Source organism: Maylandia zebra, linkage group LG6 (genome assembly GCF_041146795.1).
Source record: "Maylandia zebra isolate NMK-2024a linkage group LG6, Mzebra_GT3a, whole genome shotgun sequence".
Lineage (NCBI taxonomy): Eukaryota > Metazoa > Chordata > Actinopteri > Cichliformes > Cichlidae > Maylandia > Maylandia zebra.
Window position 1 is genome coordinate 12,189,721 of NC_135172.1, and position 69,124 is coordinate 12,258,844.

The 69,124-nt window shown below is 42.5% G+C and overlaps 2 protein-coding genes, 2 long non-coding RNA genes and 2 other non-coding genes across 7 annotated transcripts; all 6 read right to left on the reverse strand.

Moving 5' to 3' along the window:
- Positions 1 to 7,963: 7,963 nt before the first annotated feature.
- Positions 7,964 to 17,366, reverse strand: LOC143418926 (uncharacterized). Its single transcript, XR_013098876.1, has 4 exons — positions 17,266 to 17,366; positions 15,847 to 15,951; positions 9,198 to 9,794; positions 7,964 to 8,846 (listed from the first exon to the last, which is right to left on the reverse strand). It is a non-coding gene; the product is annotated as an uncharacterized LOC143418926 (long non-coding RNA).
- A 6,516-nt stretch (positions 17,367 to 23,882) lies between these two features.
- Positions 23,883 to 23,964, reverse strand: trnas-cga (transfer RNA serine (anticodon CGA)). The gene has a single exon. It is a non-coding gene; the product is annotated as a tRNA-Ser (tRNA).
- A 575-nt stretch (positions 23,965 to 24,539) lies between these two features.
- Positions 24,540 to 24,611, reverse strand: trnag-ucc (transfer RNA glycine (anticodon UCC)). The gene has a single exon. It is a non-coding gene; the product is annotated as a tRNA-Gly (tRNA).
- A 2,289-nt stretch (positions 24,612 to 26,900) lies between these two features.
- Positions 26,901 to 34,044, reverse strand: LOC112433831 (leukocyte elastase inhibitor-like). The gene is made up of 12 exons (XM_076885371.1): positions 34,023 to 34,044; positions 33,861 to 33,928; positions 33,446 to 33,604; positions 33,036 to 33,157; positions 32,790 to 32,942; positions 32,730 to 32,736; positions 30,331 to 30,448; positions 28,312 to 28,454; positions 27,854 to 27,931; positions 27,619 to 27,708; positions 27,367 to 27,547; positions 26,901 to 27,239 (listed from the first exon to the last, which is right to left on the reverse strand). Exons 1-12 carry the CDS (start codon positions 34,042 to 34,044, stop codon positions 27,013 to 27,015), a joined length of 1,368 nt encoding a protein of 455 aa, XP_076741486.1. The 3' UTR covers positions 26,901 to 27,012.
- Positions 34,045 to 34,904: 860 nt separating this feature from the next.
- Positions 34,905 to 37,658, reverse strand: LOC143418925 (uncharacterized). Its single transcript, XR_013098875.1, has 2 exons — positions 37,440 to 37,658; positions 34,905 to 37,166 (listed from the first exon to the last, which is right to left on the reverse strand). It is a non-coding gene; the product is annotated as an uncharacterized LOC143418925 (long non-coding RNA).
- A 10,157-nt stretch (positions 37,659 to 47,815) lies between these two features.
- LOC112433832 (E3 ISG15--protein ligase HERC5-like) lies at positions 47,816 to 52,989 on the reverse strand. 2 transcript variants are annotated; one of them, XR_003023719.2, is made up of 4 exons: positions 52,267 to 52,989; positions 51,666 to 51,849; positions 50,306 to 50,408; positions 47,816 to 48,575 (listed from the first exon to the last, which is right to left on the reverse strand). XR_003023719.2 is itself a non-coding variant. In XM_024801808.2 (4 exons), the coding sequence occupies exons 1-4, from the start codon at positions 52,935 to 52,937 to the stop codon at positions 48,517 to 48,519; spliced, it is 414 nt and encodes a 137-aa protein (XP_024657576.1). In that variant the 5' UTR covers positions 52,938 to 52,985; the 3' UTR covers positions 47,816 to 48,516. The 2 variants fall into 2 exon arrangements, 1 of the variants encoding a protein (XP_024657576.1); XM_024801808.2 differs by having other exon boundaries at positions 52,870 to 52,985.
- Positions 52,990 to 69,124: the final 16,135 nt, after the last annotated feature.

Below are 69,124 nucleotides of genomic sequence, written 5' to 3' on the forward strand. Positions count from 1 at the left end.
CAGATGTTTGACGTCAGGACGCTCTCGATGGTGCAGGAGTAGAAGTTCTTGAGCACAAGATGGCAACATAGTCACAGATCATGAAAAAATCAATGAAGTGTTCAGGGATTTTTACTCACAGCTTTACACCTCAGAGTCCCAAACTGACTGTAATGCAATTAATGAGTTTTTAGCTAAACTTAACATTCCTGAAATTCCAACAGAACTTAAAACAAGGCTGGATGAACCCATCTCCCAGTTAGAAGTTTCCTTGGCTATAGCTTCGATGCATTCTGGTAAGTGTCCAGGTCCGGATGGCTTTCCGTCAGAATTTTTCAAACACTTCTCTTCATTACTGTCCACGCAGCTTAGTGCAACCCTCACGGACTGCAAGGAACAAGGATCTCTTCCTCGATCATTCTATGAAGCCTGTATTACACTTATTAAAAAGAAAGGAAAAGATCCGTTGGAATGTGCCTCCTATAGACCCATTTCTCTACTGAACACAGACGCTAAAATATTAGCCAAGATACTTGCCCGTAGACTAGAAATAGTTCTTCCAAAAATTATTTCGAAAGACCAGACAGGCTTCATTAAAGGTCGTCATTCATATTTTAACATAAGGAGGCTATTTAACATAGTCTACTCCAGCTCTACAGACTCTGATGAATGTGTGGTCTCGCTTGACGCTGAAAAGGCCTTTGATCGAGTTGAGTTTGATTATCTCTTTGCAGTCCTTGATAGATTTGGCTTTGGAGCGAAATTTACTTCATGGATCAAATTACTCTATTCTCAACCATCTGCTACAATACGAACTAACCTCCAATTGTCAAAACCCTTCAAACTTCACAGAGGCACACGCCAGGGATGTCCTCTCAGCCCCCTGCTTTTTGATCTGGCCATAGAACCCCTTGCCATTGCGTTCCGCAGTTGCAAAGAGGTACACGGCATTTGGAGAAACAATACAGAACATAAGGTCTCGCTCTATGCAGATGATCTCCTGCTCTTTATTTCTAAGCCCTTAGCCTCACTACCATCTGCATTGAATCTGCTTAGTCAATTTGGTCAGATTTCAGGGTATAAACTGAACCTTAATAAAAGTGAGCTCTTCCCGCTAAGTAGCAAAGCCAGTATGTTAGACTTCACCTGCTTGCCCTTCAGAGTTGAAAGGACAAAAATTACATATTTGGGAATCACAGTGACAAAAAAACATAAAAACCTTTTCACAGAAAATGTGAGTGCATTGCTGAACCAAGTGAAGCGGTCCCTTACCCACTGGACACCACTCTCTATGTCTCTGGTAGGACGTATCAATTCAATTAAAATGACCATTCTACCCAAATTTCTATACCTTTTCCAGGCCATACCCATTTTCATTCCCAACACTTTTTTCAATAAGCTGGACTCTGTCATCTCATCTTATCTATGGCAGGGTAAACGCCCAAGGCTCAATAAGATGCATCTTCAAAAATCTAAAATTGAGGGTGGGTTTGCACTTCCCAACTTTCGTTTTTATTATTGGGCTGCTAACATACGATGTTTGGTGTTTTGGTATTTTTACCATAATCGGAGTGGTTGTCCTGACTATGGAATTGCATAGTGACAACAGTATATCCTTACTAGCTGCACTTTGTTCTCCACTCCCATCCTCTTCATTCAACTTCATTCCCAACCCTGTAGTGGTGCACTCATTAAAAATATGGGGCCAGTTTAGGAAATATTTTAAACTTTGTGACTTCTCCCTCCTCAGCCCCATTGCATCTAACCATTTCTTTAAACCTTCTACCCAGGACGGTGGGTTTGCGGAGTGGCACAGAAGTGGAATAACTTGCTTTAAGGACCTATTCATAGCCAACAAACTAGCATCATTTGAACAACTTGCTAATAAATATATTCTTCCACCATCACACTTTTTCAGATACTTGCAAGTCAGGCACTTTATTTGTTCCCAGATTTCAGGCTCAAGCCCTCCACCAGAGCCTACACTACTAGAAACTATTCTACAACTCAATCCAACCAATAGAGGGCTGATTTCCTTGCTTTACAATAAAATGTTAAATTTGACACATACCTCTTCATCCAAGCTCAAGACACTGTGGGAAGAAGACTTAAACATGACAACCTCTGATGAAACATGGGCCTCTATACTCAAACATGTCAACACTACATCACTATGTGCCCGCCATTGTTTAATCCAGTTCAAAGTGGTGCATAGAGCCCATTTCTCAAAATCCAGATTATCCCGTATCTACCCTGAAATCACTCCATACTGTGACAGATGCAAAACTGCTGAAGCCTCACTGGTCCACATGTACTGGTCTTGTCCCAATCTCACTCAGTTCTGGTCAGAGGTTTTTCGTACCCTGTCCAGAATTCTCAGTGTGACGCTGGCCCCCGGCCCCCTTCTTGCTCTGTTTGGCATCAGTGGGAATGAGGTGCTTCTACCGGCCTCTAAAAAACAGGCATTATCATTCTGTTCCCTGTTGGCCAGAAGGGCAATCCTACTGAGGTGGCGGGACGCTGCCCCTCCCACTCACAAACAGTGGTTATATGACCTCATGGCCTGTCTAAAACTGGAAAAGATAAGACACTCACTTCAGAACTCCACTGGGAAATTTCAAGACATGTGGGGACCCTTCCTTGATGCTTTTCAAAATCTATAAGAATTTTTCAGCGAACTCTCTTAAGTCAGGTGTGGAAATACAGTGTGCGGGTGCAGGCAGTGACCTGGGTGGTGTAAAATTATGATATTATTTTATGCCATGTTATACCCCTAATTAAAGACTGTGAATTATTATGTAGTTTTAGTTTGCATTATTCTCCTGAATTAGAAGAAGCTGATAACTATTGCATTAGTTAAACTGATTTGCATTACATTAAATTGCTGACTTGTTGTGAATGAATGATATTGTTTTATGATGCATTATATTGTTGAGTTATAAGAAATACTGTTCGCAGAAGGTTATTGTCTAATTTGTCTGAGTAGAAGAGAACAGAGTGTGCTGGAGTTTTCTGCCCCATTTCAGCAGGAGCAGATAAACAGGGAGCCAAGGTCGTAGCTCAGGCGCTGTGTGAGAGAGAGCATGTGAATGTTTAGGCTTTTTATGATAAGGTGGAGGCACCAGAGGCTATAAAAGTTTGAGCAATGCTCCACCATTTTGAGATTTTGAGGCTGTCTGCATCAGTGTCCATCTCCCACGTGTGTGATCATTAAATCATCGTTTGACTCAACCCGGCCGGACCAGTGTTGTTATTGTGGTTTTTGCTCTTGTCTCCATCCCCAATATTTTGAACCTTAACAGTGGGAATGAATGGGATTGTTTTGCAGGGATTATGTTACTTTGGGATATATTATACATTTGTTTATATTCTTTTTTTTTCTCTTTCTTTCCCTTTTTTCTTTTTCTTTTTTTTTCTTTTATTTCACAGCCGAAGATACATTTTTGGACTCATTTCACAGCTTAAATGTACTACTTAACCTTAATGTACAGACCACCTGGGTCTGGGTGCAGTTCCCCCCTCCAGGGGCAAGGGTACCTAGACCCGGTTCGTAGAGTACGCTTGGGGAGTGTGATCGTGTGTACAGCGTCTCTTTATGTCTGTCTCCACGTTGGTTGAGTGTGGAGTAAGTGCATATGAGAGCATGAGGGTGGGAATGGATGTTTGTGTCTATATGTCAGGTTGGGTATCAGACGCCACCTCTCTGGGGACATCTCAGGCCCTCCAAGGTTTGGAGGCCTATCTCCACCCACCACCACTTCCCCTGCCAGTGGCGGACTCCCACAGGTGTCAGTGCGTTGGTGGTTCTTTGTGTCTGGGGGTGGGCGTCCGGGTACACACCGGCTCACTCCTTGGCGGCCGCTTATCGGGGCCTGGAGCCTGGGGCTCGCTCGGGCCACTTCGGTGGGGTGCCCCCGGCCTCTCGGCCTGGGGCTCGGTCACTCAGGCACAGCTGGCTGCCGGCGGAGCTCACGGGCGCGTCACTGCAACTCCCCCTGGCTTCTGCTCCGTGGCTGCTGAGTGAGCCCTCATCTGGGACTCTCCTCAGCTCTTACTGGGACAGTGGCGCGGCTGCCCCTCTGTTGGTCTTCCTTGGTCTGTTGTGTTCTGGGGGCCTCTGGATGTCTGGAGTTTTGATCTCCTCCATACCTGCTTCATGCCCTGGTGGACGGGGCTGTGGCCCCCCCCACACCCTCTAGCAGATCATTACATGGAGAAACCTTTGGAATGCAAGCGCGCTGATCCACACAGGTATACACACAGGTGTACACACGGATATTCACAGACGCGGACTACAGCTTTCTTGGCTGCTGCCTCAAAGCACATTGTGCGCTGTCTATCTTGCGTGCTGCACAATATCGTTTATTATTTAGTATCTACTGCTAGCTAGTTTATTGTGATGGTGCCGTTTTTTTTATTATGTTGCTCTTTGTTGTTTGCTTTCTCTTCTGTTTTTTTTCTCCATACAGGTGACCCAGGTGTTTTTTTGTTTTTTTTTGTTTGTTTTTTTTCTTTCTTCCCCCCCTTCTCACCGTCTCTTCTCCCCTTTGGTTTTCTTTCTCTCCCTCTCTTTCTTTCATTCTTTCTCCCTGTCCTATCCCCCAGTCATGTCTGTCCCGTTTGTAGCAACTGTAAATAAAATAAATTCATAATTATAATAAAGGTCAATCAAATGGACCAATATCGCAAGGCCATGATGATCCACTTGGTAAAATAAATCCGCTTGGCATCTTTCTTGGCCTTAAGACAACAATTCTGATGGCTATAGATCCAAACGGGACACAAAAAAAAAAAAAAAAACCCTTAATGTACAGATCATCTGTAATCCTTCTCTTTTCTTTCTGTCTATATGTATAATATATATGTTGATGTTTATGTGTACAAAAGGAAACCTCTTAATAAAAAAGACATTGTTTAAAAAAAAAGTGGGATACTTAGACGCCGGTTAAGTGGAGCTTCCTGTTAAGCTGCGGGAAGCGCTTATAAATTAACATAAGACTTAGAAATCGGCCCGCTGTCCTGGACAGAGAACGGTCAATTGAACAGCAAGGTGGGCAAACCTGGGCTTAGAGGCTTTTAAATCTGTCGAAAAGGTAGGATGACCGATATCGGAGGCAGAGGAAGTGACGTTGAAAATGTTTGTTTTCTCTTTGATCTTTTAGTAGAATAAGCGGTTATAATGCACACTTTCTTACACATACTGAAAAAGTGCTCATGAAGAGATGATCTGTTGTGAAAGGTGACTTAGAGTGCAGTAAAAGGTCAATGCATGCACGCTTATGGTCACAGATATTACGTAGATTTATTTCTAGGGTAGAGGTGAAACATTTTGCTTTGTCTTTGCTTAGCAAGTAGTGATGCAGAAGGTGTTAAAGATATTCATGCCATGAATAAGTCGACAGGAAACATATGGAGAGTGAGACACCTACAGTGGGGCAAAAAAGTATTTAGTCAGCCACCGATTGTGCAAGTTCCCCCACCTAAAATGATGACAGAGGTCAGTAATTTGCACCAGAGGTACACTTCAACTGTGAGAGACAGAATGTGAAAAAAAAAATCCATGAATCCACATGGTAGGATTTGTAAAGAATTTATTCGTAAATCAGGGTGGAAAATAAGTATTTGGTCAATAACAAAAATACAACTCAATACTTTGTAACATAACCTTTGTTGACAATAACAGAGGTCAAACGTTTACTATAGGTCTTTACCAGGTTTGCACACACAGTAGCTTGTATTTTGGCCCATTCCTCCATGCAGATCTTCTCGAGAGCAGTGATGTTTTGGGGCTGTCGCCAAGCAACACGGACTTTCAACTCCCGCCACAGATTTTCTATGGGGTTGAGGTCTGGAGACTGGCTAGGCCACTCCAGGACTTTCAAATGCTTCTTACGGAGCCACTCCTTTGTTGCCCGGGCGGTGTGTTTTGGATCATTGTCATGTTGGAAGACCCAGCCTCGTTTCATCTTCAAAGTTCTCACTGATGGAAGGAGGTTTTGGCTCAAAATCTCACGATACATGGCCCCATTCATTCTGTCCTTAACACGGATCAGTCGTCCTGTCCCCTTGGCAGAAAAACAGCCCCATAGCATGATGTTTCCACCCCCATGCTTCACAGTAGGTATGGTGTTCTTTGGATGCAACTCAGTATTCTTCTTCCTCCAAACACGACGAGTGGAGTTTATACCAAAAAGTTCTACTTTGGTTTCATCTGACCACATGACATTCTCCCAATCCTCTGCTGTATCATCCATGTGCTCTCTGGCAAACTTCAGACGGGCCTGGACATGCACTGGCTTCAGCAGCGGAACACGTCTGGCACTGCGGGATTTGATTCCCTGCCGTTGTAGTGTGTTACTGATGGTGACCTTTGTTACTTTGGTCCCAGCTCTCTGCAGGTCATTCACCAGGTCCCCCCGTGTGGTTCTGGGATCTTTGCTCACCGTTCTCATGATCATTTTGACCCCACGGGATGAGATCTTGCGTGGAGCCCCAGATCGAGGGAGATTATCAGTGGTCTTGTATGTCTTCCATTTTCTGATGATTGCTCCCACAGTTGATTTTTTCACACCAAGCTGCTTGCCTATTGTAGATTCACTCTTCCCAGTCTGGTGCAGGTCTACAATACTTTTCCTGGTGTCCTTCGAAAGCTCTTTGGTCTTGGCCATGGCGGAGTTTGGAGTCTGACTGTTTGAGGCTGTGGACAGGTGTCTTTTATACAGATGATGAGTTCAAACAGGTGCCATTCATACAGGTAACGAGTGGGGGACAGAAAAGCTTCTTACAGAAGACGTTACAGGTCTGTGAGAGCCAGAGATTTTCCATGTTTGAGGTGACCAAATACTTATTTTCCACCCTGATTTACGAATAAATTCTTTACAAATCCTACCATGTGGATTCATGGATTTTTTTTTCACATTCTGTCTCTCACAGTTGAAGTGTACCTCTGGTGCAAATTACTGACCTCTGTCATCATTTTAGGTGGGGGAACTTGCACAATCGGTGGCTGACTAAATACTTTTTTGCCCCACTGTATATAGGGCAAAATGTGGTTGAGCTTGTAACCGAATGTGTGCCTGCAAAAGTAACAGTGTTGTACAAGACGTGCTCGAGATGATCAGATAAGAGAAGAAGAGAGCGAGCAACAGGAAACAGCTGGAGGGAAGACGGTGAAAGCGGCTCTTTAAGTGTGTTAAAGGTTGTCAAAAATATCGCTTACACAAATAAATAAAATTGAAGATTAAATACATAAAGGATAGAACCCAGAACATGATAAGTTGAACCAACTTTGAATAATTAAGAGAACAATTGATGAATACATTAGATTACTGAGGCGTAGCAGGGGGAGGAGTTTTTTTTTATACTTTACAGCAGTGGTCCCCAACCTTTTTTGCGCCACGGAACAATATTTTCACGGACCGGCCTTTAAGGTGTTGCGGATAAATTCAACAAAATAAAACTAGTACCGATACCGAAAAAAAGAAGATTTATTCATAACACACGTGAAAAGACCCAGGAAAACCGAGTTAACGATAAAAACACTAACAAAATAACACTGAAAACCGATAAAAACCCTGAAAACCATACATTTCACACCTGAGCCTCAACTCTCGCGGCCCGGTACCAAATGACTCACGGACCGGTACCGGTCATGTTAAAAGAATGTTGGAAATTTGATCAGAATACGGTGAAAATGAGAGAAACAGACATTTTTCTCAGATCATTGTGTTAAATCGTCAAAATCCCCGTGTTCTCTTTAAGACTATCAGCTCTACTCTAAACAACCCTGAAAGCCTCTGCTGACACATGTCATCAGTTCCTTTCTTTCTTTGTAAACAAGGTCGAGTCTGTCAGGTCAGCAATAGAACTTCCTACAGATGACCCATCAGTGTTTATTCCATGACTGTAAACATGTTTCCATTCGTCACTTCAGTCTTTACTCTGAAATACAGGAAATGACATCATGGCTCAAAATCTTTGTCGTTCAAACAATTCTTTATTTAACATTTTTTTAACTTTATTTAACAAAATACATTCAATAAAAACTTCAACTGAAACTGATTTTTAATCCAACCACTGAAAAAAAAGGTAACGACTGAACACAAACAGAAGAACAATTTATAAAGATTAACATTGAACTATAGGAACAGTTTGATTCATAGCCTCATTAGAACTTTAACTTAAACTTAAGGAGAGCCGACCTGAGCTCTGTGGAGCCTGATCTCCAGGGTTTTAAGTTGGACTCTGAAACCAGAAGAGGATGTTTCTCTCTCTTCAGATTCGCTGTCGTCCTGTGATGGGAACGGTTTCAGCCCTGCGTGATCGCGCTGATGTTTGCACAGAGCAGATGATGAAGTGAATGTTTTGGCACAGTGGTAACAGTGAAACAGTTTATTAGTAACGTGGGATCGTTTGTGTGCAGAGTATGAACTGAGATTATTGAAGCTCTTGTCACACTGCTCACAGCTGTAGTTTCCTTCCATGTGTGTACGTTCATGCTCGTTACGATGACCTGACTGTGAGAAGCTTTTGTCACAGTGTCTGCACTTGTATGGTTTCGCTCCTGTGTGGACTCGTTTGTGTGTTTTAAGCTGACTTGCAGTGGTGAAGGATGACCCACACTGATCACAGAGGTGCTTTTTGACCCCACTGTGAAAGAGTTCATGTTGTTTTAACTCAGCTGATGTGGGGAAGCTTCTCCCACATTCTTTGCAGTATTTCAGTTTGTCTCCAGTGTGTTTACGTTGATGTATTTTTAGGCCGGCTTGCTGACTGAAAGTTTTTCCACAGATGTCACAACGAAAGTCTTTCCCACCACCACAGCGATGACAGGGTTGAGAAGTGGATCCATCTGTGTCGCTCTGCTTCTAAACAAAGACACAAAGACCGTGTAAGTCAGTCCTTCAACACTTTTATCCTGAAAGTCGCCTGAAATAAAGAGCATCTCTGCAGACGTCCAATTACATTTTACTGTTTCAATTAACACACTCAGTTTACTGGGCTACAATAACTACAATACTACCACCATAATACTACAGCAATACTTATTTAATATTACAGTAACATCTGACTTACACTTAAATGAAATGAAAACCTGAATAATGGCTCAGAGCTACTCTTCGGTGGTGCAGAACTGCTAACATGCTAACACAATTTAATGAGCAGACTTGTTCCAAACAGTCAGACTGAACTTACAAGATAAAAATAAAAATACAAACCTCACAGTAACTGCACTTGTAGAGTCTCTTTCTGGTGTGGATCTGTTGGTGTTGTCTCAGGTACTGTGGAGTTTTAAAAGTCTTCTCACACAGGTCACATTGATAAGGTCTCTCCTCAGTGTGGGTAAACATGTGGCGTTGTAACTCTGTGTCTGTTGTAAAGTATTTGCCACACTGATCACACCATTACACATCTTCTCCGGTGTGAATGCGTAGGTGTATATTTCGGTACCCTAGCTGGCTGAACGTTTTTCCACAGATGTCACAGCTGTATGCCTTAACTCCAGAGTGGGTAACTAGATGTCTCTGTAAGTGGCTACTGTGAATAAAAGCTCTGCCACACTGATCACAGCTGTAAGCTTTAACTCCACTGTGGACGACTTGGTGTGTTTTCAGGGAATTCTTCCAGGAAAACGACTTTCCACACAAGTCACAGCTGAACGGTCTCTCTCCAGTGTGGATGAGCTGATGTTGTTTTAGTTTAAACTTCCAGGTAAAATCCTTCCCACACTCGTCACAGGTGTTTTTTTTCTCTCTCTTTCTTCTGTGAGGTTTGTCGGCCTCCTGAGAGCGCTGACTTCTCGGTCCATGTTGGTCCTGCAGTGACAGAGATACAAACAGAGGCAGTGAGTGAAATGCAGTCATTAAACAAACTGAAGCTTCAAACTCCCTCCATTAACACTAGTTTTAAACCTGAAGGTGGAGTGTGGCACCAAACACCTTAAAGGTCTCTTATCCCCACCTACTGGTAGTAGTAACACATTACATCCAACCTGCTGTTAAAGATAATTAATCATTGTTCAAACACTCTAAAATCATGCCCATCCCTCCTGCCTGTGCACAAATATTAATGCTAACACACTCAGAATAGTAATAAATGTTTACCAGGTCTGTACTTTTTTATATTTCCTGTTTGTTTCCTATTATATATTTCTATAATTGTATAATTTATTCGATAATAATAAATCATATGTAACAGTTACTAGCTTGGTTCAGTGAAGGATGATGTCAGAGTCTGACTGTAACCTGACGTTTTTTTTTACTTTTACTCGCTACATTAAAAAAAAAAAAAAATCTGTATTTTCTACTCCTTACATTTTCAACACAGGCTTGTTACTTTTGGTTTAAGTCATTTGAGGGGAGTTATTTCATCACTGCGGGCTTCAAAGATCAAATTGATTTGAGCCTAAACAGTAACACATGAAATCCAATCCTGCATCATACACCAGGCTGTGTGGTAAAGTCCTATAAATGGAGCATGTAACGATCACTGTAACACAAACCGTAAATTTTATCTGAGTTTAAAGGTTTAAATCACCATCAATTTCATCCTTCTATGATTCAGAGTTTGGCGACATCCTTATCATACAGAGTTCCGTTGGCTGAGTTGGGAAAAAGTTCTCAATAGAGTTTTTGAGCTCAGCAAGGAAATCTGTCAGTTCATGGTGTGAGATTATTATATTATCTTATGCCACGTTATACCCCTAATTAAAGATAGTGAAATTATTATGTAGTTTTAGTTTGCATTATTCTCCTGACTTTGAAGAAGGTGACAACTATTACAGTTATTAAACTGATTTGTATTACATTAGACTGCTGATTTATTGTGAATGAGTGATATTGTTTTATGATGCATTATACTGCTGAGGTATAAGAAATACTGTTTTCAGAGAGTCATGGCCTTATTTGTCTGATTAGAAGAGAACAGAGCATACCAGAGAGGTTTTCTGCCCCATCTCATCAGGAGGAGATAAAACAGGGAGCCAAGGCCGTCACTTAGGCGCCGTAAGAGAGAAAGAATGTGAATGTTTAGGTTTTATGACTAGGTGGAGGGGGGCTGAAGCTATAAGAATGTGAGAAACACTCAGACGCTTCGAGATCAGGCGGACACCCTCCCGCGCTCATCTCCCCTCCGGATGGTTTATGCTCAAAAGTGTTGAATTGTATGGAATAAAAGATTGTTGATTGAGCATTTATACACCGAGTATTGTCCTTCCTTCAGCCCAAAGATCAAAAGAATTGGGAGATTTAACAATGGACATGGCATGTATGATGCAGTGAAGGTATTTCAAGTGAAGCTGTCACAAATGCACCAGTGCAACCTGTCTCACTTTCCCTGTTGCCAAGTAATGTTGAACCAAGTCGGCGCACTTTGCTGATAAACTGAGCGCACTGAGTTCGCGGCGCTTTGGTGACTGTGAAGCACAAAAAGAGAATTTCAAGCTTCTTTTTTACGTGGAAACTGCACCTGTGCAGATTCAGATGGAGCTGCAGTGTAATGGTACACTCAAGGCAAAGTACGACACTGAATGGCCTGCACAGTTTATTAGTTCCATTCCTGCAGCAATGCCCCAGCTCCGTCTACATGCAGCTCCAACCTTGTGTATGTTTTCATTTATTTTTTCTGGGGTTTTTGCAGCATGTTCATATTTCTAACTTGCATAATTTTGACAGGATATATTTTTATGAAGATCAAAACATTTAAAGTTAAAGTTGATTTTTTAAGTTTATTTATTCTGGAATAAAATTCCTGTCTGTTTTTATTCATATTTCTGTTTAAAAAACATGGTTTTAGTGTGTTCAATAAATGTTTATCTTGTTTGGCCCGCGACCTAAAGTGTGCCTTGAGTTTTGCTCCCTGTGCAGTTGAGTTTGACACCCCTGGTGTAGAGGATGGAAATCAGCCAGGACAACTCATGAAACATCTGCAGACATCTGGTTGAATTCAGTTGTGTACATCCACAGAGAGCAGCAGGTCAGCTGATCACAGCCTGTACATTAAGAACATCGACTGGAGCTCTCAATAGAAATGATTGTGAGCTGTGACTCTTTTCCCCACACTGAGCCACTACAGCTGATTTTAGGGTTGAATCCTGCTGAATCCCACTTTAACCTCTTCCCTGCCCATTTTCCTCTTTAGAGGCAAAGTCACCCTCTACAATGTAGGCATTGTATTATTACATGAATATTACATTACATTAATATAGCACAAGGTTCAGTTAGTTTTGCATAAAATATATATCAGTACTTCATCTTTTACCCCTTTAAGACCTACCATAGAACCAAGAGCTTATGTTTATATTTTTACTAGAGATGGCACGATACCACTTTTTTATGTCCGATACCATAAATTTGGATATCTGCCGATACCGATATGAATCCGTATTTTTTAATCAACAGAACTGTTTTTTTTTTAATATCTTGCTGTTTTTGTATAAGTTCATACTCAAGTTAAAAAACAAAACACTAAAGCTATTCTGTTATACCTGTATGCAAAAAATACACAGCACCCAAATATTTCATAGTTCAGTAATAGTGATCAATCTAATACACTTAATCCTACTCCATCCTCCCTATTCTGGTATTTTAAGGAGTAAGTAACCTAAATAATAGGGCTCTAAAACTCCCAGCAAAAAAAAAAAATAGATAGGGAATCACCCACCCTCCACTTCATGATGCTTAATCAACATAATCAACTTTAATTTGATGCAGTGTGAAAAAAGATTCACAGAAATCAATTATTTTTCAAGAATAATTAAATAGATTCAACATCTTTCTTCAACAGAATTGCAGACTGCACAGATGGTACCTTCCCAAAGGAAAAAGTAGTAAAGCTTACTAGGGTATATTAGGCTTAGTTACTATATACAGTCATGGACTTCTATACATTTTACATCAGATTAAAACTTTGGGTGTAAGATTCAGATAATTATTTATTAAAATCTAGACATTTTAAATGAGAATAAGAAAGAAAAGGATGTCTTTGTGCCCCCTTTTCCCTGTTAATGCCCTATCGGCCACCCTGGCTAAACTTTGCTAGATCCGCCCCTGCACAGTTACCAGCCGTCAGCTAGAAAAGGATCCTGGTGTAGAAAGTAATATTAAATAAATTCTAACAACAGCTTATCAAGGTTAAACGTGCTGCTGTTGTTCAGCTGCTGGTTTCCTCTTTCTGGCGCGAAGTGGGCAATAAACAAACAAGAGAGACGGACTCGCGACAGAAAAGCCGATCAGCTGATCATGATTTCATGACTGAAGTAGCAGCAGGAGAGGGAGGGGGAGAGAAGAGGCAGTCGCTCCATATATGTTCCATCGCAGGAATGCTTTACAAACATTCAGAGACGAACTTACACACTTGCTTTACTTCTCTCTGGGATAACTTCCTCGGAGATGAAATGCCGGATTGGTAGCGAGGCTACAAATACACACAGCCGCTCTATCACATGAGCACACTGCTCTGACGTGCTACGGTTATGAGCCGAGTTATGCCATGTCGCAAGTTTTGTGAGGTGCTTTTTTGAAATTTAATGGATCGGATTACATTTTTTATTTCTCTCCGATATCAGATCCAGTAATTTACGTCAGTATCGAACCGATACGATACGTGATATCGGATCGGTCCATCTCTAATTTTTACATGCCCTTAATGCAGGGCTCTAGAGTGCGACCAATTTGGTCGCAAATGCGACCAAATTTTTCAGTGGTGCGACTAAAAAATATATTTGCTTGCACCTGTGCGACCAAATGTTCGGGTAGCAAAAAAAAAAAAAAAAAAAAATCTGCAACCTTCCCTGTGGTCAACAACAGACACACATTATGCCCCTATCGTGGACTAAACCAATCAGAGATAGTAAGGGGCGGGACCTCTCTGATTGGCCGTGGTCCAGTTGAAAGTGCAGGTGGAAGTGGGAGGTGAGTAGCTTGAATAAAGCGATATCAATTCATTAAATCCTGAATCGACTTTTAAATATAACTGTGTTTTGCCAGAAACGCCAGATTCTCAGATTAAAGCTCACAAAACCATTTCAACAACAACCAAACAGCAAATGAGAGCAGGTACACGGACTCCACACAAAGACGTAAACACAGAGCCAACGCATCAGAATCAGCTTTGTCTTTCTCGGCTTTCTCAGCTTAGCGATCCTGATGCGTCCGGTCCACGCTGTGATTACGTCTTTTTGCGCTGATTCTGAGCTGCAGGTTTTGTCTCTCTCCAACCAAAATTCACCGAGCCAGCAGCAAAAGAAGCAGCAAACTGCGCTTCACATTTGATCAATGTCGTAATGAATTTTGCTGTTTTGCTTCCACGACTATTAAAATCACACTTCATGCACAGCTAGCTCTCTCTCTCTCTCTCTGTACTTCAAGAACAGTTTCCCGTCTCCAATCTCTGTTTTCTGTATTATTCATTCGCTTATTACCCACCAGTCTACCGCTGTTTACGGCGCTGTGGCTGCTGTCTTTTTCTATTCTTTTTTTCACTTAAATGACATCGGGCAAGCAAGCCTATTTTTTCTGTTGTTCAATACTGAAGAAATTTAAACTTTATATGCAGAACATTGTAGAATATTTTGAAGGTTATCTGCTATAAAAAGCCAGACAAGGAAAATCTCCTTCATGTTTTTCTGTGTTTTATTCTCAGTTACTTTCACACAAAGGCATCTGCTGTGATGTTCACAATTCTGAAGAAGTCAGTACTGATAAATGATCAGAATTATAATATTTCTGACTGTCTGAGGCTAATTTGAATCGAATCGGGACTTTGAAAACCGGAATCGAATGGATTATAGAAATCAGTGATGATACCCAGCCCTAGTGAGCAGCCTAGGCACGACAGAAGTGGATGTAGCTGTAATAGGAAAAGAACTATTGCTAACTTTTCTGTTAAGTTAAGGCCTGATCCTTCTGAAATTCATAGCCAGTGCTCTGACACGGTGTCATCAATCTTTGAATGCTGAAAAAGCACAGTGTATCCAGAAAAACACATTATATTATATAAATTATTATAAAATTTGTGTGCGCCTAACTTTTGTGCTGGTACACCTAACTTTTTAAAGTTAGGCGTACCGGCAAAAAGTTAGTCTAGAGCCCTGCCTTAATGCCATTTTGGGGAGCATTTCAAGTTGCTATACATCAATATGACCATTATATCCCAAATGTTAATAATATCTATGCATTAAGTCCATAGTAACTACATAAAGTGCAAAAAAACTGCAATAAAATACAAAAAAATTTAAATTGTTTTTGTTTTGTTTTTTACACATATTTGTAGTTAGAAAATTGTATCCCTCAAAACTGTAAATTTAAAAAAGTTGCACATTGTTTCCAACCACAGGAAATTTGTTTTTGAGCATTTTTGAGGAAAAACAAAAATAAATATTATAATGCAAATTTGCAAACAAACAGCATGTGCATCAAAATAAACTATTACCAACAGTGCAGTTTGAGTTCTAAGCATCCCAGAAACAATACAGAAAAGAATAAAGTCAAACATGACTTTTAAAAACACCAGTATAGGTGTCGCTGAAGGCAGGTTTTGGCAGGTAAAGTTGGACATGTGATAGTTCGCGCTGGCATCTATTCCAACATAGGAAGTGCTATGAACAGCAAAGCGTGTTTCTGGTATATTATGTTTTTTTGCTGCAAGTGCTTTTTATGCAATTTCTGCAAATACATATGTGGAAGGAAACGTGACCTAGGGCAAGCTGATGGCATAAGATGTAAGTACAACTATTCCTAAATAAAATAATTGTGTTAGCTTAAGTGCAGTTCTACCGGGATTTTAAAATTGTTACGCAAAACGGAGCATTCCTGCTCCAATAGGCCTTAAAGGGTTAATGGAGTATTTCTTAACACTAGTATCTGTCACCTTCTTTGTCGAACTCATTGTTTTCTCTGCAGTGGCTGAGCTGAGTCCAAGTAGCGTAAATGTTCCCCTGCTGCTCCGTCAGACTCTTCTCCTCCTGCTGATCAGCTGGGACACAAAACAGAACTTTGTTAGGCTCCACACTGCACTGAAGAGTCAAAGTGTCTCATATGTTCATCTGAGAGCACAAACAACAAATTTTAGCTTCCCTGGGTGAGCAACTTGTTTAAAACATACACAAAAGGTTTGAGCACCGATACCAAATTCAGCAGTATGGCACACCAGTACCAGGAGAGCAATTCCTCTTTAAAAAAAGCCCTGGCAAAGAACAAAAACAGAACAATCGATGGACCTGCATAAACGAGTACAGTGTTTCCCAACCACTGTGCCGCGGCATATATACGTGTGCCGTGAGAACTGATCAGGTGTGCCGTGGAAGATTATCCTATCTGAGTGGGTGTAGAAATCTGAGCCATGATCTGAGTAACCCTCATCACTCAGTCACACTCCGATTCTCTACTTATATCAAGTCCATTGCACTACTTTCAAGCATTCTGCAACCTGTCCTCTAATTTATTCTTACTGTCTTACTATTTATATTGTTTTCCATGCACGGTTGGTGTGGAGCACCCACAATTTAGTTGAATATGTACAAAGACAATAAAAGACTATTCTATTCTATTTTAAAAACTCTGCAGTACTTTTAAAACACAGATCCCCTCTTGGGGTTCGAGGCTGTATTTGTTTTAAAAATGAATCTCTGGTATCTCTGGCCTATCATTATTATTTTGCTAACAGTTAATCAGGCTCATTTACTGAATACTGATCAGAATTTATCAAATTATCTTTGAAATGATTCTAACAACAGGCCTCTCAGAGTGAGGCCAGTTTTTACAATCACATGCCCTGTGGGCTGACACAACTTTGCTGATAAGACAAAGGCAGCTGTGTTTTAGTCTGGAATACATTTATTTTTTACCTTTCTTTTAAATTGATTTCATTATAGCACTTTTACCGCCAACATATTTGGATTTTTTGGCGCTGGAAGTGACCTTATATTGATGATGGCTGGCGTTAGCTAGCTAGCTTGGATAGCATGCTGCATTCAAAAACTATGCAGGTGCCACACAGTGACAGAGATGCTAACTAGCGCTTAGTAACAGACTAATAAAATAATAGAAACTCTGATTACACTTAGCTAATTTAAAAGCTTTCTTCTAATAATAACACTGTTTTCTTCTCTGTGTTTCATTAGCATTTGTTAATATTTTCTTGTAAATTAGTTTATAGCAGCTTGACTTGATGTAGAGGCTTTTTCTTTCAACTGGTTCACAAATAACTGACAACAGAGACCGAGGAGAGCAACAGAAAACTTCACTCAGGAGCTAAATTCAAGATTGACTGAACTCAGATCAAAGTTACCTTAGTGCTTCACTTTAGATGAGGAAGAAAAATAAACTAAAACACAAACGCAATGAAGCGGGAACTTCGCGGCTTCTTCTTCTTTGGGGTTTTTCTTTGGCGGTTAGAGCTTTAAGGTGCATTACCGCCACCTGCTGGACTAGATGGTTCTTAAACTAAAACTAGACATTTAAAAGTATTTTAATAAACAATAAAAACAAAGACAAAATGTTTCAGTGTGTTATATTCATGAACATAAACATCAGATGGCTTCAGCTTACGCTTACCCCCATTTATTTAAGAGAATTTGCTCTCTGCAGGCAAGGATTTTTTGTTTAGAGGATCTTTGTAAGCCTGTATTTACTTTAAAAGAAGGGAAGCACTTCTTCATTCTACAGAAAAGGTGACACATTACAGATGAGTTCATAAAAAGTGTCTCTGTCACTCTTTCAAGGCTCTGTCACTTTTTCTTTTTGACTGGAACAGCATGGTAAAGTAGGCCTAGGCTGCCATCTTGTGGCAGTGTGTTGTTACTACAACATATGAAATTGTGTTTCTATTGGAAATATAATTCAGCACCACTGAGCCGCTCTCTCAGTTACAAACTGAACCTGTTTCTTAGACATATAAATCACTAAGTACAGTGAAGCTTTTGGTTTTGTAAAAGTGTTTCTTATTCTAAATGCATGTTGATTTTTATCAGGGTGAAGAGCAGTTAGCAGTGCATTCATGGACATCTTTAAACTATTAATTGAAGAATCTTTGGTGATGATGGCATGAACTAGAAGCGCAAGCTCCAGGTGAGACTGCACAGAACAACAAGTGTCCTTATTAAACTGCATCAACTGATGACTTCTCACAATTTTATTCCACTGTGTGTTTTTATCATTGAACGTTTCTGTCTTCAGGTTTCTCTCAGACCAAGATTGAATGTGATGACAAGGGTGATGAATGGTGTGACATGTGCTGCTGGCCCACAGAACCAGGTGAGTATGCTGTCCATGTGCTCTGCAACAATGAGGACATCCAACACTCTCAGTTAAGATTAGTTTTCATGATTGTTGCCTCAAGGCCTGAGATCATGGTGGTGGGCTTGTGATGGACACACATGGCTGAAACCTCTCCTGTAGAGGCTAAGCCCAGGCTTGAAACCACTGGGGTGTTCGTTGGCAGGGGTGACGCAATGTCACTGGTATGCATGAATTTATTAAACTTGATACAGTCCAATAACTCCAGCCTTACTCATCTTGTCCTTCAGATTCTTTATTTCTAGGATTTAACAGCAGCGCAGCGGTCACAAACTGTTTGCTTCCTCCCGATCAACAACACAGCTGCTGCTAATTACGTGTGTCTACCTTAAATATCTTCACAAACTCAAAATGTGACCTCTAGCACCAAACGCTTGCTGCAGTTCTTGGTGTCAGAGGTGACACACAAGGTATAGCACAGATGTCGTTATACTGCTCCAGCTGTGTATTGCTAGCTGTGGGGAGGCTTTTTATCTTGTTTACAGCATCTCTCCTGAGCAGGAAGCTCTGCCAGCCCAGCTCGGCTCTGAGCCAGACGTTATAGTATGAGTGGACCAAGATGATGGTGCTTCCCATCATACTCCACTCGCCAAATACACTCTCTGATGCACCACAGCACACCGCAACCTGGTGAGGTAACAAATCACTGACAGTGAGGCAGAGACAGTGCTGATGCATTACATGACAGTGTTGGTTTACAGTCAGAACTTAGCAAAGAGTTGCTGTACGTGTGTGTGACACATACCAGAAACTCCAGCAATCTGTAGGTCCCATTTACACAATATATGACTTCATCCATGTTCTCCACTGGAGCTTTATGAAACTCCTCCACCATGAAGAGAACAACAGGTCAACAGAGTGCCAAGCACCTGGCGGTAGAGTGTTTCAGAGTTATTATGGAATTAAAAAACAAGCAAATATACATGTTTAATTATTATTGGCCTGAACTGTTTGGGTAGAGCAAGTTTAAACTATTTAATTTAATGTTTTTGCACACTGCGATGCGGTTGTGTGTTACCTGGAGAGAGGTGAGGATTGAGGAGGAGATGATGATGAGAAGCCAGAAGTCCGTGTGGAAGAACTGGCAGATCATAAAAGCCATGTACGCTGGAAAGATCAGCAGGAAGGGACAGAGAGAAACTGCACGGAAGTGCTTCCACAAACTCCTACGGGACGGGCAGCAAAACCAGCGTATGAGAAAGCAGTCAGGTTGATAACAGGCTTTGCAAACACACATTCAGTCAGATTACATTTATTGATGTCAAAAAGACAAACTGCCTGTTTAAGAATGAAGAAAGAAGGACAGTACACCGTAGTATTACTTAACTTATGATGTTAGCATGAGTTGTACTGATGACCATAGATAATGAATTCTGTGATAATTAACTAACTGCCCATAGTTATTAATAGTTGTTTATGATCAGTAAAAAATAAAACAAACAGTGGGACACAGAGTTTTCTTAAAAATAAACACATGAAAAAAGTCTTTGGTATATTATCTTAATTGCCTCTACATGCTCCCAGGGCTAGGACTCAGCTATCTCCAGCATGGACTGCAGGATGGAAGCAACAACAATAAAGAGGATGATAGAGAGGAGGAAGGCTCTGTGGATGACCTGCAGCTCAATGAGGCCAGTTTGGACAGCAAGGATTAGCAAGGTGATCCCTTCAGTCATCCCCCTGCACAGAGAGGAAACAAATTAGAGCAACACACCACAATTATATGCCTTGGCTTTGCACTCAAGTTGGAGATCATATACACGTTTATCCAGACTTGACCTTTGGGTATACAATGTCAATTATTTTATCCTATTAGACAGTTGTGTGAAATGCAGACATCCTTAAAGAACAGTGTAGTAGCGGCCGGTAATAAACCAGTCCTCATAAAGGAACAGTGCTCTTTAATGAATTCAGCACAGACTTTACATCGTAGAGGTAACAGGGAGACACAACAAGTTATCAGTTAGCCATCTAACTATACTCTAACTCTAAAACTTTTCCAACTCCACTTTACTCTTATTTCACGACACCACCCTCTAGTGGTGCAATATGGTACGATCATTACAGGACAACATCTCCTCTCTCTTTATGAAAAGAGTTCACCAAATAGCGTAGTACAGAAATAAAGTAATTCACTGTTTAGCAAGTCACACATACACTTGTGAACTTAAATGTCGCAATAGTTATACCATCAGAATACTACAACTAGCAAAGTTTAATAAGCCTGAAACTATATTGCACTCCTACGTAAAATGAAAAGAAATTATTATTCCAGTTTTTCCATGACAATTTTTTCTTAGTGCATTGGTGGCAGAAAATCAGTTCTTTTTAAACTCAAGATAGAACAAGTAATAACATTTCTCTAATGTTCTTTTTCAAGCAACCTATTATGCTACAATATAGTCTTTGTGCCAGCGAGGCTTGTACTTGACGCGTGGCAGTCTTCTGGCAGTAGGTGAGCCAGTCTGAGTGTGGTGCAGCCTAGCAGCTCAGTAGGTAGAGTGGTGGCCCCATGATCGGAAGGTCGGGGGTTCGACTCCACTGAACGGCTACCCTGAGGTACCCCTGAGCAAGGTACCGTCCCTACACACTGCTCCCCAGGCGCTGCACTGGTGGCTGCCCACTGCTTCACTGGGTGAATGGGTTAAATGCAGAGGAATTATTTCCCTATGGGGACTAACAAGCTCACTTTACACTTTACTTACTTTTACACAGTGTCAGCGTTCTTTTCAGTCACTGGGCGACAGCGTGCTAGATGAGTGGCATTCCAACTCTTTCCATCACTCAGCAAGAAGGCATTCAAGCCTTTGGCTTTTGTTACTGTTACAGGAGGGGTAAATCTGGGATGTCCTTTGGGAACATGGTGGGGTTTCCTTATCCTCACACTCTCTCCTGGTAGAAAAGAAGGTTTCCGTGCGTGACGCCTACCATCAGTGTAACGTTGCATTTTCAACTGATATTTCTGAACTGAGTGACGTGCAACGTATCCAGTGGAGACACAGCAGGAGGCAAAGGGAGTACATCCAGTATAGTACGCATCTTCCTGCCACACAGGAGTTCTTAGGGAGAGGGAAGTAGAGGGAAGTAGTTGCATGCGGTGTTGCACAGTAAACTTGAAGCCAATCCAGCACAGTCGCCTTCCATGGTTTCGACTGCTGGATTGATGTCTGGATACAGGTGCGGAGGGCACGATGAAACCGTTCGATTGCTCCGTTTGCAGCTGGGTAGTAGACAGATGTTCTGCTGTGGGAGATGCCTCTATTCTGGAGGAATGAGGTGAACATTACAGAGGTGAACTGTGCACCATTGTCAGTTATGATAAGACAATGTTGGATAACACCTCCCACCCACTCCATGACATGTTGGTCAGTCACAGGAGCTCGTTCAGTGAGAGACTGAGATTACCGAAAAGCACCACTGAACGACACAGGAAATCATTCCTGCCTGTGGCCATCTCCCTGTACAACGCATCCACTTAACACACTGTTTGCTGCTACAACTACACATGTTTCTTTTCCAAATATTTATTTATAAGTGACGTATGTATGTATGTATATATATGTATATATTGTACTATTCTTAGTTAGCGTATTGTCTGTCTTGTCTTAATGTTGGTTTAAAATGGAGCACTGTAACAAAAAATAATTTCCCCCAGGGATCAATAAAGTATTCTGATTCTGATTCTGATTCTGATGTTCTCTGGGTTGCCATGACGACTAAAGACAGATGAGAGGAACTGAATGACATCATCAGTAGTAGCATAAGGTGAAAAGGCAAGCTCAGGCCATTTGGAGTAGTAGTCAGTCAATGTTATGACGTATCTACAAGCAGGTATTGCAGTATCAAAAGGCCCAACAATGTCAAGACCAAGTTTTTTCCACGGTCCATCAGGCAGTGGGACGGGTTGGAGAGGAGCAGGATTAGTATGTGCAGTTTTGTCATTGGACTGGCAAAGGAGGCATGAGGTTATGGCAGACTGAACTTGTGAGTCCATTTTTGGCCACCAGTAGAGATCTCTTAATCTTTGTTTTGTGCGCACAATGGTGACTTTCATGTGCCAGTGCAATCAGTTTAGGTCTCACTGAAAGTGGTGCAATGAGCCTTGAGCCTCTGAGAACATAATCACTTAGGGTTGAGAGTTCATTACGGATTTTGTAGTAAGGTGCAAGCGTGACATCAAGTGCTTTGATTGAGGCAGGCCAGCCACTTTGTATTTGTGAACGCAAAGCAACCAGTTCAGGGCAAGTTGAACAGGCAGAGTCAAAGCCCGCAACTGGAAGTGAGGACATGGCAGCAGAAACTTGGGCTACCATTTCATGATCTGAATCTGATGTGGAATGGGAAGAAACGGGCAGGGGCAGGCGAGAGAGACAGTCAGCTGTATAGTTCTGAGAACCTGGGCGGCAAATAACATCATAGTCAAAACACAGGAGGCGGGCAGACCAGCGGGCGATGCGCATGCCAACCCTATTAAACCCTTTGGTGCTCAGCAGCGTTGTCAGAGCTTGGTGGTCTGTCCGCAGAGTGAAACGTCGGCCCCACAAATACGTTCTCCATTTCTCTGCAGCCCACACACAAGCATAAGCTTCTTTTTCAACAGTTGAGTACTTTTGATCTGTTGCAGACAGTGTGCGGTAAGCAAACGCCACAGGTTTTTCTGTGCCATCAGGTTGCACTTGAGCAAATACAGCACCAAGCCCATAGTCACTTGCATCAGTAGAGATCACAACACGCAAGGCAGGGTCAAACAGTGCCAGTGCAGGACTATTCACCAGGAGTTTTTTTACTTCTTCAAAGCTCGCTTGTGCACCTGAAGTCCATGTGAAAGTGTTCTTGTCGTTAGCACAGCCACACATAGGGGCTACAACAGTTGCAAAGTTTGGCAAAACTTGGAGTACCATGACACCAAGCCCAGGAAGGATCTCAAACTGAGGGAACTGAGGAGGATTAAAGGGGCAGCACAGCAGCGTTTTGGAAAATAGTGTAAAGGCTTTTCAGGAAGCTTTTAGGACGCTGTGAAAATACTGAATTTGAATAGTGGAGGCTAGAAGTAGTGAATGTATCCTTCCTCTCTATCATTAGATGGAGAGAGTGTACAAAGGCCGGCATAGTGGGTCTGTGGCCACTCTTGCGCTTTTGCGTGTCCGTCAGCCAGCTGTGGAGAAGAGCAAAGTTTTTACATGCAAAGAGCTGAAGTGAAAAGCAGTGTTCCAAACAATGAAATGTGTCCACTCTTTGTGCTTTTCATGCAGTAATGTTTGATGTTTGAAGCTATTTCTGCTGTTGTCCCATTCCCGGTGAAATCCGCTGTCCCTCCAATCCCGATCCTCTTGCAAAGCAATCAGCATTTGTCAGACGCATCAGTCATTGGCGGTACTCAGACAGGATCCTGGATGACTACACGTCTGGGGTGCCTAAGAGAGCAATTGAAGGATGCCATGTTTACTGAATATGTGCCTAATTTTGTCAGGACATAGCTGGGTCCATTGCTTCTGCGTGCTCTATTTTCACAAGCAAAGGCCTGGCTCTTTCTCCTGGCACCTTCTCAGGTGATCTCCATGCCGTGGCTTCTTCTCAAATCAACGTCTGGACTGCCGCAAAACAGCTGACCGTTGTCGACAGGATTCGAACCTGTGCGGGGAGACCCCAATGGATTTCGAGTCCATCGCCTTGACCGCTCGGCCACAACAACCACATTTGGTTTTGGAGCTACATACTTGAAAGACATACGTCTTCCAAGTCCTACGCCACACGTCTTTCAAGTAGGATGTGCACAACAACGGCCACGCTGGATTGTAAATGCGGTAGCTGCATGACTTTGGTGAGAAAGCTTGTGGTTTTGCAGTTCCGTGAGATTGGTGCAGCACAGCTGCGGTTGAAGCTAGCTGGCTGACATTAGCTTGCTTGTTTGCATGAACAGTAACACACACAGCTGATGATTTTGCCACCGCAAAGAGCTGATCAGTACATGGTTAGTAAAATGTTATCTTCATTCCAAACATTCAGCACAATATTTAAAGTGGGACTGGGTGTCTTTATGAAGAAGTAGCGTGTCCAATCCCAGTGTCATGTAAGAAGGTATAGGTATGAAGTGATGAGAACTCAAAGCCTGTGTGAACAGTGTCTTTCCACAGCAAACGGTAGCAGCGAGGCCGATGAAGAATGCACCTGGCCTGACATTGTAAGCCTTTGCAGAAAGAGCGGAGAACGTTTTTAGTGTAAAACAGTACGCAGCCCACATGCTTGAACAGCACTGCGAGAAGCAACTGCGATGGCCGGGAATCGAACCCGGGTCAACTGCTTGGAAGGCAGCTATGCTCGCCACTATACCACCATCGCTGTGAAAAACTGCAACATCACTGATTCATTGTCCGGCTTATGAAGCTTTCAGGACAATTAACAAGGTGGGCATTGGGATTACTCGCTTGTCAGGTTCTAAACTGGTCAAAAGGTGGATCACTAAAAAGACTAGTGCTCTCATGCAACTGCACATTTAATCTCATCAGCTAAGCTTCTTTGCTACTCAAGTGTGGCCTCTCACGCATTTAAACTCTTGTGTGATTTTTAGCACCTTGAGAGTCGCAATGGTCACGCGAGTTCTTCAGGTCACAGCAGACAAGGTGCGAATAGGTGTGAATCTGTCTTGGGACGAATCTGGGACGAGGACGTCTTTGGCTCCTCTCTCAAGTTATTGGACTTTGGCAAAAAGGTTTCACGCTTAATTAAAAAATGAGAGCAAGTGTCTGTGTCCCGAATACAAAGTGGGAGCTGGTTCCACAGAGAGGGGCCTGAAAAGTGATGGCTCTGCCTTCCATTGTACTTTTAAATCCCCTCGGAAGACAGCAGTCTGAGAGCAAAGCACTCTGTTGGGATGATATGGCACTGTGAGATCTTGTAGACAAAATTGGGGGTGATTATTCAAGACCTTGTGTGTGTGAGGGCAAGTATTTGGATTTTTATTTGGGATTTAATTGGGAGCCAATGAAGAGAGAAGTCCATATGGGGGAAATATACTCTCTCCTTCCAGTCCCTGACTGTGCTCTGGATGCAGCGTTTTGGAAAATAGTGTAAAGGCTTTTCGGGAAGCTTTTAGGACACTGTGAAAATACTCAATTTGAATAGTGGAGGCTAGAAGTAGTGAATGTATCCTTCCTCTCTATCATTAGATGGAGAGAGTGTACAAAGGCCGGCATAGTGTGTGTACCAGAGCAGGGCTGTGTGTAAAGCACAGCCAGGCAGCTGAACACTGTATTGTTCTCTATTTTGTCCTCTTTGAGCGGGAGACGAGCCACCACAGCTGGCAACACCTGTCAGTGAACACATTCAGGATGAAGATGGGCCACACGTCACGAAGCTGCCAAATGCCTTCATGCTCTATCTCAAAGAGCAGAGGCCAAAGGTCATTGCTGAACTCAACATCCCTGGAAGTGCAGCCGGAAATGCAGTGGTGGGACAGAGAGTAAGTGTGTAACTCTGCATACAGCCCTTCAGTTCCAGACAGAGGAAGCCTTTGTCGCAGACAGTGAGGAAGAACTGCTGTCAGTGCTGGAAGAGCTCGACCCCCTCCCCATCACTGCACAGTCTCAGCAGCCCTCACCCACCCCTGCCTCTCCTGTAGATGCCTCTCAAACTGCATCAGTTCAACCCCGAGTTGAATTATTTCAAGACCGAGATGAGCCCATCTGTTTTGCTGAAATCCAAGAAGACATGTGGTCAGTGCTTGACTACCTCCCCGTCTCTCAGCAGTCTAATGTGCTCTCCTCTCCTCATTCACACAACTACTCGACTCCTAAACAAAATCTCATCTGTCCTGCTGATTCCCCTCCATCCAAACTGGCGTCCTCCCCTGTTGCATTCACTGAATTGCCGTCAACAACCCCCATCTTTTGCCAACTAATGAAAAACAATAATTTCACTATAGACGATTGGACCGATTTCAATTGAATTAAACTGTTACTCCTGTTATTTCAACATCTGTCTTTGTGTAAATAAATGAAAAAACAAACAAAAGATGCTTCTGTCATAAGTTACAGCAGGATGAAACAACCTTCATGTAGTTCTTGTTTTTAACACTGCAAACCTTCTTTAGTTCTTTTGTTTCCTTTCATATTCAGCACACATCTGTCAGTGTCCACTAACTGTCAGGGAAAAGCCAGATAAAAACACTGTGGGGTCTTTTGGGACACGTGCTCGTTGGGTTTACTCATAGATATCAGAAATGATCTGTTCTGTATTCAAAGGATACACGAAGGACGTTTGTATTAAATGCAATATAGCGACTGATCATATGCTGCTTTCTTTGGGGGCTTTTCACCACCATGTTACACAAATCCAGTTTCTAACTGAAAAGAAAATCCTTCACCATTTTCTAATCAAATTCCCTGGTTTCCCATGTCAGAGATGTCATGGCTGAAAGGATCATCGCATATTGAGCTCAAAGCTAAACTCTTGTGTAGGGCCTCTTTCCATGTTGCACCATTCATTTTAAAAAGTCCTGGTAACAAGAGACAGAGGTGACTTGATGTATTACAGTTACTTCCCAATTTACAGAAATGATGTGACTTCTGACATTTTCCTAGCAGGAAATGTGCTACTGTGGGACACTGAAAGAATAAACAGCAAGGCACGTTTTGTTTTAATAACTTTTCTTTACTTCATTTGTATGAACTAGGTTTACCTTACAAAATCTTATACTGTATATAATGTTTTATGTTTAATTCATGTCAATGTCAGCTCGTGTTTACTCGGGTGAGCAGTACCGGCCCACAAAGAGAATGCTCTTGGTGGGTTTATGTCGGATGAAGAAGATGAAGGGATGGTCGGCAACAAACTCAGCGGGAATCGTTATAGAGCGGACTTCCATGTCAACCCCAGTGGCAGCAGCAGCCTCAGCTCCTTCTTCATTTACATCCACCAAAGCCTTGTGGACAACTTTGGACACTATCAGGTCATTTGCTGGAGACATTCCTAGTAGATGAAGAGCCCAGAAATCAGTTGTGTTTTATTCTTTAACAGATGATGTTTTGCAGTTTTTGTGCTCTCAATATAACTGTATAATTGATTCAGTGTGTCTCATTGGTGCAATATTTCTCACCAGAGAAGTCTCTCTTGTAGATGTCAAAAGCGTTCTCCATTCCCATGTTGGTCAGGATTTTCTCCAAGTCATACTTCTCCTCCATCTTAAATCGAGGGAGCTTGACATCAACCTCGTTGGGGCTCATCATGTCTGGGCGAGTCCAGTCCACAAAGTTCTGATAGGTCAGCTCCTTCTCCAGCTGTGTGGATACAGTGTCACTAGCTTGTCTGATTGAAACTGGACATTAAAGTACTGGTAAGTGCATCTTACCTTTTCCAAGCCTGTGGTATCATCTTCTATGTCATTAGGCAGGAATATGAGCATGCTGAGGTCATTTCCTTTATACGGCATCTCAAGAATCTGTCCAGAAACATTGTTTTTATTTATTACTCCATCAAAGATGATCTGACTTCCTAATCTAGAAATTTAGGCTGATATTTGTAAAAGACAAGTTTTAGATCATGCTGGTGAAATCCTGTAATAAGCTGAAAGTGATGGATGTTACCTTGCAGTTGGCCTCAGGAATGGTCGCAAAAGGAAATTTACTTTTCTGCTGCATCATCTTCACCGGCTTAGTGTCGTTCTGAAAAATAGGGGAGACAAGAGAAATGTTTTTTGTGTTTAGTCTCAAAATGATCTCAAAAAGTTCTGTCATGGTTTTATTCCAGCCATTGAGTGGATTTGGATGTAGAGCACACGTCACAACACAACTTGTTCTTGTTAGCCGAAGTTTGTGATGTGCTGTTGTTTGAGATTTATTTGAGAACTTATTGGATATTACATGAATAATAAACTGCATTGCATAACTGCATAAAGTTGGAAAGTGATCGTCCTAAAAGCACGATTTTATCCCCTCAGAGCTCCAGGCTTTATGTTCTCATTCAGCAAAGTCCACAGCTCGTTTGTAGTATGACAGATCAAAGTATAACTGCACCATCCTATGCTGCCTTTCTGCACTGTTACCTTGTTCAGTCGAAAATGCACATCAGCAGTCTTCTCCTCCTTAAACTGCGTGTTCCAGCTGCCCTTGAAGTAAATGGCATTCACGAGAACCAGCTTCGTCAGGCTACCCACTGCATCCTGGCTTAGCAAGTCCTTGATTTTATCTGGTAAAAAGAATTTATGAAAACTATTAACTATTACCAAAGATGCACTAGTTACTGTACAACATCTTCAGCTATAAAATCAGAAAACAGGGCAACAGCAAGATGGTTTTTATTTTAAAAAAAGGGGAAAAAGCTTTATGATCAGTATAACAGGGAACAAAAAACAAAAATTCAAGCGTAGGCTTGAAGCCACTGAGGTGGTTGTTAGCGGGGGTGACGCGATGCTTCTGGTATGCATGAATTAATTAAACAGTCCAATAACTCCAGCAGTACTTATCTTGTCCTTTTTGGTCTTTGTTCCAAACATTTTAAGATAAAAGCGCAGCGGTCACAAACGTTTTGCCTTCTTATGATTAACAACACACCTGACGCTGATTACGTGCGTCCACCTTAAATACCTTACATAAACCTACCATACAGGAACTTAAAAAGGTGGAATCCTCAGTGGTGCTTGGTGCCACACCCTCAGGGACTTTAATGTTATATAAAAACACTGACAGCTCAATATCTGCCTCAGTCACTCTCCCTGATCCAGCTGAGTCACCAATAGGAAAAATCTGCTTTTCACAGGAACTTGGTAACAGCAATAAGAGAATACGTAGTTATTCCAAGAAGATATCGTCTCTCTCCCATATATAACATCTTATTGGAACCGATATGTTCCAGATATCAAGTGGAAGACAGTCTGGATGGTCCCCCATAAATATTTGATTGTAAATAAGGTGAAAGAAGTCTCATTTAAAATTCTACATAAATGTTATCCAGCCAGTCACTACATGGTCAAATGTAAAAGGGACATAAATACTAATTGTACTTTCTGTGGGGATCATCCAGAAACTGTGACGCATCTTTTTTGGTACTGTTCTTTTTCACAGAGATTCTGGAAGGAATTTAGCAGGTTTGTTATTGTCCATATTTTAAGGGAGTTTTCTTTACGATGGGAAAATGTTTTATTCTGTTTAAGTTCCCCAAGAAGTATGAGAAATGTTTTTTATGATGAATTTGTTCATACTTTTAGCTACATTTTTTATCCATAAATGTAAGTTTACTAACAAAACACCATATTTCTGTCATTATTTTAAGGATGTGGAAATGTACATACAATCAATATCAGACTCCACCAACACAAAGGCTCTCAAAACAATACATGTATGTGAATTCTTATAATTGTTACCTTTTTCTTTTACTCTTGGCTTTTTGTGTTCATGTTCTGTTGTTTTGTATACTTCATCTGTTCGTATGTTGTATACTCATTGTTTGTTAAATAAAGTTTAAAAAAAAAAGAAAAAACTTAAAAAGGTTACCTCTAGCGGCAACATGAGGTATCAACCCAAAAATGGCTCCTACAAAAATAATGGGATTAAGATTGTCTCATTTCCAGCAGGTGGCACCACAGTCCTATAACCCTCATAGAAAGTCCTTGTATCCTATTATTATAGATGGTAGATTTATAAATGGCCTGTATTTGTATCGCGCTTTTATAAAAACAATGAATGAATTTCCTGCTGCACTTAAGATAATATAAAGATATAGAATCAATAGCAGCCAATCCTAAATGGGCCTGAAAAATAAAAATATGTTAAAGACACAAGTGATCAAAGTAGAAGTACCCATCACATAATATAATAAGAATAGAAGAATTGGCCTGCTATTTACAGCAACATACTGCTGTGATGGTTTTATTAATAGCATGAAACCAAACAGTAAAACCCAGAGATAGTGCTGCTTAATACTGAATAGAAATTAGACTGGAAGAACTGGAAACAGAAAATAATGTGGACGGTGGACAATCCGGTAATAATGTCTCAACTGAACACAACACAACTGATCCCCAAGGATTTACAGTGGAGATCATTTAAAGTTACATTATGCTTACCTTGTGTCTGCTTCTCCACCCAGCTGTTGATGTGGACCCTGGCCTCCTCTGCATTTCCTTTGAAGTCCACAGACTCGAGCTCAGCGTTGTAATGCTTTTTGGTGCCTTTTAAAAATTCCTGGAATTGTGAAAATAAGTCACTCGAAACAGATTCAACAAACTACGGAGACTTCAATCAAGTTCAGTCACTGTGTTAAAACATTTTCAGTCCTTTGGATGCAGTTGAAGCTTGAACTAACCAGTCAGCCTTTGTCTAATAAAAGATTAAAGCAAATAGCTTGTTGGATGCCAATTTAAGTAGCCAGCATAGAAAAATACACAGATTGTGGGTAAGCTGGTTTGTAACGTTTCGGTTCAGATGGCAGCAGTTTTTGCTGACAAATGTAAGTTTTAGTATTTCTAAGTATTAATAAATTACTGTTTTACTTCTTTATATATTTCTTTATACTATTTGCAAATATTTTAAAAGTTTAATCTGCTGTGATGACTGGAACACAAAGGAGAGAAATGGTGCCTTGTCTCTTGTTATGAACTGTAAATAGCTAAGTGCTTAGAGCAGCTGGTCCTAGCACACTTCAAATCCTGTCTCCCCCCCACCCTGGACCCCCACCAATTTGCATACCGCCAGAACAGGAGCACAGAGGATGCAGTCTCCATCGCACTGCACTCTGTCCTCTCACACCTGGACAACAACAACACCTACGCCAGAATGCTGTTTATAGACTTCAGTTCAGCATTCAATACAATCCACCCCTCACAACTCATCAGGAAACTGACAGACCTGGGCATCAGTTCCCTCATCTGCAAATGGTTACTGGACTTCCTGACCAACCGCCCCCAACATGTCCGGCTGGATAACCGCTGCTCATCTACCATCACAATGAACACCGGTGTACCACAAGGCTGTGTGATGAGCCCTTTCCTCTACTCCCTCTTCACCCACGACTGCAGACCTGCTGATGGTTCCAACACCATCATTAAGTTTGCAGATGACACCACGGTGATTGGCCTCATCAGTGACAACGATGAGGCCGCCTACAGGGAGGAGGTGGATCGTCTGGCTGAGTGGTGCGACACAAACAACCTGCTGCTTAACACCGAGAAGACCAAGGAGCTCATCGTGGACTACAGGAGGAATGCTGACCCACATCCACCCATCCACATTAAGGGGACGGCTGTGGAGCGTGTGAGCAGCTTCAAGTTCCTGGGAGTCCACATCTCCGAGGATCTCACCTGGACGACCAACTGCTCCAAGCTGGTCAAGAAGGCTCACCAGCGCCTCTTCTTCTTGAGGACTCTGAGGAAGAACCACCTGTCCTCAGACATCCTGGTGAACTTCTATCGCTGCACCATCGAGAGCATCCTGACCAACTGTATAACAGTCTGGTACGGGAACTGCTCTGCCTCGGACCGGAAGGCGTTGCAGAGGGTCGTGAAAACTGCCCAGCGCATCGCCGGAGCACCACTTCCTGCCATAAAGGACATCTACAGGAAGCGGTGTCTGAAAAGGGCTGGGAAAATCATCAAAGACCCCAGTCACCCATCACATGGACTCTTCACCCTCCTGCCCTCTGGGAGGCGCCACAGGAGCCTCCGGACTAAGACCACCAGGTACCGGAACAGCTTCTTCCCCACAGCTGTCAGACTCCTGAACTCTGCCTCCTGACATCTGACCCACGTTAACTCATGGACTGAACATACACACACCCACAATGGACAACTGTACCCTCAAACACAATAATAACATGGACTGAACCACCACTCACAACCACTAGCACTTTATATAGCCTCTGTAGAAACTATCTACACCCTCACTTATCTTAACTGCACTACTGTATAGCTCTGTGTAAATAATCATTCTGTACATTCAATAATCTTTAATCCTACAACTGTTTACAACTTGCATAGTTGCCGGGGATTCCCATGATGCATTGAGTTTTTCCTTTCCAGTCACCTTTCTCACTCACTATGCATTAATAGACCTCTCTGCATTGAATCATATCTGTTATTAACCTCTGTCTCTCTTCCACAGCATGTCTTTCTCCTGTTTTCCTTCTCTCACCCCAACTGGTCGCAGAAGATGGCCCCGCCCCTCCCTGAGCCTGGTTCTGCTGGAGGTTTCTTCCTGTTAAAGGGGAGTTTTTACTTCCCACTGTCGCCAAAGTGCTTGCTCATAAGGGGTCATATGATTGTTGGGTTTTTCTCTGTATCTATGAAGCGCCTTGAGGTGACTTTTGTTGTGATTTGGCGCTATATAAATAAAATTGAATTGAATTGAATTGAATTATCTGAGGAAGAAGCAGAGTTGGTTTGTTTCCAGCTGAAATCATCCAGGCTCAGGAATTTGAATCGATCCACATCATTTCTGCTTGAACTAGAGAACATGAGTGTCGACTTACATTTGGTCTGTGAGACACATGTCATAGTGACAGTATTTGGGTTAATATGGCATTACTCACCCTGGTCGCATTTCTTCAATATCAGGCACCAAGTTCAGGAACTCGTTCTTTGCAGCCCGCGCAAGGTAGGAGGTCTCCAGAGTGGGAACCATCGGGAAGTTTTCACAGTCTGAGCAGGAGGGACTGGAGGCACGTGAGCTGTTCTCAGGGGTCCTTTAACACAAATCACACCAAGTTAGAATCAAATAGATAACCTGTCAATAACCGTTTGCAGATCGAGGTCAATGTTCCTAAAAATATGTTTACTTCTGGCCCATGGAGCCACAGCGCGAGTCCGAGAGAGAGGGGCAGGTAGAGGAAGGGGTGAGGGTGGCACTGCTGAAGCTCGTCACGGATGGATCACGTCCGATCGGTGAGATGAGAGAAAGCTGAAGTGAAACAACAGCAGGATGAGGTAGACGTCAATATAGGAACTCCCTGATGTGACACAGAAAGGCTATTTTTTTTATTTCTTTGTATTATTTCTCACCTTGCAGTCACTGATGCTGTTCACCAGCTGCTTGTATTCAGTATTGAAGGTGTGTGTCAGAAGGTGCAGGCACTACAACACAACAGGAACAAGACCGATCAGCTCCGAGCAGAGAAGGAAGAAGACAGCAACAAGAACGCCCACTAAGCCCACGTTTTTCTCACCTTGGTGGCCAGCTCCTTCTCACGCTTTCAAAGGTGGTGCTGGAGATCTGCGAGGAGACGGAGGTGGATGTGGACAGAGTGCCGGAGCTCACGCTGGGGGACAGAGACTCACTCAGGGACTTGGTGGTGGGAGCTGTTCCCACGGGAGCCGCCTCTCCCAGAAGGTGACGGGTCTTTTCCACCTGGACGAAAGATGGGGGCGAATGTGAGGTGGGGAGAAGAGGGGAGGTTAGTCATGTAAAGTCTGTACTCTAAGAAAAAACTTTTTAGAATAGCACTTTGGTCTTTGAGCTGAAAAGTCATTTTTCCCTCAATGATATTAAACAGATTTATTTCTTTATGAATCTTTTAAGGCCCCACCTCCTGCAGCTGCTCCATCTTCTCCAGCTCCCACTGGTGCTCTAGGATGAGGCTATCTCCTCTGGGCCTCCAGCCGGCCAGGTTCTCCTCTCCACGCACATAAGCCACTGATGTGTCCAGCACCTTCCTCCTCCTCCTCTGCATCCCTGCTCAGGACATGAGCCCTCATTAGGATGAAGCTCTCCACAGAATTATGATAAAACAGCTGCCGTTCTTTAAACATGTTTCATGGCCGCTCACCTGGGCTTCCAGTGTCAGACATCTTACACAAGCTCAGCTCGTAGATCCCAGTCACTCGGTTGTTATAATGAAGCAGAAGTTTTGAACAAGGAAACTTTGTAACGAAATGCCAACGACCGCCTGTCTGTTTTCAGGGCTGTATTTGAAGCCATGCTCCAATCAGGCAAAGTTTTAAGTGTTGCACATTTCGATGGGTTTCTTTCAGCTGACATAGTTTCCATTTGGGTCATGTGGTGTTAGATACCCCAGCGTGTGGTCAGAGGGTGAAGAGCCCGGACGATTAGTGGGATTTTAGGTGTGGTGTAAAAATGACGCTGCAACTTTAAAAACGTTGTTGCTTTAAGGATTAACGTACAACCATACTTGGGCTGAGTTTGACACTGGTTCTCTTCAGTAATTAAAATAGCTTTAACACATGATAAGATCAAATGTCAGCTACACTGTGACAGTCGAGGGGCCACACTCAGATATATTTATTCGCTTGTTCTCTTTGTGTGATAAGAGTTTCCATCTGAATTTAACCCCTGTGTGGGGCTGATCTTTCATTTCATTTTATTTCAAGCTCAGATTCTTTGCCTTTGGCACATTTTCTGTGACGAGACTTCAAACCATTCCCACCGTCCTTATTAATCAACATGGTGAAGTGATTCTTCGCAAGGTGATGGGATAGGAAGAGTTTCAGAAAATGAGGCCTTTTGTCTTTATTGGAGAGGTCAGTGCAGACAGGACGGATGGGGGGAAGGCGAGGGGGGAATGACACACAGGAAACGGTGTTGGTCAGACCCAAAGACAGGCGTGGGCAGTGAGGACTCTCACCTTCAGACTCACTGTCTAATCAGTCTGACAGTGAGTCTGAAGACAGAGCAACCCAACACACGTTACTATGTTCATCATCATCATCATTGTTTATTTATATAGCACTTTAAAAACACACAAGGCTGACCAAACTGCTGAACAATAGAAACATAATAGATACCATAAGAATAATAAATACGATACAATAATAAACATAGCGAAAAACAATAAAATACAAGTCAGTCAACCACTGAGTCAAAAGCCAGTGAATAAAAATGCTTTTTCAATCTGGATTTAAAAACCAGCACTGATGTCGATTGCCTAATGTGAAGAGGAAGATTATTCCAAAGCTTAGGAGCCACGATAGAGAACGCTCGGTCTCCTCTCAGTTTCAGCCGTGATTTGGGGACTGAGAGCAACAGCTGCTCAGCTGACCGGAGCGAACGAGTGGGGACATAGGGCTTCAGCAGGTGCCAGACCATTTAAAGATTTAAAAACCAATAAAAGAACTTGAAAATGAATCCTAAATTCAATTGGAAGCCAGTGCAGGGAGGCCAAGAGTGATGTTATCACTAAGCAGGACATTAAATCAAATTAATGAGACACCAAAACAAGAGCTGGAGCCCAAGACAGCCATGAAGTCACAGTGTACACAAATACACAAGAAACACAGAAACCAGCTGGGTGGATGTGGCTCGGGAACCTTCTGTTACCTTGAACGTCGGTGTTTTGAACGCTGGCTGCTCCAGTCTGCTTGTATTTGTCCAAGATTTCCCCTCATATCTTGGTTATGGTTATTTTTTCTTTTATTAAACTGATCACACTCCTGTTCATGAATAGAAAAAAACCCCATCAGTGTATTTTCACTTAAACAAGCAGCTGTTTTTTTTGCATTAAAGTTATATAAAAATGTAACAGTGCAAATTCCTCGCTGACAGTTTAACCAAAAGGCATTTCCAGTGGAAAGTAGCCGACATATTCTCAGCATAACCATGTATAATATCCACAAAACCTGAGAAGGTTGGAGAGAAGGTAGGCGAACTCTGCTGGGATCTGCGTTTAACAAAGTGTCTAAAGACGAAACAAAGAAATCTTTCTGTAAATGTTCAGATGCACAGACTGGACTGAAAAAGAGTGAAAAAGCAGCTAACGTCCAAAAATAAGAAAACTTTGAAAGAACTCCAAAAAAACCTGGAGAACTTTTGCTCAAAAAACAGTTTTGTTTTTTTTAAATTACAAGGCAATCTGACAAAATGTCATCAAATGAGACTCAAGACTTCTGCAGGTCTCTGCCATGACTCAATTTTTTTTTCTTAACGGCAGAAACAATTGTTCCTTTTTTACTTTGTTTCTATTTTCTCTTCTTGTTTTTATCTGTTGAACAACAAACAACATTCATGCTGATTCACATAATATCCTGTCTCTACTCTCTGGGATTTCCTCGTAGCTCTTTGATGCAAAGAACATCCATCAAACGCTCCAGCTTGTGCTCAACATCATCGTGAACGGTGAAGGTACTCTGACGAGAAAATACTCAGTCGACCTTTTGGTTGATTTGTTAAAGAACCCCAAAATAGCTGATTACCTAACAAGGTATGCAGATAATTCACAGCTCTTTTCCTGAATAGCTGCTTTAAAACTCTGCTGAAAGCCTTTGTCCATTTCCAGGTATCCCCACTTCTCGGCATGTGTGTCTCAAGTGTTAGGACTGCTGCATTGGAAAGACCCAGACCCTGCAGCCAAGGTGAGAGACGACAAATATGATAACCCACACCAGCTGTGCTTAACTCTGTAAGTTCCCAGTATTCCCTGAAACCATCACGTGTGACACAGTTTACATCAGACGTGATGCAGCTGACGTCAACACTGACCTTCTTGTGGTAACAGAGACTTAAAAAAATAATAATAAAGCAACAAAGTGGGTCGCTCTTTGACAGTAAATTCCAGTGCGGTCCGCTCCAATCTCCTCAGGCTGACTCTCTTCTAGGCTCTCCTGACTGTTCCCTTTACATGCTGATGATGTGTCTTGTAAATCTGGATCCCTTTCCAGCAGGACGCTCCTCTTTTTCAGACAGTACCTCAGCTGCTCTCTCTCCTGACAGTCAGCTGTCCACCTCTGCATGGCCAGTCGAGCCAGCGCCGGCATTTGAGGCAGAGCTCGGAGCAGAGCGGGCAGCCAGGCTGAGCACAGAGCAGAGGTTGAAGGTCGCAAACTGACATCCACGTCTTCCAGAGAGCCCAGACCTCCTGCTGCAAACAGACTGCACCAACCGTTGTCTCCCACCAAGCTGTTGTAGGACAGATCCAGTGCACGGAGTGAGGAGAGACAGCCCCGTCTGCACACGGCAGCTGCACAGAGGAAGAGGACCCATTGATAACTGATCACTTTATGCCTGTTCACTTTACTGTTTTGTTCACAATGTTTCTGATGGAGACAAAAATAACACCGAATAGTTTCATTGTTTTGTTTTATACGACAGCTACAGATGCTGGCAGCATGAAATAAATGAAAGAAATATCAATTTCCTTCAGGCTTTACTTGTCTTAATATACATTTATGCAGCCTAATGATCCACTACAGACCAAAAAAGAAAAAGTATAATGTCATTGTGTGTTAGTTACCCAGATGTTGCATGTCATCAGTGGTGAGCTCGCAGCTGCAAAGACGGAGCTCGCTGACGACTGATGGCTGCAGAGCATCCAGCAGGAGCGCCAAGTGACCGCCAACCACTTTACACCAGGAAATATCCACCGTGCGCAGATAGGACACCGCCAGGGCTGATGCATAAACACAAAGTTTTCACCATTTCAGGCTAGAGGGTGGAAGAGGTATTCAGGGAGAATGACTTGAAGGAAAACTTCTATAAATAAACAAGTGTGTGTGTGTGTGTTACCCAGAGCAGTGAAGGACTCGTTGCTCATGTAGCAGCTGTTGAATGGCAGCCGCCTCATTTGTGTCGCAGGGAGGGCGGAGACCAGCAGGTGGACCACACCTCCCACTTCCTTATTGGATGACACATCAAGCTCGGTCAGTGCAGTGAGAGAGGGCAGCACCTGGACTGAAAAACAACGAGTCACATGACTGCTGCAGCGAGCATGCGATTAGTGTCCGGCGTGTGAGATTGGTAGCAACTGACTCAGAGCCTCTAGATCATCTCGCGTGAGGCAACACAGGTGGAGGTCGAGTCTCTCCAGGTGTGTGACGTGAGCCAGGTGAAAGGTGAGGCGGCTCAGTCCACCAGCTAGAAGCAGCTTTACAGTATATTAATCAGAACAATGCTGCTCTCTAATGTATCTTGGTAAAGCGCAGAAAAATCTAATGTTTTATATGATACAGTGTGATTTCAGTAACATATCATAATGGAGGCTTCAGCAAGTACTTACGAAGGACATCTTTCCTCTGCTCTTCAGTTAGTTCATCAAATACCTCCCAAAACATCTGTATGGTGGGGTGGCGGTCATGATATCTCCAACCATAACTTGTGTTCTGAAAACAGTGAAAATGACTGTTATAATCATAGAGTTTGTAAGGTCAGGCATACACTATGTTGCCAAAAGTATTCCCTAACACATCCAAATCATTCAATTAATGTGTTCCAATCACTTCCATGGACACAGGTGTATTAAATCAAGCACCTAGGCATGCAGACTACTTCTACAAACATGTGTGAAAGGACGAGTCGCTCTCAGGAACTGAATGAATTCCAGCATGGTAATGTGATAGGATGCACCAGTGCAACAAGTCCAGTCATGAAATTTCCTCGCTATTAAATATTCCATAGTCAGCTGTTAGTGATATTATAACAAAGTGGAAGTAATTGGAAATGACAGCTAGTCAGCTGATGCTAAGGCTCATAGTGCACTTAAGTCACCAATATCTGCAGTCTGCTGTTGTTACAGATGTCCAAACTTCATTGGTTTCCATGGCTGAGCAGCTGCATCCCAGCCTTACACTGACAAACACAATGCAAAGCGTCAGATGGAGTGATTTAAGCATCTCAACACTGGACTCTAAAGCAGTGGAGATGTGTTTACTGGAGTGACGAATCACACTTCTCTGACTGGCAATTCGATGGATGTGTCAGGGTTTGGTGGTTGCCAGAAGTACTTGTCTGACTGCACTGTGCCAAGTGTAAAGTGTGGGCATGTGTGCACATGGCTGGGCACCAGTGCACAATACAAGGTCCATAAAGACATGGATGAGTGAGTTTGGTGTAGAAGAACTGGACTAGCCTGCACAGAGTCCTGACCTCAACCTGATAGAACATCTTTGGGATGAATTAGAGCAGCAACTGTGAGCCAGGCCTTCTCCTCCAACGTCAGTGTCTGACACCACAAATGCACCTCTGGAAGAATAGTCAAAAAATTCCCATAAACACACCTAAACCTTGTGGAAAGCTTTCCCAGAAGAGTGGAAGCAGTTATAGCTGCGAAGGGTGGGCTGACTATTATATTATACTATCATACAAAAGTCTGGATTAAGACTGAGATGTGACTCAAGTTCATATTTGTGTTAAAGCAGCCGACTGAATGCTTTTGACAGTATGCAGTACACAGTTATTGTGCTACAGGACAGCTGTGAAACTACAGCCTGTGTCTGTTTGGCTGACTGTACCTGTTTGAACTTTTCCCAGTCATGCACGTCCTGGCCGACCAGCACTCCCTGCAGCTCCTCTGGTCGAAACAGCCTCACCAAATCCTGCTCACACACCAGGAAGAAGCCTCGCTTGAACTCCTGGAACAGACTCTCCACTGATGTGTTGAAGGCATGATTCACATAGGCCTCCACAAACTCCTTCCTGTTTAGGAGGGAAAATGTTAAATTAGCAAACATTTCACAGAGACAAAGGTGCTGCAGATGAACCTCACAAACACTTCATGTTTTATATTTACCTCATATTAAGACCTACTAAGGACCTGATTGTTTTTAATTATGTCCTGATACATAAAACCTGAGAGCTCACATAACTGCATATGCTCAGAATAGACAGCACACATGGATACAAATTACTGCCTTGCAGCAGCAATCTTCAGACCATCACTATGAGCTCCATCCAAGGTTACACTGTTCCTGTTATTAACAGCAGGGGGCACTATCAGCCACAGACTGGGAGCCAGATATGCTCTGCTGGTGCCTCATTGTTACAAAGGAAAGACTCTATAGTGAGAAACAGCTGAGGGGGAAACACTGATCTGGAAACGTCTGAGTGTTACAGAGGATATACATAGCACTGTGGTTCAGTGTCACACAATCACAAACAAATACAGCAAAGTACTAAAAAGGGTGTTGCCTCCAAAGATTGCTTTTACTGGTTTGGAGCTTAGGAGGCTTAATAACAACAGGCATGAATGAAGACAGATCAGAACAGCTGTTTGATCACAGCATCCAGTACCAACACAATCATCCACACTCAAGAGCCTGTTGGCTTCAGAGTCAGCAGCTGAATGTCTAAAATATCAAATGTCATTTTTGGTCCATCAGCTACAGCATGAACTGCTTAAAGTGAGAAGCAGCCTGAAGCCCGACAGATTCATCTTTCCAGACTGAAAATATCTCAGAGTGAACCGAGTGGTGCGTTTTCAGGGTGATCTCACAAAGTCAAATCCCTTTAATGATGTTCTGTCCTGTCTTCCTCTATCAAAAGCACACAAACACTATAAAACATTGTTTCGGTGCTTTGGGGTTTTGTTTTCTACACAGAGGTATAGCACGACTAGACCCTAAAGGCAGGCTGCTCACCTACAACCAGCTCATGAACATCTTTCCAATGGAGCTCGCTGCCCTTCTCGTGGATGAGGGTCACTGTGATCCTCCGCTGGATCCCCTGCAGCAAACATAACAGGAGCTCAGGATCACAGTGAGCACAGCTAGAGCAACATTACGCTTTAAAAGAAGATATTCAACTGTGTACAAAGGAAGCAGTTACCACTGTGTGAGTAATAAGGAAACAACATGTGCACCAATCCTGTACCTGGGGAGCACTTGCTGAACCTTCTTGGTACCAGCCAGGTGAGCGCTGATATCTGGACACTTCACAGCTCGAGAGCGCTCCATGAGGAGACGAGCATCCCAGCTCTGCAATGGAAAACAGACAATGAATTCTCTGCTTTTTATCATTAGATGTATTTCTGTATTAAAAAATTCCGTTTATTGGGCCACTTTGTGCTAGAAGAATTTTTCCAGCATAAAATAGCCTCTATCATTTCACTAACTAACTTATTTCACTGCTGCTAATGACGTTTCACAAACTGTCACAGGTTTTTTAGCTTCGTTCGTATAAACTTTCTTGTGGTTGAGATTCTCGAGAAAACAGCCAGCACACTGAGCAGCAGAGGGTGACAACAGTTGGTTTATAATACGCTGAGATTTGACAGACAGAGACAGAAGAATGAAGGAGAACAACACAGAGTCACGCTATCAAGGAGAACCTGGACGGTAGATTCAGCAGTTTGGCTTGAAGCTTGCAAACTGTTTTAACTTGTTATGTCCGATTAAGTTTTCCTTCCAGGATGCTCGCCAGTTTTCTTTCACTTGTTTCCTGCCAGCAGAATGCATACACAGCTGCAGTAACTACACACAATGTTGCAGAAAACATGGAGCAGCAACAAACATGTGTTGGTCTCTAATCACCCATTCAAACTCACACAGCGACAGGTCTGTGGTCACTTATATCAGCCAATCAGGGCTAGACTTGGTGTTGCTTAGCAGGGAAAGAAATAAACTCAATGATAATGACGCTCCAGTTTCTCATGAATACGAATCACTTTAAGCAAGTCTGCAGGTTTCATTTAGTGTTTTTAACTAAACTCTTTGATGTAATCATTCTGAGTGCAAATCAAAAGTTGGACCTGTTCAGAAGTGTAGTTGTCGGGCATGTAACCGTTCCTGAAACACGCCACAGTTTGCCGTCCCTGAAGTGAAAGTGACACAAAAGACACAATCCATGTCGACACACAGCGACCTCCATCTCCTCTTCATCCAGTTTGGAGGCCTTCCTTGAAGTCTCTCGTGCTGCTGTCCACTGGGAATCCCCACATGTGCCTCTTCCCCGTGTCTACGACATGTAACAAATATAATAAAATAGCAAGAAATTATAAAGTAAATGACAAGATTTTCCATTTACTCTAATTTAACAGTAGTCATCTTGCAGAAGACAGTCGTTTGGTTACTATAGTAAAAACTATTATGTCACACAAACACAAACACAAAGAACATCAACAATGAGCACCTTTCTTTTTGCTGAAAGTGATATAGCTTTCTGTTACCATCAACTGAAACCGCCAACATTTCAGGTGTGCATGCTGGGCAGCTGAAGCTGACATCACAGCACAGCTGCTCTTCCTCATCAAGAAAGCTGTGCTGCAGTGCATCGCTTTTGGCACGCCCAGTCTGTATGTACAGAAACATAACAGAGGAGTAAATATTTGCATCTGCTTATTGAAAAACAATATCAAAGAAATACTTCACTCAGCCTTCCCCCACACTTGCAGTTGCTTGCAAAAGTATTCGCCCCCCTCAGATCTGTGGCAAGATCTGAAACTGCTGTTCACAAACGCTGTCCATCTAATCTGACTGAGCTGGAGCTGTTTTGCAAAGAAGAATGGGCAAAGATTTCAGTCTCTAGATGTGCAAAGCTGGTAGAGACAGACCCTAAAAGACTGGCAGCTGTAACTGCAGCAAAAGGTGGTTCTACAAAGTATTGAGTCAGGGGGCTGAATAATTACGCACACCCCACTTTGCAGTTATTTATTTGTAAAAAATGTTTGGAATCATGTATGATTTTCCTTCCACTTCTCACGTGTGCACCACTTTGTGTTGGTCTTTCACGTGGAAGTCCAATAAAATTGATTCATGTTTGTGGCTGTAATGTGACAAAATGTGGAAAAGTTCAAGGGGGCCGAATACTTTTGCAAGCCACTGTAGTACCACGCTCCAACAGTTTTGCAAACTAGAGGCCATCCTGCTACACATAAAATATATCAGTGTCATAAATGTTAGTTTAGTCACGTGTTTGTTTATTATCCTTATTGTTTTATCTGGGACTGTTTGCAAACATCTCAGAGAGAGGAGACACCAGCATCTGAACAGAGACTCAAACCAGCAACCTGCAGCTCCCTGCTTGGCTGCTCCAGTTTTCTCCTCTCTCATGTTGCCCACCAGTGATTTCTAGCTGCCCACCCACACAGCAGGCTAGAATATGCACTGAGCCTCAGCACCATGGTTGCAATACTTGGACATGTTTTCTTTATTAAATAATGAACCAGACCCCAAAAAGTAAACAGCTGTTATTGCTAGGCAACGGGAGCAGCATTTGGTGATGCAGCACCTGACATTCCTGACCATGTGGGCGGAGCATGCATGGAATGGAATGTTTTGTAGAACTGTGCAACACAAGCACTTAGTTACAGCATTTTTCATTTTATCCAGACACAGCTAGAGACACATCTACAGCAGCATCTCTGTGCAGGACAGACGACGGTTGAAGAAAAAAACACATCGAAAACTTCACTTCTCTACAAAACTTTGGTTCCTTTGTTTAAAAGGCCAAAATGAATCAAGGGAGATCGAGAAGAGGATTGGTGAGTGCGTCACCATACAGTACAGAACAGTCTGAGCTGATTAAACTACGAGAAGAATTTCAAATAATACAGGCTGAAAATGTCAAATTAAAAGAAGTGGCAGAAGAATCAAGAGGAGAAGCTGAAAATTCAAAGTTTGAAACCGAAGTAGTATTGAAGGAATTACTGCATGTGGGTCTAAAGCTTAAAGGAGAGAAGATGGGAAAACAACAAGCAGAAAATGAGAATGAAAACATCAAGAAAGAACTGTTGGAAGCTCAAAAAGCATTGCAGGAAGAGAAAAGCACAGCACAAGAAGCTAAAAATAAATATCAAACTGCAAAGAAGGAGGCAGAAAATGTGATGCAGGAATTACAGGAGGTGCAGGAAGCTTTTGAAGGGGAGAAAAGGAAAATGCAGTTGGCAGCACAAGAAGCTGAAAATGTAACGGCTGAAGCTGAAATACTCAGGAAGGAATTACTGCATGTAAAGCAACAACTTGAAGAGGAGAAAAAACGTAAACACGAGGCAGAAAATGAGATTGAAAATATGAAGAAAGAATTGTTGGAAGCTCAAAAAGTGTTGGAGGAAGAGAAATTTAAAATACAGGAAGCAAAGAAAGAAATGGAAAATACAAAGAGTTTCACTCAAAACATGAGGAAGAAGTTGCTGGAAACAGAGGAAGAAATAGAAAAAGAGACACATGGAAAATGGGAGGCAAAACAGGAAAGTGAAACTCTGAAGAAGAAACTGATGAAAGTGCAAGAAGAACTTGCAGAAGAGAAAATTGAGTTGAAGGTATTCAAGAAAGAAACGACAGCCTCTGAGGTGACCAAGAAAGGCTGCAAAGATGCACTTAAAGAAATGCAAAAGCACAAAAAGGAAGCTAAAGAGCTCCTGAAACAGAAAGTCAAACTGGCCAAACAGCAGCTGAAAGAAGCATTTAAAGACGCCGAGGAGCAGCTAAACAAAACTTTAAAAGAGCTGAAGGCAAAAGAAAAAGAAAAGAAAGCCGAGGACAGGAGTGGATTCTGGAGCAGACTGCTGAGAAAAAACTGACCCAGCAGCATCAAGTTTAAGGAGAGCAATAGTTTCTTCCTCCTTCCCCCTCTCTCAACCTTTCTTTCACAAAAATCCCCCCAAACTTGACTTGGGACGTTTGTTTGTTTTTAAAAACTCTATTCTGAATACATGTACTGAAATACACAAATAAAAATGCCATAACTTGACCTCACGTTGCCGGCTTCTTTTCTTGTGTGTCTGTGGATGTAAAACAGTAACACACTTTCTGCTCTGTGTGTTTTTAATTGTAAATAAATGCAATATATCTTCATTTTAAAAACTTCTGCTCTAAATCTTTTTTTAGCAAAATGCTTTTTTTGCCCCTTCCTGATTTCTTATGTTTTAACATGTTTGTTACATTTACATGTTTCCGATTTCAAGTGTTAACACAGATGGTCAGAGACAGAGGTCTGGACAGCTCTTTCCCTTTATTTGTATTTATTCAGGTTATTTTTATACTCAAAAATCCATCCACAAGCTTCAACGCGTCCAGAACTCTGCTGCCCGTATCATCACCAGGACCCCTTCTATCCACCACATTACTCCTGTTCTGCAGCAGTTTCACTGGCTCCCGGTCAAATATCGTATCAATTTCAAAATACTCTTGTACACATTTAAGGCTATTCATCATCTCTGCCCTCCATATCTTTCTGATCTGGTTAAGATCACCGCCCCATCTCGTTGTCTCAGATCTACTTCTTCCCTTTCACTCTCCGTCCCCTCCCCCCGTCTTGCCACCATGGGGAGCAGGGCTTTCAGCTGCTCTGCTCCACGACTCTGGAATCCCCTACCTCCTGATTTAAGAAATATCTCTTCCTTCTCTCTCTTTAAGTCCCAACTCAAAACTCACTTGTTCAAAATAGCTTATCCCACATAACCTCTCCACTCTGCTCTTTTAAATTAGTTTATGTCTTATGCTTTTACGATTGTGTAAACTGCTTGTTTTTATGTTGCTTTTTATTCTAATGTGTACAGTGACCTTGAGTGTTTTGAAAGGCGCTTTCAAATAAAATGTATTATTATTATCTTTGAAATATCTCAGTGTGACACTGATACTGTACATGAGTGTGGTAGGTTTTGAAAACAGCATCAGCAGAGTACACAGCAAAGGGGAAAGGAACAATTGTTCCTTTCAAATTTTTTACAAAACATCCAATCCTGGATCATATCCATATCCACTTAGGATCGAGTGATCCAAATACACCACATTGTGACAATAACCATGGCATAGCAGCTGATGAGCAGCAGATAGATACTGCTCATGGCACCACTGGTGCAACTAGACTTGCAGTCAAGACTGCCAAAACCAAGACCAAGACCAGAGGGTATCGAGACCAAGACAAGACTAAGAACAAGTCGAGACCAAGTCGAGACGAGACGAAGTCGAGACGAGACGAGACCAAGACAAACAAAAGAGTCTTTAAACTGCAGCCAGATTCTGCTTCGTTTACGGGTGTCAGGCATATTTATGTGTTTTTGCTTTCACACAGCCCTCCTCACCACTGTCTACTGTCTCACTCACTTACTGAGAGGACAGACGCACCCTCCACTTGACTGTCGAGAAATGCAGATCCAAAAGCAACAACATGGCAGGTCAAGAGACAACAGCAGTATCCTGAGCAGCGAGGGGTCCAGCAGCAACAGCAGTATGTGCAAAAGGCATCAGCAAGGAGAAAACACCATCATCATGACTGGATGGATGGAGATGCATTTCCAACAAGCTGCAAATTCACTGTGTGTGAATGCAAATTGAGAACACTGTCTGAGTTGGACATTTGTTACGTTTGGAGTGAAACGGCAATGGAAGAGACAGTGGGCGTAGATTTCGTTTTGGCATTGGTGGGGACCAATGACCAATGATTCAGGGTTATTTTTCCTTTTTGTCTGTGCTTCTTGATAACAAAAGGAGAAATGGACTTGCCTAAATATCCTCTTCTACATGCTTTTAAACTATTTAAAATTACAATTGATAGTTTTATATGTGAGTTATATAATGCTAAATTACAATTAAACAAATGACTAAGTATTTTAGACTTTCAGTCAGCAAGCCGGCCTAAAAATACATCAACGTAAACACACTGGAGACAAACTGAAATACTGCAAAGAATGTGGGAGAAGCTTCCCCACATCGGGTGACTTAAAACGACATGAACTCTTTCACAGTGGGGTCAAAAAGCACCTCTGTGATCAGTGTGGGTCATCCATCACCACTGCAGGTCAGCTTAAAACACACAAACGAGTCCACACAGGAGAGAAACCATACAAGTGCAGACACTGTGACAAGAGCTTCTCACAGTCAGGTAATCGTAACGAGCATGAACGTACACACATGGAAGGAAACTACAGCTGTGAGCAGTGTGACAAGAGCTTCAGTAATCTCAGTTCATACTCTGCACACAAACGATCCCACGTTACTAATAAACTGTTTCACTGTTACCACTGTGCCAAAACATTCACTTCATCATCTGCTCTGTGCAAACATCAGCGCGATCACGCAGGGCTGAAACCGTTCCCATCACAGGACGACAGCGAATCTGAAGAGAGAGAAACATCCTCTTCTGGTTTCAGAGTCCAACTTAAAACCCTGGAGATCAGGCTCCACAGAGTTCAGGTCGGCTCTCCTTAAAGACCTAATGAGGCTATGAATCAAACTGTTCCTGTAGTTCCATGTTAATCTTTATAAATTGTTCTTCTGTAGTGTTTGTGTTCAGTTGTTACCTTTTTTTTCAGTGGTTGGATGAAAAATCAGTTTCCTGTTGTTCAAGTTTTTATTGAATGTATTTTGTTAAAGTTCTTCAATAAAGTTTAAAAAAAAGTTAAATAAAGAATTGTTTGAACGACAAATATTTTGAGCCATGAAGTCATTTCCTGTATTTCAGAGTAAAGACTGAAGTGACGAATGGAAACATGTTTACAGTCATGGAATAAACACTGATGGGTCATCTGTAGGAAGTTCTATTGCTGACCTGACAGACTCGACCTTGTTTACAAAGAAAGAAAGGAACTGATGACATGTGTCAGCAGAGGCTTTCAGGGTTGTTTAGAGTAGAGCTGATAGTCTTAAAGAACACGGCGATTATGACAATTTAACACAATGACCTGAGAAAAATATCTGTTTCTCTCATTTTTACTGTATTCTGATCAAATTTCCAACATTCTTTTAACATTTCAACCGGATGGCTCCCCGGCCTCAGTCGGGCGATGGGGGTATGCGGTGGGGCGTGGCCTGCGGTGCCGTGCAGGGAGGGCGGACACACCTGCACGGCATCCTTAATCACGTCCGCCAAGAGTACAGTACTACTGTACTCTTGCTTCTTCAAATCGTGTTAAGCAAACCTCAGACTGCAGTAATTAGGGATTTACTGACACCAGGTAAGCAATGTTTAGTGTAAAATACACATTTTTATTGTTCCAACAAATAACCAATGTTACATATGTTAAAGATTTATTATTGGAAATAATTCAACCCCACCAGAATTAAACAAAACACAAAGAATAAAGTGATAAATAATACAGAAGTGCTCTATTGGATTGTATTACATAGTCAGATGTTTATAGCAATATAGTAGTTATAAAGCAATACATTCTCCTGTTCATGTTTGTCTGAGCATAAAAATTAGATTTGATTCATAAGAATTATAATGCAGCAGTAACTTAAATTATTGGATAAATTATGACATATTAAGAAAAGTCAGATAATTCTAAAGTGCCTTATGATGCTGATGCTGTTACACAGCTGTCTTATGTAGGGATGTTGAATTTTTTGCATTTGCTATAGTGTAATATTATTGTAATGCACAGTGTAAATTATCCTGAGGTACCACAGGAAAAGAAGATGAGTTCCAAGAGTACAAATAAATCTCATCCCTCCTCCTCGGCTCAGACACAGTGCACGCTCCTTTAGAGCTGCATACGATCCAGCATCACAGTGTGAAATCTGTATCTGCTAGCAGGGCCTCTGTCAGTCTGTCTCGCATGATCTCCTTAGTTGAGTAAAAAGGCAGATACAGATTAGAGTGACATGTCTCTGACTCAGGGAAGTGCTGCTCACAGGTGCTGCTCTGAATAGCAAAAACCTTCATCTTGACCTGGTCGATGCCAAGAATAGGAGCGCTCTCCTGTAACCAGTCAGGAACCCTGAAGAACAGCAATGGAAAGAAAATATCATTTTACTTATCTTATTTTTTTTGAAAACTTTTACATACCTATACATATACATATCATCATCACATCACAGGAAAAAGTAAGGTAAGGTAACTTTATTTATACCTAAAGGCAAGGTAAATTTGCTTTACAGAAAAATGACAGCATTTGACATCCCTTTAAAAACACACATACCTAGTAAATATATAAAACTCACTGTGACACATACTTTAATATTTCGAATCAAAAACAGTTCTTATTTAATTCAGTGACAGCAACGGGGACAAAGCTATTTTTATAACGCTTTGTCCTGCATCTCGGAAATAGAAACCTCCGTCCTGAGGGAAGAAGCTGAAATTCACCCCTTAGAGGATGGGAACCATTTTTAAGGATTGATAAAGCCATCCTCTGTACCTGCTTAGAGTACAGGGAGGCTAAACAAGACTGTGGCTCACCTATCAGACGACTGGACCATCTCACTATCTGATTTAGAGAGTTTTTCTCTGTGACAGAGGTCTGACCAAACCATGCCACCAAACAAAAGGATAAAACAGACTCAATAAAAGAACGATAAAACAAAGTTAAAATTTTTTGGTCAATGTGGAAATGAACAAGTTTCCTAAGGCAATAAAGGTGCTGGTGACCCTTTTTACAAACTGATTTGCAATTTTGATCAAAGTTCAGTTTTTCATTTATTATGGTCCCAAGATATTTATATGATTGTACTTGCTCTATTTTCTGACCTTTAATTAAAGTAACTGCTTGCCCATTTTGTTGCTTCCTAAAATCAACAACCATGTCTTTTGTTTTAGATATGTTCAGCTGGAGATAAGACTCCTCACACCACTGAACAAAGTCATCAATGACTGGACCGTGGTTAATTTCACCCTCTTTCAGTAAGCTGACAATAACAGAGTCATCTGCATATTTAATAATGACCCTGTTTTCATGTCTGCCCTGACACATATTTGTATAGAGAGTGAATAATAAGGGCGATAGGACGCACCCTTGAGGAGAACCTGTGGAGGAGAACACTGGGTCAGACAGAACCCCATTTATTCTCACTCTTTGTGACCTGTCAGTTAGAAAATCTAAAATCCAGCCCACCAGGTTTTTCCTGATTTCAAACTGTTCTAAAAGTCTTTTAATTAAAATATGGGGCTGTATTGTATTAAAAGCCGAAGAAAAATCAATGAAAAGAAGTCTTGCAAAAGTCCCTTTACTCTCTACATGTTTAAGAATTAGATTTAGTAAAGTCAAAAGTGCGTCCTCCACTCCTCTGTTGGGCCTGTATGCAAACTGCATTGGATATTTTTGCATATTTGTCACATTTATGTGTAATAAGTAAATACAAAACACAATTGTTAATTTATCATTTCATTCATTAAGGGAAAAAATATTCAAGCCTAGCTGGCCCTATGTGAAAAAGCAATGGAGCTCTAAATGTATTAACTGGTGGAAGCATCCTGGCAGCAAGAACTGCAGTCAAGTGTTTGTGATAACTGGTAACGAATCTTTACATAGCTTTGGGAGGAATTTCGGCCCACTTTCCTTGGCATACGTTTTTGATGACTAACTCAACCATAAAGCAGCTTTACAGTGTATTAATCAGAACAATGCTGCTCTCTAATGTATCTTGGTAAAGTGCAGAAAAATCTAATGTTTTATATGATACAGTGTGATTTCAGTAACATATCATAACGGAGGCTTCAGCAAGTACTTACGAAGGAAATCTTTCCTCTGCTCTTCAGTTAGTTCATCAAATACCTCCCAAAACATCTGTATGGTGGGGTGGCGGTCATGATATCTCCAACCATAACTTGTGTTCTGAAAACAGTGAAAATGACTGTTATAATCATAGAGTTTGTAAGGTCAGGCATACACTATGTTGCCAAAAGTATTCCCTAACACATCCAAATCATTCAATTAATGTGTTCCAATCACTTCCATGGACACAGGTGTATTAAATCAAGCACCTAGGCATGCAGACTACTTCTACAAACATGTGTGAAAGGACGAGTCGCTCTCAGGAACTGAATGAATTCCAGCATGGTAATGTGATAGGATGCACCAGTGCAACAAGTCCAGTCATGAAATTTCCTCGCTATTAAATATTCCATAGTCAGCTGTTAGTGATATTATAACAAAGTGGAAGTAATTGGAAATGACAGCTAGTCAGCTGATGCTAAGGCTCATAGTGCACTTAAGTCACCAATATCTGCAGTCTGCTGTTGTTACAGATGTCCAAACTTCATTGGTTTCCATGGCTGAGCAGCTGCATCCCAGCCTTACACTGACAAACACAATGCAAAGCGTCAGATGGAGTGATTTAAGCATCTCAACACTGGACTCTAAAGCAGTGGAGATGTGTTTACTGGAGTGACGAATCACACTTCTCTGACTGGCAATCCGATGGATGTGTCAGGGTTTGGTGGTTGCCAGAAGTACTTGTCTGACTGCACTGTGCCAAGTGTAAAGTGTGGTGGAGGGGCGGTTTTGTTGTGGGGCTGTTTATCGGGAGTTGGGTTCGCCCCCTTAGTGCCGATGAAAGGAACTCTTAATGCTTCAGCATATCAAGACAATTTCATGCTTCCAGTTTGGGGATGGCCACTTTCTGTTCCAACATGGCTGGGCACCAGTGCACAATACAAGGTCCATAAAGACATGGATGAGTGAGTTTGGTGTAGAAGAACTGGACTAGCCTGCACAGAGTCCTGACCTCACCCTGATAGAACATATTTGGGATGAATTAGAGCAGCAACTGTGAGCCAGGCCTTCTCCTCCAACATCAGTGTCTGACACCATAAATGCACCTCTGGAAGAATAGTCAAAAAATTCCCATAAACACACCTAAACCTTGTGGAAAGCTTTTCCAGAAGAGTGGAAGCAGTTATAGCTGCGAAGGGTGGGCTGACTATTATATTATACTATCATACAAAAGTCTGGATTAAGACTGAGATGTGACTCAAGTTCATATTTGTGTTAAAGCAGCCGGCTGAATGCTTTTGGCAGTATGCAGTACACAGTTATTGTGCTACAGGACAGCTGTGAAACTACAGCCTGTGTCTGTTTGGCTGACTGTACCTGTTTGAACTTTTCCCAGTCATGCACGTCCTGGCCGACCAGCACTCCCTGCAGCTCCTCTGGTCGAAACAGCCTCACCAAATCCTGCTCACACACCAGGAAGAAGCCTCGCTTGAACTCCTGGAACAGACTCTCCACTGATGTGTTGAAGGCATGATTCACATAGGCCTCCACAAACTCCTTCCTGTTTAGGAGGGAAAATGTTAAATTAGCAAACATTTCACAGAGACAAAGGTGCTGCAGATGAACCTCACAAACACTTCATGTTTTATATGCTTACCGTATTTCCCGGACTACAAAGCGCACCTGAATATTAGCCGCACAAGCTAAAATCAGGGGAAAATCCTGTTTTGTACATACATTAGCCGCACCTGACCAAAAGCCGCAGGTGTTTCAATATTGACTTATCATATGTAAGAGAATATGCACAAAGCGAATTGTCAGGAAAGAGATGGCTGTTTGGAGACACACCCCTTTTATTAATATTTTGAAAATCAAGTTATGGGTACATATTTGCACATGTGCTGTGCTTCATAAATGAGTAACAAATGTAGTACATAACAGTAACCTACAGCACACCAGAAAAATAGATTCAGACTACCTTTTAGGCTCAGGTGCAGTGACACGGCTTTAACAAGAAGAAAAGTCAGTCATTCACCACCATCTTCCTGCGCACTAAAACCACCAAAGTCCTCTTCTCCAGTGTCGGAAACGAACAGGCTCAGGATGGCTTCGTCATCCACTCTCAGCTTCTTTCCTTCGTTGTCACTTTCAAAACCAAAGATAATCCTCATTGTCATTGTCAGTGTCGGAGTCGAACACCCTCTGAAGGGCCGTGGCGGTGTCCTCCTCTTCATCATGCAGCAGTCCAGCCCTTCGAAATCCGTTGGTGATCGTGGATGTTTGCACACTTTTCCACGCTGTCAGAATCCACCGGTAGAGTTGAGCACAACTTGCTTTTCGCAAGTTTATCGCCGCTCGTCATCCACGACTCCCGCTGAACGCATAGCGCTACTTTGAAGTTTGTTTTTCGCGCTACTTGTACGGCACTATGTTGCCTGGCGGATGGACATGTGACCAACATACCACTCTTGAACCCCGATCCTTCCGCCAGGCAACGTAGTGCCGTACAACAGCGGAACAAACAAAACAAATCGTCTTACGATATCACAAAAATCATGGACAATCTATAGAAAAGCCGCACCTGACTAAAAGCCGCAGGGTCCTGGTGATGATACGGGCAGCAGAGTTCTGGAGTTCTTGACCTGCCATGTTGTTGCTTTTGGATCTGCATTTCTCGACAGTCAAGTGGAGGGTGCGTCTGTCCTCTCAGTAAGTGAGTGAGACAGTAGACAGTGGTGAGGAGGGCTGTGTGAAAGCAAAAACACATAAATATGCCTGACACCCGTAAACGAAGCAGAATCTGGCTGCAGTTTAAAGACTCTTTTGTTTGTCTTGGTCTCGTCTCGTCTCGACTTCGTCTCGTCTCGACTTGGTCTCGACTTGTTCTTAGTCTTGTCTTGGTCTCGATACCCTCTGGTCTTGGTCTTGGTTTTGGCAGTCTTGACTGCAAGTCTAGTTGCACCAGTGGTGCCATGAGCAGTATCTATCTGCTGCTCATCAGCTGCTATGCCATGGTTATTGTCACAATGTGGTGTATTTGGATCACTCGATCCTAAGTGGATATGGATATGATCCAGGATTGGATGTTTTGTAAAAAATTTGAAAGGAACAATTGTTCCTTTCCCCTTTGCTGTGTACTCTGCTGATGCTGTTTTCAAAACCTACCACACTCATGTACAGTATCAGTGTCACACTGAGATATTTCAAAGATAATAATAATACATTTTATTTGAAAGCGCCTTTCAAAACACTCAAGGTCACTGTACACATTAGAATAAAAAGCAACATAAAAACAAGCAGTTTACACAATCGTAAAAGCATAAGACATAAACTAATTTAAAAGAGCAGAGTGGAGAGGTTATGTGGGATAAGCTATTTTGAACAAGTGAGTTTTGAGTTGGGACTTAAAGAGAGAGAAGGAAGAGATATTTCTTAAATCAGGAGGTAGGGGATTCCAGAGTCGTGGAGCAGAGCAGCTGAAAGCCCTGCTCCCCATGGTGGCAAGACGGGGGGAGGGGACGGAGAGTGAAAGGGAAGAAGTAGATCTGAGACAACGAGATGGGGCGGTGATCTTAACCAGATCAGAAAGATATGGAGGGCAGAGATGATGAATAGCCTTAAATGTGTACAAGAGTATTTTGAAATTGATACGATATTTGACCGGGAGCCAGTGAAACTGCTGCAGAACAGGAGTAATGTGGTGGATAGAAGGGGTCCTGGTGATGATACGGGCAGCAGAGTTCTGGACGCGTTGAAGCTTGTGGATGGATTTTTGAGTATAAAAATAACCTGAATAAATACAAATAAAGGGAAAGAGCTGTCCAGACCTCTGTCTCTGACCATCTGTGTTAACACTTGAAATCGGAAACATGTAAATGTAACAAACATGTTAAAACATAAGAAATCAGGAAGGGGCAAAAAAAGCATTTTGCTAAAAAAAGATTTAGAGCAGAAGTTTTTAAAATGAAGATATATTGCATTTATTTACAATTAAAAACACACAGAGCAGAAAGTGTGTTACTGTTTTACATCCACAGACACACAAGAAAAGAAGCCGGCAACGTGAGGTCAAGTTATGGCATTTTTATTTGTGTATTTCAGTACATGTATTCAGAATAGAGTTTTTAAAAACAAACAAACGTCCCAAGTCAAGTTTGGGGGGATTTTTGTGAAAGAAAGGTTGAGAGAGGGGGAAGGAGGAAGAAACTATTGCTCTCCTTAAACTTGATGCTGCTGGGTCAGTTTTTTCTCAGCAGTCTGCTCCAGAATCCACTCCTGTCCTCGGCTTTCTTTTCTTTTTCTTTTGCCTTCAGCTCTTTTAAAGTTTTGTTTAGCTGCTCCTCGGCGTCTTTAAATGCTTCTTTCAGCTGCTGTTTGGCCAGTTTGACTTTCTGTTTCAGGAGCTCTTTAGCTTCCTTTTTGTGCTTTTGCATTTCTTTAAGTGCATCTTTGCAGCCTTTCTTGGTCACCTCAGAGGCTGTCGTTTCTTTCTTGAATACCTTCAACTCAATTTTCTCTTCTGCAAGTTCTTCTTGCACTTTCATCAGTTTCTTCTTCAGAGTTTCACTTTCCTGTTTTGCCTCCCATTTTCCATGTGTCTCTTTTTCTATTTCTTCCTCTGTTTCCAGCAACTTCTTCCTCATGTTTTGAGTGAAACTCTTTGTATTTTCCATTTCTTTCTTTGCTTCCTGTATTTTAAATTTCTCTTCCTCCAACACTTTTTGAGCTTCCAACAATTCTTTCTTCATATTTTCAATCTCATTTTCTGCCTCGTGTTTACGTTTTTTCTCCTCTTCAAGTTGTTGCTTTACATGCAGTAATTCCTTCCTGAGTATTTCAGCTTCAGCCGTTACATTTTCAGCTTCTTGTGCTGCCAACTGCATTTTCCTTTTCTCCCCTTCAAAAGCTTCCTGCACCTCCTGTAATTCCTGCATCACATTTTCTGCCTCCTTCTTTGCAGTTTGATATTTATTTTTAGCTTCTTGTGCTGTGCTTTTCTCTTCCTGCAATGCTTTTTGAGCTTCCAACAGTTCTTTCTTGATGTTTTCATTCTCATTTTCTGCTTGTTGTTTTCCCATCTTCTCTCCTTTAAGCTTTAGACCCACATGCAGTAATTCCTTCAATACTACTTCGGTTTCAAACTTTGAATTTTCAGCTTCTCCTCTTGATTCTTCTGCCACTTCTTTTAATTTGACATTTTCAGCCTGTATTATTTGAAATTCTTCTCGTAGTTTAATCAGCTCAGACTGTTCTGTACTGTATGGTGACGCACTCACCAATCCTCTTCTCGATCTCCCTTGATTCATTTTGGCCTTTTAAACAAAGGAACCAAAGTTTTGTAGAGAAGTGAAGTTTTCGATGTGTTTTTTTCTTCAACCGTCGTCTGTCCTGCACAGAGATGCTGCTGTAGATGTGTCTCTAGCTGTGTCTGGATAAAATGAAAAATGCTGTAACTAAGTGCTTGTGTTGCACAGTTCTACAAAACATTCCATTCCATGCATGCTCCGCCCACATGGTCAGGAATGTCAGGTGCTGCATCACCAAATGCTGCTCCCGTTGCCTAGCAATAACAGCTGTTTACTTTTTGGGGTCTGGTTCATTATTTAATAAAGAAAACATGTCCAAGTATTGCAACCATGGTGCTGAGGCTCAGTGCATATTCTAGCCTGCTGTGTGGGTGGGCAGCTAGAAATCACTGGTGGGCAACATGAGAGAGGAGAAAACTGGAGCAGCCAAGCAGGGAGCTGCAGGTTGCTGGTTTGAGTCTCTGTTCAGATGCTGGTGTCTCCTCTCTCTGAGATGTTTGCAAACAGTCCCAGATAAAACAATAAGGATAATAAACAAACACGTGACTAAACTAACATTTATGACACTGATATATTTTATGTGTAGCAGGATGGCCTCTAGTTTGCAAAACTGTTGGAGCGTGGTACTACAGTGGCTTGCAAAAGTATTCGGCCCCCTTGAACTTTTCCACATTTTGTCACATTACAGCCACAAACATGAATCAATTTTATTGGACTTCCACGTGAAAGACCAACACAAAGTGGTGCACACGTGAGAAGTGGAAGGAAAATCATACATGATTCCAAACATTTTTTACAAATAAATAACTGCAAAGTGGGGTGTGCGTAATTATTCAGCCCCCTGACTCAATACTTTGTAGAACCACCTTTTGCTGCAGTTACAGCTGCCAGTCTTTTAGGGTCTGTCTCTACCAGCTTTGCACATCTAGAGACTGAAATCTTTGCCCATTCTTCTTTGCAAAACAGCTCCAGCTCAGTCAGATTAGATGGACAGCGTTTGTGAACAGCAGTTTCAGATCTTGCCACAGATCTGAGGGGGGCGAATACTTTTGCAAGCAACTGCAAGTGTGGGGGAAGGCTGAGTGAAGTATTTCTTTGATATTGTTTTTCAATAAGCAGATGCAAATATTTACTCCTCTGTTATGTTTCTGTACATACAGACTGGGCGTGCCAAAAGCGATGCACTGCAGCACAGCTTTCTTGATGAGGAAGAGCAGCTGTGCTGTGATGTCAGCTTCAGCTGCCCAGCATGCACACCTGAAATGTTGGCGGTTTCAGTTGATGGTAACAGAAAGCTATATCACTTTCAGCAAAAAGAAAGGTGCTCATTGTTGATGTTCTTTGTGTTTGTGTTTGTGTGACATAATAGTTTTTACTATAGTAACCAAACGACTGTCTTCTGCAAGATGACTACTGTTAAATTAGAGTAAATGGAAAATCTTGTCATTTACTTTATAATTTCTTGCTATTTTATTATATTTGTTACATGTCGTAGACACGGGGAAGAGGCACATGTGGGGATTCCCAGTGGACAGCAGCACGAGAGACTTCAAGGAAGGCCTCCAAACTGGATGAAGAGGAGATGGAGGTCGCTGTGTGTCGACATGGATTGTGTCTTTTGTGTCACTTTCACTTCAGGGACGGCAAACTGTGGAGTGTTTCAGGAACGGTTACATGCCCGACAACTACACTTCTGAACAGGTCCAACTTTTGATTTGCACTCAGAATGATTACATCAAAGAGTTTAGTTAAAAACACTAAATGAAACCTGCAGACTTGCTTAAAGTGATTCGTATTCATGAGAAACTGGAGCGTCATTATCATTGAGTTTATTTCTTTCCCTGCTAAGCAACACCAAGTCTAGCCCTGATTGGCTGATATAAGTGACCACAGACCTGTCGCTGTGTGAGTTTGAATGGGTGATTAGAGACCAACACATGTTTGTTGCTGCTCCATGTTTTCTGCAACATTGTGTGTAGTTACTGCAGCTGTGTATGCATTCTGCTGGCAGGAAACAAGTGAAAGAAAACTGGCGAGCATCCTGGAAGGAAAACTTAATCGGACATAACAAGTTAAAACAGTTTGCAAGCTTCAAGCCAAACTGCTGAATCTACCGTCCAGGTTCTCCTTGATAGCGTGACTCTGTGTTGTTCTCCTTCATTCTTCTGTCTCTGTCTGTCAAATCTCAGCGTATTATAAACCAACTGTTGTCACCCTCTGCTGCTCAGTGTGCTGGCTGTTTTCTCGAGAATCTCAACCACAAGAAAGTTTATACGAACGAAGCTAAAAAACCTGTGACAGTTTGTGAAACGTCATTAGCAGCAGTGAAATAAGTTAGTTAGTGAAATGATAGAGGCTATTTTATGCTGGAAAAATTCTTCTAGCACAAAGTGGCCCAATAAACGGAATTTTTTAATACAGAAATACATCTAATGATAAAAAGCAGAGAATTCATTGTCTGTTTTCCATTGCAGAGCTGGGATGCTCGTCTCCTCATGGAGCGCTCTCGAGCTGTGAAGTGTCCAGATATCAGCGCTCACCTGGCTGGTACCAAGAAGGTTCAGCAAGTGCTCCCCAGGTACAGGATTGGTGCACATGTTGTTTCCTTATTACTCACACAGTGGTAACTGCTTCCTTTGTACACAGTTGAATATCTTCTTTTAAAGCGTAATGTTGCTCTAGCTGTGCTCACTGTGATCCTGAGCTCCTGTTATGTTTGCTGCAGGGGATCCAGCGGAGGATCACAGTGACCCTCATCCACGAGAAGGGCAGCGAGCTCCATTGGAAAGATGTTCGTGAGCTGGTTGTAGGTGAGCAGCCTGCCTTTAGGGTCTAGTCGTGCTATACCTCTGTGTAGAAAACAAAACCCCAAAGCACCGAAACAATGTTTTATAGTGTTTGTGTGCTTTTGATAGAGGAAGACAGGACAGAACATCATTAAAGGGATTTGACTTTGTGAGATCACCCTGAAAACGCACCACTCGGTTCACTCTGAGATATTTTCAGTCTGGAAAGATGAATCTGTCGGGCTTCAGGCTGCTTCTCACTTTAAGCAGTTCATGCTGTAGCTGATGGACCAAAAATGACATTTGATATTTTAGACATTCAGCTGCTGACTCTGAAGCCAACAGGCTCTTGAGTGTGGATGATTGTGTTGGTACTGGATGCTGTGATCAAACAGCTGTTCTGATCTGTCTTCATTCATGCCTGTTGTTATTAAGCCTCCTAAGCTCCAAACCAGTAAAAGCAATCTTTGGAGGCAACACCCTTTTTAGTACTTTGCTGTATTTGTTTGTGATTGTGTGACACTGAACCACAGTGCTATGTATATCCTCTGTAACACTCAGACGTTTCCAGATCAGTGTTTCCCCCTCAGCTGTTTCTCACTATAGAGTCTTTCCTTTGTAACAATGAGGCACCAGCAGAGCATATCTGGCTCCCAGTCTGTGGCTGATAGTGCCCCCTGCTGTTAATAACAGGAACAGTGTAACCTTGGATGGAGCTCATAGTGATGGTCTGAAGATTGCTGCTGCAAGGCAGTAATTTGTATCCATGTGTGCTGTCTATTCTGAGCATATGCAGTTATGTGAGCTCTCAGGTTTTATGTATCAGGACATAATTAAAAACAATCAGGTCCTTAGTAGGTCTTAATATGAGGTAAATATAAAACATGAAGTGTTTGTGAGGTTCATCTGCAGCACCTTTGTCTCTGTGAAATGTTTGCTAATTTAACATTTTCCCTCCTAAACAGGAAGGAGTTTGTGGAGGCCTATGTGAATCATGCCTTCAACACATCAGTGGAGAGTCTGTTCCAGGAGTTCAAGCGAGGCTTCTTCCTGGTGTGTGAGCAGGATTTGGTGAGGCTGTTTCGACCAGAGGAGCTGCAGGGAGTGCTGGTCGGCCAGGACGTGCATGACTGGGAAAAGTTCAAACAGGTACAGTCAGCCAAACAGACACAGGCTGTAGTTTCACAGCTGTCCTGTAGCACAATAACTGTGTACTGCATACTGTCAAAAGCATTCAGCCGGCTGCTTTAACACAAATATGAACTTGAGTCACATCTCAGTCTTAATCCAGACTTTTGTATGATAGTATAATATAATAGTCAGCCCACCCTTCGCAGCTATAACTGCTTCCACTCTTCTGGGAAAGCTTTCCACAAGGTTTAGGTGTGTTTATGGGAATTTTTTGACTATTCTTCCAGAGGTGCATTTGTGGTGTCAGACACTGACGTTGGAGGAGAAGGCCTGGCTCACAGTTGCTGCTCTAATTCATCCCAAAGATGTTCTATCAGGTTGAGGTCAGGACTCTGTGCAGGCTAGTCCAGTTCTTCTACACCAAACTCACTCATCCATGTCTTTATGGACCTTGTATTGTGCACTGGTGCCCAGCCATGTGCACACATGCCCACACTTTACACTTGGCACAGTGCAGTCAGACAAGTACTTCTGGCAACCACCAAACCCTGACACATCCATCGGATTGCCAGTCAGAGAAGTGTGATTCGTCACTCCAGTAAACACATCTCCACTGCTTTAGAGTCCAGTGTTGAGATGCTTAAATCACTCCATCTGACGCTTTGCATTGTGTTTGTCAGTGTAAGGCTGGGATGCAGCTGCTCAGCCATGGAAACCAATGAAGTTTGGACATCTGTAACAACAGCAGACTGCAGATATTGGTGACTTAAGTGCACTATGAGCCTTAGCATCAGCTGACTCGCTGTCATTTCCAATTACTTCCACTTTGTTATAATATCACTAACAGCTGACTATGGAATATTTAATAGCGAGGAAATTTCATGACTGGACTTGTTGCACTGGTGCATCCTATCACATTACCATGCTGGAATTCATTCAGTTCCTGAGAGCGACTTGTCCTTTCACACATGTTTGTAGAAGTAGTCTGCATGCCTAGGTGCTTGATTTAATACACCTGTGTCCATGGAAGTGATTGGAACACATTAATTGAATGATTTGGATGTGTTAGGGAATACTTTTGGCAACATAGTGTATGCCTGACCTTACAAACTCTATGATTATAACAGTCATTTTCACTGTTTTCAGAACACAAGTTATGGTTGGAGATATCATGACCGCCACCCCACCATACAGATGTTTTGGGAGGTATTTGATGAACTAACTGAAGAGCAGAGGAAAGATTTCCTTCGTAAGTACTTGCTGAAGCCTCCATTATGATATGTTACTGAAATCACACTGTATCATATAAAACATTAGATTTTTCTGCACTTTACCAAGATACATTAGAGAGCAGCATTGTTCTGATTAATATACTGTAAAGCTGCTTCTAGCTGGTGGACTGAGCCGCCTCACCTTTCACCTGGCTCACGTCACACACCTGGAGAGACTCGACCTCCACCTGTGTTGCCTCACGCGAGATGATCTAGAGGCTCTGAGTCAGTTGCTACCAATCTCACACGCCGGACACTAATCGCATGCTCGCTGCAGCAGTCATGTGACTCGTTGTTTTTCAGTCCAGGTGCTGCCCTCTCTCACTGCACTGACCGAGCTTGATGTGTCATCCAATAAGGAAGTGGGAGGTGTGGTCCACCTGCTGGTCTCCGCCCTCCCTGCGACACAAATGAGGCGGCTGCCATTCAACAGCTGCTACATGAGCAACGAGTCCTTCACTGCTCTGGGTAACACACACACACACACTTGTTTATTTATAGAAGTTTTCCTTCAAGTCATTCTCCCTGAATACCTCTTCCACCCTCTAGCCTGAAATGGTGAAAACTTTGTGTTTATGCATCAGCCCTGGCGGTGTCCTATCTGCGCACGGTGGATATTTCCTGGTGTAAAGTGGTTGGCGGTCACTTGGCGCTCCTGCTGGATGCTCTGCAGCCATCAGTCGTCAGCGAGCTCCGTCTTTGCAGCTGCGAGCTCACCACTGATGACATGCTACATCTGGGTAACTAACACACAATGACATTATACTTTTTCTTTTTTGGTCTGTAGTGGATCATTAGGCTGCATAAATGTATATTAAGACAAGTAAAGCCTGAAGGAAATTGATATTTCTTTCATTTATTTCATGCTGCCAGCATCTGTAGCTGTCGTATAAAACAAAACAATGAAACTATTCGGTGTTATTTTTGTCTCCATCAGAAACATTGTGAACAAAACAGTAAAGTGAACAGGCATAAAGTGATCAGTTATCAATGGGTCCTCTTCCTCTGTGCAGCTGCCGTGTGCAGACGGGGCTGTCTCTCCTCACTCCGTGCACTGGATCTGTCCTACAACAGCTTGGTGGGAGACAACGGTTGGTGCAGTCTGTTTGCAGCAGGAGGTCTGGGCTCTCTGGAAGACGTGGATGTCAGTTTGCGACCTTCAACCTCTGCTCCGTGCTCAGCCTGGCTGCCCGCTCTGCTCCGAGCTCTGCCTCAAATGCCGGCGCTGGCTCGACTGGCCATGCAGAGGTGGACAGCTGACTGTCAGGAGAGAGAGCAGCTGAGGTACTGTCTGAAAAAGAGGAGCGTCCTGCTGGAAAGGGATCCAGATTTACAAGACACATCATCAACATGTAAAGGGAACAGTCAGGAGAGCCTAGAAGAGAGTCAGCCTGAGGAGATTGGAGCGGACCGCACTGGAATTTACTGTCAAAGAGCGACCCACTTTGTTGCTTTATTATTATTTTTTTAAGTCTCTGTTACCACAAGAAGGTCAGTGTTGACGTCAGCTGCATCACGTCTGATGTAAACTGTGTCACACGTGATGGTTTCAGGGAATACTGGGAACTTACAGAGTTAAGCACAGCTGGTGTGGGTTATCATATTTGTCGTCTCTCACCTTGGCTGCAGGGTCTGGGTCTTTCCAATGCAGCAGTCCTAACACTTGAGACACACATGCCGAGAAGTGGGGATACCTGGAAATGGACAAAGGCTTTCAGCAGAGTTTTAAAGCAGCTATTCAGGAAAAGAGCTGTGAATTATCTGCATACCTTGTTAGGTAATCAGCTATTTTGGGGTTCTTTAACAAATCAACCAAAAGGTCGACTGAGTATTTTCTCGTCAGAGTACCATCACCGTTCACGATGATGTTGAGCACAAGCTGGAGCGTTTGATGGATGTTCTTTGCATCAAAGAGCTACGAGGAAATCCCAGAGATTAGAGACAGGATATTATGTGAATCAGCATGAATGTTGTTTGTTGTTCAACAGATAAAAACAAGAAGAGAAAATAGAAACAAAGTAAAAAAGGAACAATTGTTTCTGCCGTTAAGAAAAAAAAATTGAGTCATGGCAGAGACCTGCAGAAGTCTTGAGTCTCATTTGATGACATTTTGTCAGATTGCCTTGTAATTTAAAAAAAACAAAACTGTTTTTTGAGCAAAAGTTCTCCAGGTTTTTTTGGAGTTCTTTCAAAGTTTTCTTATTTTTGGACGTTAGCTGCTTTTTCACTCTTTTTCAGTCCAGTCTGTGCATCTGAACATTTACAGAAAGATTTCTTTGTTTCGTCTTTAGACACTTTGTTAAACGCAGATCCCAGCAGAGTTCGCCTACCTTCTCTCCAACCTTCTCAGGTTTTGTGGATATTATACATGGTTATGCTGAGGATATGTCGGCTACTTTCCACTGGAAATGCCTTTTGGTTAAACTGTCAGCGAGGAATTTGCACTGTTACATTTTTATATAACTTTAATGCAAAAAAAACAGCTGCTTGTTTAAGTGAAAATACACTGATGGGGTTTTTTTCTATTCATGAACAGGAGTGTGATCAGTTTAATAAAAGAAAAAATAACCATAACCAAGATATGAGGGGAAATCTTGGACAAATACAAGCAGACTGGAGCAGCCAGCGTTCAAAACACCGACGTTCAAGGTAACAGAAGGTTCCCGAGCCACATCCACCCAGCTGGTTTCTGTGTTTCTTGTGTATTTGTGTACACTGTGACTTCATGGCTGTCTTGGGCTCCAGCTCTTGTTTTGGTGTCTCATTAATTTGATTTAATGTCCTGCTTAGTGATAACATCACTCTTGGCCTCCCTGCACTGGCTTCCAATTGAATTTAGGATTCATTTTAAAGTTCTTTTATTGGTTTTTAAATCTTTAAATGGTCTGGCACCTGCTGAAGCCCTATGTCCCCACTCGTTCGCTCCGGTCAGCTGAGCAGCTGTTGCTCTCAGTCCCCAAATCACGGCTGAAACTGAGAGGAGACCGAGCGTTCTCTATCGTGGCTCCTAAGCTTTGGAATAATCTTCCTCTTCACATTAGGCAATCGACATCAGTGCTGGTTTTTAAATCCAGATTGAAAAAGCATTTTTATTCACTGGCTTTTGACTCAGTGGTTGACTGACTTGTATTTTATTGTTTTTCGCTATGTTTATTATTGTATCGTATTTATTATTCTTATGGTATCTATTATGTTTCTATTGTTCAGCAGTTTGGTCAGCCTTGTGTGTTTTTAAAGTGCTATATAAATAAACAATGATGATGATGATGAACATAGTAACGTGTGTTGGGTTGCTCTGTCTTCAGACTCACTGTCAGACTGATTAGACAGTGAGTCTGAAGGTGAGAGTCCTCACTGCCCACGCCTGTCTTTGGGTCTGACCAACACCGTTTCCTGTGTGTCATTCCCCCCTCGCCTTCCCCCCATCTGTCCTGTCTGCACTGACCTCTCCAATAAAGACAAAAGGCCTCATTTTCTGAAACTCTTCCTATCCCATCACCTTGCGAAGAATCACTTCACCATGTTGATTAATAAGGACGGTGGGAATGGTTTGAAGTCTCGTCACAGAAAATGTGCCAAAGGCAAAGAATCTGAGCTTGAAATAAAATGAAATGAAAGATCAGCCCCACACAGGGGTTAAATTCAGATGGAAACTCTTATCACACAAAGAGAACAAGCGAATAAATATATCGGAGTGTGGCCCCTCGACTGTCACAGTGTAGCTGACATTTGATCTTATCATGTGTTAAAGCTATTTTAATTACTGAAGAGAACCAGTGTCAAACTCAGCCCAAGTATGGTTGTACGTTAATCCTTAAAGCAACAACGTTTTTAAAGTTGCAGCGTCATTTTTACACCACACCTAAAATCCCACTAATCGTCCGGGCTCTTCACCCTATGACCACACGCTGGGGTATCTAACACCACATGACCCAAATGGAAACTATGTCAGCTGAAAGAAACCCATCGAAATGTGCAACACTTAAAACTTTGCCTGATTGGAGCATGGCTTCAAATACAGCCCTGAAAACAGACAGGCGGTCGTTGGCATTTCGTTACAAAGTTTCCTTGTTCAAAACTTCTGCTTCATTATAACAACCGAGTGACTGGGATCTACGAGCTGAGCTTGTGTAAGATGTCTGACACTGGAAGCTCAGGTGAGCGGCCATGAAACATGTTTAAAGAACGGCAGCTGTTTTATCATAATTCTGTGGAGAGCTTCATCCTAATGAGGGCTCATGTCCTGAGCAGGGATGCAGAGGAGGAGGAGGAAGGTCCTGGACACATCAGTGGCTTATGTGCGTGGAGAGGAGAACCTGGCCGGCTGGAGGCCCAGAGGAGATAGCCTCATCCTAGAGCACCAGTGGGAGCTGGAGAAGATGGAGCAGCTGCAGGAGGTGGGGCCTTAAAAGATTCATAAAGAAATAAATCTGTTTAATATCATTGAGGGAAAAATGACTTTTCAGCTCAAAGACCAAAGTGCTATTCTAAAAAGTTTTTTCTTAGAGTACAGACTTTACATGACTAACCTCCCCTCTTCTCCCCACCTCACATTCGCCCCCATCTTTCGTCCAGGTGGAAAAGACCCGTCACCTTCTGGGAGAGGCGGCTCCCGTGGGAACAGCTCCCACCACCAAGTCCCTGAGTGAGTCTCTGTCCCCCAGCGTGAGCTCCGGCACTCTGTCCACATCCACCTCCGTCTCCTCGCAGATCTCCAGCACCACCTTTGAAAGCGTGAGAAGGAGCTGGCCACCAAGGTGAGAAAAACGTGGGCTTAGTGGGCGTTCTTGTTGCTGCCTTCTTCCTTCTCTGCTCGGAGCTGATCGGTCTTGTTCCTGTTGTGTTGTAGTGCCTGCGCCTTCTGACACACACCTTCAATACTGAATACAAGCAGCTGGTGAACAGCATCAGTGACTGCAAGGTGAGAAATAATACAAAGAAATAAAAAAATAGCCTTTCTGTGTCACATCAGGGAGTTCCTATATTGACGTCTACCTCATCCTGCTGTTGTTTCACTTCAGCTTTCTCTCATCTCACCGATCGGACGTGATCCATCCGTGACGAGCTTCAGCAGTGCCACCCTCACCCCTTCCTCTACCTGCCCCTCTCTCTCGGACTCGCGCTGTGGCTCCATGGGCCAGAAGTAAACATATTTTTAGGAACATTGACCTCGATCTGCAAACGGTTATTGACAGGTTATCTATTTGATTCTAACTTGGTGTGATTTGTGTTAAAGGACCCCTGAGAACAGCTCACGTGCCTCCAGTCCCTCCTGCTCAGACTGTGAAAACTTCCCGATGGTTCCCACTCTGGAGACCTCCTACCTTGCGCGGGCTGCAAAGAACGAGTTCCTGAACTTGGTGCCTGATATTGAAGAAATGCGACCAGGGTGAGTAATGCCATATTAACCCAAATACTGTCACTATGACATGTGTCTCACAGACCAAATGTAAGTCGACACTCATGTTCTCTAGTTCAAGCAGAAATGATGTGGATCGATTCAAATTCCTGAGCCTGGATGATTTCAGCTGGAAACAAACCAACTCTGCTTCTTCCTCAGATAATTCAATTCAATTCAATTCAATTTTATTTATATAGCGCCAAATCACAACAAAAGTCACCTCAAGGCGCTTCATAGATACAGAGAAAAACCCAACAATCATATGACCCCTTATGAGCAAGCACTTTGGCGACAGTGGGAAGTAAAAACTCCCCTTTAACAGGAAGAAACCTCCAGCAGAACCAGGCTCAGGGAGGGGCGGGGCCATCTTCTGCGACCAGTTGGGGTGAGAGAAGGAAAACAGGAGAAAGACATGCTGTGGAAGAGAGACAGAGGTTAATAACAGATATGATTCAATGCAGAGAGGTCTATTAATGCATAGTGAGTGAGAAAGGTGACTGGAAAGGAAAAACTCAATGCATCATGGGAATCCCCGGCAACTATGCAAGTTGTAAACAGTTGTAGGATTAAAGATTATTGAATGTACAGAATGATTATTTACACAGAGCTATACAGTAGTGCAGTTAAGATAAGTGAGGGTGTAGATAGTTTCTACAGAGGCTATATAAAGTGCTAGTGGTTGTGAGTGGTGGTTCAGTCCATGTTATTATTGTGTTTGAGGGTACAGTTGTCCATTGTGGGGGTGTGTATGTTCAGTCCATGAGTTAACGTGGGTCAGATGTCAGGAGGCAGAGTTCAGGAGTCTGACAGCTGTGGGGAAGAAGCTGTTCCGGTACCTGGTGGTCTTAGTCCGGAGGCTCCTGTGGCGCCTCCCAGAGGGCAGGAGGGTGAAGAGTCCATGTGATGGGTGACTGGGGTCTTTGATGATTTTCCCAGCCCTTTTCAGACACCGCTTCCTGTAGATGTCCTTTATGGCAGGAAGTGGTGCTCCGGCGATGCGCTGGGCAGTTTTCACGACCCTCTGCAACGCCTTCCGGTCCGAGGCAGAGCAGTTCCCGTACCAGACTGTTATACAGTTGGTCAGGATGCTCTCGATGGTGCAGCGATAGAAGTTCACCAGGATGTCTGAGGACAGGTGGTTCTTCCTCAGAGTCCTCAAGAAGAAGAGGCGCTGGTGAGCCTTCTTGACCAGCTTGGAGCAGTTGGTCGTCCAGGTGAGATCCTCGGAGATGTGGACTCCCAGGAACTTGAAGCTGCTCACACGCTCCACAGCCGTCCCCTTAATGTGGATGGGTGGATGTGGGTCAGCATTCCTCCTGTAGTCCACGATGAGCTCCTTGGTCTTCTCGGTGTTAAGCAGCAGGTTGTTTGTGTCGCACCACTCAGCCAGACGATCCACCTCCTCCCTGTAGGCGGCCTCATCGTTGTCACTGATGAGGCCAATCACCGTGGTGTCATCTGCAAACTTAATGATGGTGTTGGAACCATCAGCAGGTCTGCAGTCGTGGGTGAAGAGGGAGTAGAGGAAAGGGCTCATCACACAGCCTTGTGGTACACCGGCGTTCATTGTGATGGTAGATGAGCAGCGGTTATCCAGCCGGACATGTTGGGGGCGGTTGGTCAGGAAGTCCAGTAACCATTTGCAGATGAGGGAACTGATGCCCAGGTCTGTCAGTTTCCTGATGAGTTGTGAGGGGTGGATTGTATTGAATGCTGAACTGAAGTCTATAAACAGCATTCTGGCGTAGGTGTTGTTGTTGTCCAGGTGTGAGAGGACAGAGTGCAGTGCGATGGAGACTGCATCCTCTGTGCTCCTGTTCTGGCGGTATGCAAATTGGTGGGGGTCCAGGGTGGGGGGGGAGACAGGATTTGAAGTGTGCTAGGACCAGCTGCTCTAAGCACTTAGCTATTTACAGTTCATAACAAGAGACAAGGCACCATTTCTCTCCTTTGTGTTCCAGTCATCACAGCAGATTAAACTTTTAAAATATTTGCAAATAGTATAAAGAAATATATAAAGAAGTAAAACAATAATTTATTAATACTTAGAAATACTAAAACTTACATTTGTCAGCAAAAACTGCTGCCATCTGAACCGAAACGTTACAAACCAGCTTACCCACAATCTGTGTATTTTTCTATGCTGGCTACTTAAATTGGCATCCAACAAGCTATTTGCTTTAATCTTTTATTAGACAAAGGCTGACTGGTTAGTTCAAGCTTCAACTGCATCCAAAGGACTGAAAATGTTTTAACACAGTGACTGAACTTGATTGAAGTCTCCGTAGTTTGTTGAATCTGTTTCGAGTGACTTATTTTCACAATTCCAGGAATTTTTAAAAGGCACCAAAAAGCATTACAACGCTGAGCTCGAGTCTGTGGACTTCAAAGGAAATGCAGAGGAGGCCAGGGTCCACATCAACAGCTGGGTGGAGAAGCAGACACAAGGTAAGCATAATGTAACTTTAAATGATCTCCACTGTAAATCCTTGGGGATCAGTTGTGTTGTGTTCAGTTGAGACATTATTACCGGATTGTCCACCGTCCACATTATTTTCTGTTTCCAGTTCTTCCAGTCTAATTTCTATTCAGTATTAAGCAGCACTATCTCTGGGTTTTACTGTTTGGTTTCATGCTATTAATAAAACCATCACAGCAGTATGTTGCTGTAAATAGCAGGCCAATTCTTCTATTCTTATTATATTATGTGATGGGTACTTCTACTTTGATCACTTGTGTCTTTAACATATTTTTATTTTTCAGGCCCATTTAGGATTGGCTGCTATTGATTCTATATCTTTATATTATCTTAAGTGCAGCAGGAAATTCATTCATTGTTTTTATAAAAGCGCGATACAAATACAGGCCATTTATAAATCTACCATCTATAATAATAGGATACAAGGACTTTCTATGAGGGTTATAGGACTGTGGTGCCACC

What these genes read in the sequence shown, in the direction of transcription:
- LOC112433832 (XM_024801808.2), bottom strand. Translation starts at nt 52,937, where the DNA reads ATGGCAGGTCAAGAACTCCAGAACTCTGCTGCCCGTATCATCACCAGG. An exon ending in ACCCTGCGGCTTTTAGTCAG is followed by an intron (nt 51,850 to 52,869) that starts GTGCGGCTTTTC and finishes CCTCCTAAACAG; the next exon opens with GAAGGAGTTTGTGGAGGCCT. An exon ending in ACTGGGAAAAGTTCAAACAG is followed by an intron (nt 50,409 to 51,665) that starts GTACAGTCAGCC and finishes CACTGTTTTCAG; the next exon opens with AACACAAGTTATGGTTGGAG.
- LOC112433831 (XM_076885371.1), bottom strand. Translation starts at nt 34,044, where the DNA reads ATGTCTGACACTGGAAGCCCAG. An exon ending in TGCATTTTCGACTGAACAAG is followed by an intron (nt 27,932 to 28,311) that starts GTAACAGTGCAG and finishes CCTATTTTTCAG; the next exon opens with AACGACACTAAGCCGGTGAA. An exon ending in TTCCTGAGGCCAACTGCAAG is followed by an intron (nt 27,709 to 27,853) that starts GTAACATCCATC and finishes GTTTCTGGACAG; the next exon opens with ATTCTTGAGATGCCGTATAA.